Raw genomic sequence first — 67,452 nt, forward strand, 5'->3', positions numbered from 1 at the left:
CGAAGGAGCGCTTTGCATAGGTAGTATGTCGGGCTGAGGAAAAGGGGCCTCTAGTTAAGCCTTATTTGCCACTAAGTGCCATTTCCAATATTGCCTCCGCTCATCTGTTTCATTTCATTGGCATAATTTGCGCCGGCTCTCATGGGGGCTCCAGTGCCGTCATGGTATTCTCAAAAGTACTGTATCCGGTAGATATCAGAAGTCTGCACACCCTTGTGCAAAAATAATGTCCAAACCTTTTCCACTGTTCATGTGAACTATAGCCGGTAAAAATATCGATTTATTTTTTTTTTTTCAGAGGGGTAGAGGAAATAAAGAGCGATGATAATGTGATTGCAAAAGTGTGCACACCCGCTTATATATAACTGAGGATGTGGCTGGGTTAAATACAAGAACGTCTTTTCCATTGAGTTTTAATTATTAGATGACATTTCTAGTGGAAAAAGTTTTCAAATGATTGATCACCAAAAAGCTGACAAATGAACAAGGCTGTGTTGACTTTTATTTTTTAATAAAAAAAAAAAACTATACCGCCAAGATGGAACTCCGATGTCCGGCCTTTGCGTAGCGTTTTTTCATTATCTGGTGACCCCGAAGATAAGAGCCACATTGTAATGCAAATTCTCAGGGCAGCGGGAGCGTTTGCCCTTTAATCTGGCGCGCCAAACAACATCTGAAAGAACACGTCGAGCCGAGCGGGGAGCTCTCCAGAGTACATTCGTTTTTGTGCCCGCGCTTTGCATTCGTTGTGTGCGTCCCCATCTTTCCCTTGGACTAATTTCCCATACGACCCCCTCAGCTCATATACGTATATAAATTAGAGTAACCCCGGAATGTAATTATTCCTGCTAATACACAGCGCATCGGTCCCGAGTAGCCGTTCATGAATGGAAGTCACGAAGCTGCCGGCAGCTCAGAGATATTTGTATCTTCACCGAGGTGGAGCTCCCAAAGTGATGTTGAGGGAAGCAGAAGTGATCAATCAACCCAATATAACTCCGAGACAATTATTTGGCTTTGAAATCCTTCATGGCAATCGAGTTCTTCTTCTCTATTGCATTGATTTGATTACAATTTCGATTTCATCCAGGGAAGATGTTCAAAATGTTGAAACTTTTCTGCGGCCTTATTGGCTTTAGGTAAGACGTCGATGGGCATTCTTGTCATCCGTCTGACTTGCTTATCTCCTATTGAATGCGCCGAAAGCAAATCCGCACAGATTTGGGGAGTGTATCTAATTAGCGGGTTGCGTTGAATGCGCCACGCGAACAAGCAGACGTCCACGTGGCAAGGTTTTGAAGTCGCCCCCGAGGGCAAAGCGCGCGCATTCATTACATTCTAATGCTGTTAGCGTGTCACCGGGGGAAGCGTTGGACACACACCAAATGTTATTGGTTTAGGTCGAATGCCATTTTACATTCCGTCTGCAGAACGTTCAACAATTGTCTTGCCTCCAGCGAGCTATTTTTACTTGCTTTACTAGCAGCAAGGTGTCATCGCTGACATTTAGTCGGAAGTATTTTTTTGTTCAAACTTGATTTTCAGCAGCACTATGCTGTTTCCCAGAAGAAACCAAATTGGCGGAAAAGCCTTCCGAGTGCAGCGTGACAGCCGTCAAATGGGACACGAGGCTGCCTCGCTTGTCGGCTCTTATAAGCACACCTCATTTCACCTGCTCCTTACAATACGCGGCGTACTTTCTATTCCAGCCGCCATGAAGCCTATGGGAGCACCGCCATTTATGAAGAATCTTCATGCAAACATTGAACAAGCGTTCATGATTATTTATTCTGAGCATTTGCGGATTGAATGTTTGCAAGCCTGTGACAGAAAAAAAAAGATGTTTTCTTTCTTCTCAGGGCAATCTATCCATTTATATTCATGAATTCTGTTAGAAGTTACATTTGCCAAAACATTGGCTTGATTGTGCCTGACCAGAATGTTTTGAAAATTCATCCTCCAGAGCTTGCAGTGTAATGTAGAAACATGACATTTGGTGGGCGTGTCAATTGTGACTAAATCAACAACTCATAATGCCTCCTGAAATATTTTGTAAGTTAAGCTCCAAAGACTTGGCAAGATGAAATTTGGTGGGCGTGTCAGTTTTGAGTCAAAGAAAAAAAAAAAAAAGTCCAAGTTTTGATTGGTTGTCTAAATTTGATGACTCGCCATGAGCGCACAATCATTTGAGTCCACAAGGTCTTGTGAATGAACAAAGTGGCCGTTGAGGTGCATGAACACAGCTTGCTTTTCATCCATATTCAAATTCAATTAAAGGAGGGAGGCGTGGGGTCATGATCATCACCATGGCGCTCACTTCATACTGTACACTCTATGAAATATGCACTTTTCTTATCAAATATTGATTCCACTCACTTGGCAAGCGGAGAGTAGCGATCCCATTTTTTTTCTTTTTCGATTCTATTTCCCACCCGTTGCTTCTTCTCCCGTCAATATTAGCGTGTGAGTAACTTCACAGCATGCGTGTGCAATGATGTCTTTATTTACAACACTTAAATGGAACCTGATGTTGATTTTTTTTTTTTTTTTTAAGATGGTGGCAAAAGTCAAAAGAACATCCTCCACATTTGATATTCCAGTGTTTCTTTGCTGGTTTGCATGCACTGTAGTGTGTGTGCGTGACACGAGTCAGTCCACACACTGCTGGCGTCCACAAAAACTCATCCCGCTCCATGCCGCAGCCCTTTTTCCAGAAAGGAAATGCAAAAACAATCCGAGAAAAAGTGACTTTTTCAGTCTTTTTTGTCTTTTTCTCCCTCTTCTCAGCAACTGAGGATCTTGATGAAGGCCCTGCGGAACTCCACGTTAAAGGTGGTGTATATGATGGGATTGAGAGCGCTGTTGACGTAGCCCAGCCAAGTGAAGGCGCTGTACAGGCCTGGCGGGACCCAGCACGTTCTGCAGTGCGTGTTCAGGATGTGCGTGACAAAGAAGGGCAGCCAGCAAATGAGGAACACCCCTGACAAGGTAAAATGATATTCTTAGCGCAGGGAGTTGACAAATGAAGAGAACACATAACAAATGACATCTCTCCTCACCGAGCACAATGGCCAACATCTGAGTGGCCTTCTTCTCACGGGCGTGCATGCTCCTGAATCGGGGGTTGTAGTTGTTGAGCGGCCGCAGCGTGTTGTGCTTGCGTCCGTTGGAAACGTCCTTCGCTTTGTAGCCGGCGCCCACCGCCAGCGACGCCCGCCGGCTGTTCTCCGCCCTGGCCAAACTGCTCCCGGACGCCGGCACCGCCTCATCGCGCTCCACGTCCAACTCGGTGCGGCCGCAGGAGGCGTGGCTTATGCTGCAGTAATTCTGCAAATCTACCGGGGGCAGCGCCGAGTTCTCCACGGGTCCCGTTTTAGGGCGCTTTCGCCACAGACATCCCGACAGCAGGTCGGACTTGGATGGGCCCGGGGGCTCCACGCACTGCTGGTGGGTGGGCGGGATTAAAACAACAATGGCCGATTTGAAGGCAGAATATGACAAGATAAATTCCTCATTCTAAGCAAATCAAGTCATAAGTCAATTCTTTTCTGTTAAAAATTTTGCAATATTACAATCAAAAGAAAAATCATTTTAAGAAAATAGGAAGGATTTTGCTAAGAAAAAAAGTCCAAATATAAGACAAATATGTATTTTTCATGTTTTTGTCCACATAAAGTGGAGTTTTTTTATGAGTATAAAGAGACTCATTTATTGTAATATTATGGGCTAAAGAAGACAGAGAATATAGTGTGAATATTAGCAGAAGAAAACTCATAAGGAAAATAAAGTAGAAGAATAGAATCCTCTCTTTAAAAGAATGCACTCATAAATCTAAAAATGGCATGATGAAGAAAATGGCAGTGTTGAATGACACTCACCACTTTGATCCTTATAGGTGAAAGGTCATGGTTGGTCTTGGGCGCGTCGTCCTGCAGACAAGTCTCCTGGTGGATGAGAGAGGCAAGTCAATGATTCAATCATCCCCTTTTCGTACACTATTGCAGTACTCAGGTCGCAGCTAGCAAATGTATTTTTGCCATATTTTGCCATTCCCATCAATTAATTGACCAATATTTATTACAACCTTCACTGAAATGATAAATGTAACTGGGACACATTTGAATATTAATTAACTGGACCATTCATCATCATCATCATAATAACAATGTTTTTATATAAGCTGTGTTAAACATTGTGCAGTGAGGTTGTTTTTTTTTTGTTTTGTTTTTTTTTTAACTTGAAGTCATGCAATTTCCTTCAAATTACTTGTCCCCCTACTGAGGCCAAATAACAGTTTTCCCATTATAATGGTATCAAATTGCAGGACTGCTTGTTCATCAGCGTGATGACACATTTAGTTTTGTGTCGCTGAAGGTCACAGTGGGCGTGTGTGTGAGTCTATTGGATGTGAAAGGAAGGTTCCAATATGAAGGTGAATTTGATGCATAATGCAATTGTTATTCATGCGGCACGATGCTCAGTACAACAAATTACATCGCCGTGTCAAGCTTAATACAAATTCTTTCTCATGATTTAGTTCATTTCAAGTCTTTAGTTGAAATTGAGCAGATTTGTTGCAGGCTGCTAAAATATGCTGATGTCAATTAGTGTGCCTGCCTCACAATCAAGTCCAGGCAGGGTGTGCACAAAATCAGATGGGATAGGCGTCACCTCACCCGAGACTTTAATATGGACAATAATGACTTGATGCGCCAAGCCGCGGGAAGGGGAAAAAAAAAAAAAAAAGAAGAAGCTCTGACCACAGACGGTGGCGTTGAGCCGGGCTGCACTTTCCCGCTGGCCTGGCTGAAAGTGATCCTCTTCCTCCTCATGCGAAGGAAGACGTAGATGCGGATGTAGACCAGCAGCGTGACCACGAAGGGCAGGTAGAAGGACACCACCGACGAGTACACCACAAAGTCGGGGTTGGAGATGGAGCACACCATGGGGTCGTCTGGAAAAACAAAAGGCACGCTTCAGCTCCGACCGTGGCCGTTTTTCTGTTTAAAGTGGTTGGTTGAGTTGTAGGTCGGCCTGGCTCCCACCGTCTTCCCTGCTTGATATTCTCGCCGCATACTCAACTGTACCCTTCCTCTCGCTTGCAGCTCATTAGCGTGGGCGTGATTGCCTTTGACACGGCTAGAGCGGCACGGCTCGCACGTTTACATCCGCCAGCTCTCGCTCCCGTTAAATATGTGCCCAAATCATGTGAAATGATTGCCTCCCCCCGTGGATCAATAATGGCAGGCGGCCACGATAAAAGGATAATTACGAGAGCTGTCTTGCTAAAAGTCACGCCGTGCCGTTGGCGCCTGTGTACGTGAGTGAATACATTTGGAAAACGGCTGAATGTTGTTGGAAATTTTCACAGCCACGAGTTGAAATCGTTGGTTCAATTGGAACAGTTTGTTTTGGACGATGATGATGCACCCGGCGTGTAACCCCCGCGCGACCCTAACCCTGCCGTGAACTCCCATCATAGTCCCGCCCATTGTTTGCCACCGATTGAGCAAAACACGTGACCCTTCGACTTTTTCCGAGTCCAATCTTAATCTCCTACTGTTGAAAATAATCCTAACTATTGCACTAGGTTTCTTGCCCGACAACAAAGGGGACAAAGTTTGATTCCCAACTCAAAATAGCTTGAAGACATTACAAGCGACACAATAAAAGTGCCAGAGTGTGCTCATTATGTCAGAGGGAGAAACCCCATGGGCACAGGCTCGAGCTTTAACCCACCGGTGGTGTTGAAGCCAAACAGCAAGGGGCAGGACACGGCGAAGGCCAGCACCCACACCGTGGCGATCATGGCAAAGACTCTCTTGCGAGAGCGGTGCGTCGTGTTGTACAACACGGGCATCACCACCGCCGTGTACCTGCGCACACCAAAAACAAAAGTAGGCATTTTACTGAAGAAAAAAGTCTGCTGTTTCAATCTTTTCATCAAAAGAAAAAAGTGATCGTTTGAAAGAATTCCCTCTTCATTTATTTTCTAAATGATGCTACTGCGCGCTCTGGAGGGGGCCAGAATAAATCTCCCCGCATGCAAACGTTCCCCAAAATAATTCACTCACAAGAAAAACACCGCTGTGAGAAATCTAAAGAGCCACCGGGGCGAGCTTTGATCCATCAACTTTTGGATTTGGTTTCTAAAAGGGGCGTAGTGGACAGGAAGTGTGCGTAATGAGCTTGTGCAACGTCGCCGCGGAAGGGGCGACAATTAAGCACCGACCCGGAGCCAACGCGGATGGCGCGTTGCGTCGTTTGGGGCCAGTTTGCTGCCATGATTGTTTATGCTCATTGGACTAATTACACCAGCTCCTCTTTGAGGCCAAATGCCGGGCAAGCACACACACAATACACCCCCAGCTGTACTTTTTTAGCCGTGTGCTAGAATAAAAAGTGCAGGTCCACTCGTGGTGAGCCAACAGAGATTTGATCAAAAGCCTCTTCCAGGTCGTCATGAGGTAACGACGCCTGACAGAATATAAATTTGATTTGTACAAAACTTCACACTGCGCACCTGCGAGACGTCAAGTTGACTTACGCAAGAATTGCACGGATCCAAGTCAGCGGTGGGGATACGTTTGTCGTGATATTACAAATTGATCTGTTATGCTTTTAAGTGAGTTAGCAAGCTATGGAGAGAAAAAAAAGGAAAATTAACTGCAAGTCGGTAATGCTGTTGTCCAAAGAAAGAGTATTTTATTCTCCTAACTTTATTCTTTGAATCATGCCTTGAAGGAAGCTCAAAGCAACAACAAAGGCACTAGGTCTTCCCCATGTCCACTTGGCGCCATGACAAACATACAGACATCTGAGCACACCTGGAAATGCAAAATTAAGTTTGACATTTCCACAAGTGCCACCATGGCAACTGTGCACGAGTACTCACCTGTCGATGCTGATGGCGCACAGATTGAGGATGCTGGCGGTGCACATCATCACATCCAGCGTGACAAAGACGTTACAGTAAAGACGGCTGAAAAGCCAGGCGCCGCCGACCACCTGCGCCGAACAAACAGCCAAAATTAGACCGCGCATTTGTCACCGTCATGTGTCGCGCTAATATTCATTTCCGTGGCAAAATGTTGGGGAAAGGAACAAAATTAGAAATGCCGTGGAGTGTCGCAAGGGTCAATGCTTAGCCCTCGGCTTCTTCTGTACCCTTCACGTGAAAATTCAGGATCTTATACATTTGAAAAAAGGTTTTTAAAATAAGGTCTGATGTTGTCATTAAGTCTTTACAGACCACGGCGCAATTGTCGTCCACTGATGCGGCCGGCCGGCCGTCACTGACGGATTTTGTGAATTAGCATTTACAGCCACGCAACAAAGAAACTCGGAAAATAAAAGCTGATGTTCTTGGCGACCGAAAGCTTGGTGAATAAATGTCACCACTGTGATTAATGGCTTCCAGTGGGACTATATAGAGTACAGTATATATGGCTCCCGAATACAACTCCCCCAAAGCATAATTCCCACTTGTTTGCCTCTTGATGTTATCTCCGCGATGACCGCCCGTCACCTATTATTTTATTTTTTTTGTGCCTTAAAGGGCCAGTCCAACCAAGTAACAAACTTCACCAATACTCACAAACATATACTTTTTATCCTCTGCGAAAACATGTTACTCTGATTAATGAAGAATTCAATGGACTGAATTTACGAAATTTACTGCCCCCTGGTGTCCAAGATGGGCACACCAGAAGGACTAAAGACTTGAAAAAAATGAAAGACAAAAAGTGGCAAAACTCTGCAGCCTCGTCAATTGCGTAAGCTGAGCACATCAGTGAGGACGTGACTTCTACGTTTTTTTTTTATTTTAATTTTTGCTGCAATCTATATTCCGCATTGTGCGACTAGTGTGGGAAAACCATGCCCCCCCCCCCCAACACAACACACGCACTGCGTTCCTCATGCTGAGCTTTCGCTGTGCAAACCGACTCAGCGGGAGCGCCGATTGTTGCGATGCAAGCGGGAGGGAGGGAGGGGAGGGGACGGGGGTCGGCCACCATCAATTAGGGAGCGGAAGCCGGCGGGAAGCACCATCGCCTGCGCTCGGACGCTTCGCGGCTTACGTGTTGTGGATGGAGGTGGCCATTATGGATGAAAAAAATGACCAAATGAGCTGCCATTGGAACTTCAATTTCCAATTTCTTCGCCCTAGGTGGGCTATAGCAGTGAAATAGCGCTTAGCACGTCTGCCTCACAATTTGGAGGTTTTGTGGAATCTTCTCCCACGTTCCAAAAATTTGCTAGGTTCAATAGGTGTGACTAGTGAATGAATTGTGTGAATTGAAATTTCGTTTCTAAATGGCATTCTACCCAATCTGACTTAGGGGAACCATTGGCCATGGCCTTTCAATTGATTTTGAGTGGAAACTTGACGTCTTAATGATTCATTACTCCCTTTTGAATTTGAAATGAGGAAGCTATCTTTCAGCTTGGCCTGTTAACTGGCTCTCTCCTGCATCTGCCCAGTCGTCTGAACTCTGGGCGAAGACCAAGTATTCTGCTGACAAAGCGCAAACTTCCAAGGTAGCCAGGCGGCTGCTTATTCGACATTTTGGGACCGTCTGACGAGGGGGATGATATCGATTTGCGACTGTAGCCTTAAATAAACCCGGACTTTCTTGATGTATTACAATGAATTAGGTCCAGATATACAAGTCTAACCTATTTTTTTTTCTCCTCTACTATGGCTCCGATGGGCCAATTTTTCAGAAACTGTGCAAAATGGCTTTTCATTTGTTTGTGTTGAACCTTCCTGTCCTTTTTGTGAAAAATACACTCTTTTTGACACTCGATTCCCCACACAAATGAAAAGCTTGCACTTTGTGCACATGCGACAATTTGATGCATGTGTTTCATCAGCCGTCTCCGGAAGATGGATGGCGGCAAAGTATCTGCTTTGGTTTCCGCTTTAGACAGCGTAGCCCTCTTCGCTGTCGCTCGCAAATTCTGCTTGACTAATTAACTCCTCACCGAGGAGCAGTCCTTTCCTTGTGTAACTCTGAAAGTAGTCTCTCCTAAGCAAGTCATTCGAAGTAGTGGGTACTCAAATGAAATCCAAAAAGCACAACAGTGTCTCACCTCCAGGTAGACGGCCCAGGGCATGACCAGCGAGGCCACCAGCAGGTCGGCCACGGCCAGACTGACCACCAGGTAGTTGGTGGTGGTCTGCAGCGAACGCTCCCTCAGCACGGCCAGGCACACCAGCACGTTGCCGAACACGATGGCCAGGATGAGGAGGGAGTAGAGCATGGCGTAGTAGTTGCGCTCGCCGTTGCGGCCGTCCGACGCGCTGCCGTTGCGTTCGTCCGATACGTTCCACCATGGCTGCTCTGCTTGGCTAAGCATCGCCATGTCCCGCCCGCACGTTTGGCAGACCTGTATGGGCGACTGGCTTTGTTGCTGTCGTACCGTACATGCTTAGAACGTATGCGCGTTCCAAAAGTTGACAAAATGCCACCAGATGGCGCCAAAGAAATAGGAGGAAAGCACGGGGCGGGGGTGCTTTGCGATGATGTGTGTCTGGCTGCTGGCTCCGCTGCTGTTTGCACTCCATCCATCCATCTATCTATCCATCCTCACCTTTATTACCAAAGAGAGCGTCTGGCTGCAGTGCCGCGACGCTCACATTCTCAACACAAATCTTTTCCCTCTTGGACTGAGCCGAGAAGCTCGTTGCTGAGCTGTCGGTAAATACGCCTCGGATCTTGTGTCTTCAAAGAATGGGATGGGTGGGTGTCAGATATTTAAAACAAGCCTTCTTATCTTAGTGCTAATAAACAATACAAACGCCACAGATGGTCTAACAAATTGCATCCATAACGCTCGAAACAATAGCTATCATAACATAAATGGTGCAGCAACACACGTAAGCAGACAATAAAACCATCATCACGGCCGGGCATATATTCTTTCTCCTCCACGGAAAACCGCTGATACTACTGCAGCTTAGCAACTCACGCAATTATTGTTAAGCGAGACTTATACTGCCTACTAGTGGCCAAGCCGTGTACAGCAGAAGGAGCCACAAATAATCAGTCACAATGCAAAAGCTGTTCAATTCCTCATTTCATGATGAATTGCTTCATTTCATGGTGTTGTTACTGTTTTTAAGTAAAAGATGCTAGATTGCAGCAGACAAACCCACATTTCTGCCATATCCACACACACAATGCAGACATGTCCAACAGTTTGCCTACTTGTCTGCCTCTCACTTCATCTTAACACAATGGCAGGGATCTGAAGTCTAATCATTTGGCCATTCACATAGTACAGGTCACATCAAATGTAAACATCGGTCTCACACCTAACTGAAATTTCAATCTTACACACACACACACACACACACACACACACACACACACACACACACACACACACACACACACACACACACACACACACACATTCCAATTAACACAAGGGAGTTTGCCATGTTGGCTCAATGAAGGCAATGGTGAAATCCAATGAAAGCCTGAAAGGGCAGCGCCATATCTAGTTTAACCTTAATCTCCCTTCCTGAAAAGAATTCATTCCAAGTCGGAATAATTAGCCCTTCCAAATAAAGCCATTCAAGCCCCATATAGAATTGTAATGTCCACCCAAAGACTTGAACCTACCTCTTAGTGTTTCCTGTCGGAGAAATCATGAGATCCAAGAAAGCAGCATCCGTGCGGAGTTTAAACTTGTCAGCTCCACGCGCATGGCCATGTGTGCGCGGGCGGCGCTAGCGCGGCCACTGCTGCGGTGCGCTCGCTGCCATTGCGCACAGACCAATGAGCGGATGGAGGAGGCTCTCGCAGACAATGTGGCAGACTCACGCAGGCACGCACGCAGGCACACACCCCTCCCTCCCTTAAGATGACGGCTGCTCATATTGATCATATTGATTTGAAATTAATGACACCCACTTTGTCACGTCAAGTAGCGGTGTCAAAATGAATCCACAACTAATCTGTTTTGAAATTCATCAACAACTATCTTGATCAAGTAATCAAGACTTATTCTGCTTTTACTTTAGAAATCAGTTAAGGAATCTCGAACTTTCAGAAAGGTCAATCCCTCAAGTGTGATATTTAGTTCACAAAAAAAAAAAATCTCAAACAACAAATTGTTCATAAATCGGGGGGGGGGGGGGGGGGGGGGGGGGGGGGGGGTGCCTCGTCGTGGCGCCTCAGCAATTCCCAAAAGTAATTTGAAATTCGTCTTTTCCAAAACCCTTAAGCCACTCGTGCCCATTGAGCATGACAACAAAATTGGCGCATCTCCGTGGCCCGCACCCTAACAAAAAGACTTATTGATACTTTTGAGGCATTTTTAGGAAAAGACTGCCCCGGTTTGTCTGAAGCCACAAGCGTGACAGTGACCACAATTGGTCATTTTTCACCAGCAGTCCACCACGCATTTGAAGTCGCCCGCCCAAATGACCTTGGCGCATTGGGGAACTCTTGCAGCCAAAAGACAAGCAAAGAGAATCCGCCACAGCAATAATAACAAACACTCGTTTGGAAAATGGGATATGGAATTTGTTTTCGACCGCTCTTTGTATGTCTGGCAGTCTTGGAGTCAGCCAATCAATCTCACCCGCGCGTGAAAGAGGACATAAACCGCAATTGTGCTCCAAAAATCGACTCGGTGATAAATGAGGTGGAGTTTGCTTTTAAAATGTAAAAACAGCTTTTGCAATGGCGAACCGCTCCATTAAATGTACAGAGGCAGACGACCCACTTGCGCACATTTCCAGTCACATTGTCAGCCTAGTTTGTCATTGTGCTGTCATCTACTGGCCAAATGCTGGAACTGCGTTTCATATCAATGAATTGCAGAAAGTCTTCCTTGAAAATAAAATAACCTGTGGGCAGAAAGTAGGTATAATACATACATCACAAATAAATACTCCTGTCATGTAAACAAAAGTCCTCTGATGACAAACAAATTGTCCATATCAAATACATTGCTGTGCTTTTTGCCTCATTTTGCTTCTTCCTCTACGCAGGTTGTGTCAATCCTCCTAAATGAAAAGAAAAAAAAAACATCAGAAAATCTGGGGTTCTTTTTCCGTAGGGTTCATCTCCTCACTTTAGCACCACGTGTTCCTGAAGTTCAGCGTTGAGGGTCTCCGGCAAGAGCAGGCAGAGGACCACCGCGCTAATAGGTACCACGCCGTACACCAACATGGGGACGGCGTCGTGGTAGACGCCCAGCAGCCTTATCAGGGGGGCCAGGATGCCTCCCACGCGAGCGCACATGGAGTTCAGACCCACGCCGCTCTGCCTAGCAACACACACAATATTCAGCGTTATCATTTGGATTCATATCTAGTCCAGTCTCAGAAACAACATCTTGCCTACCTTAGTGCGGTGGGGTACAGCTCTGCTGTGTAAACATACACGATGCAGTAGCAGCCAGTCGATGCAAATTTCCCAAGTATGGCTATGACCGTCGCAACCACAGGAAGGTCTGGAATGACAAAATGCATCAAAAATGTCCATTCTCAGTGCTCGTGCACGTGTTCTTGTTTTTAGTTACCCTTGGGCACGGCCATAGTAGAGAGGCAAGCGGCCCCCGCCCCACACAACAAGACGGCCTCACAGCGTCGCCTCCCAAAGCGCTGGATGAGCGGCAGAGAGCCCAGACGGGCGGGAATCTCCACCAGGCCAAAGACCAGCTGCGTCAAGTAGATGTCCAATCCGAAGTTGCCCACGTTCAGGCTCAGGCCGTAGTACACCACGCTGATCCCAAACCTGGTGAGGGAGCAATACTGACTATTTCTTTCTCTCCCGTCCATTTTGAGCGCTGTTAAATCCTCTCCTCACCACACGTAGCCCATGAAGAGCGCTCGCTTTCTCAAATATGACACCCTGAAGATGTCCAACATACTGCCTTTACTGGGCGTCTCATCCACATCCATCTAGAAATTCCAACAATATCCTCACTTTTCCGGCCTTTAGGTTACGCTCGAGCTTTATGTCGGGCTTTACTTTGTCCAGCAGATTTTGCGACACTTTCCTCCCGTTGACCTTTGCTGCTCTGCGCACCTCCTTCATAGCGTCCTCCCGCCTGCCCTGAGTCATGAGCCAGCGGGCCGATTCTGGCAGAATCCTGCCGGGTTCAAAGGTAGCTTTACTATTTTCTCGCTCCGATGTAAGTGTCCGCGTGTAACGGTACCAACCAGTAAAACACGACCAGGAGTCCAAGAATTGGGCTGTAGAGAGCCAGCTGGAGGCTCCTCCAGTCGCGGATGAAATAGGCGATAGCGGACAACAACATCAGACCCACGGGGTAAAAACTCTGACTGACGATGGTGCAGAAGGCAAACTTGGACGACTCGCACCACTCGCCACCTTCGCTCAAACACAAGAGTGCCGTTGAGGTTTGGCAACAACGACAAAAATGTTTGGATGGATCGCTAATGGCCGCACGTCACTCACTTATCACGAATGAGTTGGTCAGGATTCCCGCCATGGACGCGCCACACAGGAACTTGAGAACAATATAAACGTGGATAGTGGGAGAGAACGCAGCACTGACGCCAAAAAGGCAAAGAAGAAGAATGCTGAGCAAGACCACAAAGCGCCGACCAAACCTAAAAAAAAAGTATACCACCATCACATTGAATCGAGCTGACTATCGCCAAAGGGCGGAAGATTGTAAAGCACCTGTCAGCCACGGTCCCCGACACAAAGGCTCCGATAAGAAGTCCGGCCATGTAAATAGACTGAGACACCTCGATCAGCGTTCTTCTGTCACACACCAGATTAAACTGAACCAAAAAAAAAGAGCGTGAGAAAGAAAAATGTTGCCATCACGACCAAGCGCCTCTCACCTCTGTCACAATGCTGGACGCTCCAGTCGGCACGTCAAATTCGGACCCGTTGAGGCAGGCCGAGGTCGCGTTGAGGCCGTACAGCTCGATGCTTTCCAAATCGGCCTGGACCGGCGTGAACATGAGGCAGGTCTGGAAGCTTCCGTCCGGATTCACGGGGATGGTGAGCTCCTTCTGCCTCTCCAGGCTCAGGTTGGCGTCCACCCGCTGCAGGATCCAATCGCCGTTGCAGTAGTTGGGGAAGTCGAGGCCCGTGAAAACCTGACCGATGACATCGAAGGCAACGAAGATGTTGGGCACGCACAAGGCGGCCACCAAGCGCTTCTGGAATGAGCCGAACGCTCCGATCTCCTTGAGGATGGACGCGAAGGTGCTCATGGTGGAGCGCTCGTCCGCTGGACTGCAGAACAACGTGCAATGTAAAGGCTTTCCAGTCCCCCTCGCTAATGTTTAAACGCACACGTGTGCTTTTATCACGAAAGATCTGCTGTTAAGATGTGTGGCTTTTTTTTCCCCATTACAGTCGGAACTCTTGTCATTTATTAACATCTTTATCACGCGAGGACAAAATCCAGTCGGCTCTGAAACCGGACCTCTGAGCAACCTGCTGCCTCGGCAGAAGAACGAACTGAGAACGGGATGGAGAAATTGAGAGGCCGACGGTAGTGACAGTCGGGAGCCGCGAGGAAGAAAAGCAAAGACCATAAAAATGTCAACAACATACCACTATATAGATGGGGCGATAAGACGACAGCACGGTAGTTAGAACATTATTACTCGTAGAAATGGGTCGAGGTAAGGAGATAAGAAAGCCAGAGAGAGGATAGCGTCCTGTTCCTGGTGAGTAATGGCAGATGAGTATCATGTCAGAGTAGCATACTATTTAAGTGTCGTCTATTTTCTCCCATTGATGATCGTGTTTCACACAGCGATCATGTCGTGGCCTGCCTGGGAAACTTCATGTGTAGGCAATGATGTCAATTTGCTCTGCTGTTAGGTCACTGGGAAGAAAATGCACAACAGACACATTTTAAAAAAAAAATAAAAAAATAGGCAGATATACAAAAGACTTCTACTTGGTTTATTAATTTCACCCTTGATGGTTAGGCAATATAAAAATTGATTTTTATGGCAAATGTCACCTGTTGGTCATCATTATTATTAAAAACCTGACTCGGACAGCAAACATACAGGATGAAATAAATCAAACATTCAATTACTAATGTCAATTGATTTTATATCCACATTATGAATGCATTCAATAATTGGAGTTGTGGAAGAAAAAAAATAATGATTATGAAAGCGTGTTACACAAACGTGACGCGCGTATGACAACGTGCGTTTGTATAACGTCGTGACCGAGCCTCAACCGGAGCTTGTCCGCAGGAGACAACCGGAGAGAGACGTGGCTGTGGTTTGACCGTTGTTTGTGTTTTGGAGCTTGTTCTTGTTGCGCTTCCAATCGGCGGCTATCGACGAGACGACACGAGCACTCAGTCATGTCCACTTCCCGAACGATCATATGTTTGTTAAGAAACGATTTACGAATCCACGACAACGAGGTAAGAACGAACGCGCGTTTACATTCAGGGCGTCTTAAAAACAGACGATACAATTAGAGCACGCTTATGTTGTGTTGTTGTTGTTGTGTGACTTTTATTCCGTTTATGTTTTTGAAATATTTGAATTTTGTCGTTCTGTTGTTCTACGGGCTGGCTCGTTTAGCTCGTTTGCTGGCATGTGAAAGTTCCGGTGTGTACTTTCACAATAAAATAGTTGACAGCGTGACAAGTCAAGTTGGAGATAATGAAGGAAGTGATGTGTATTTTCTTCCCCGTGTAGGTGTTCCATTTTGCTCAAAACCACGCTGATCACATCGTGCCGTTGTACTGCTTCGATCCCAGACACTATGTGGGAACCTACAAGTACAACCTGCCGAAGACGGGACCTTTTCGCCTGCGCTTTCTGCTGGAGAGCATCCAAGATCTCAGGAAGTCGCTGGTCAACAGGGGCAGGTTATTGGATTCCTTATACCCCTAATGCACTTGGCCTTTTATGCCACTGACCAAGTTTGGTGTGCCTTTGTCAAATAGCAACCTGGTGATAAGACGCGGCAAGCCGGAAGAAGTCGTCGCCGACCTCATCCAGCAACTGGGCTCTGTCAGCGCTGTCGCTTTCCACCAAGAGGTTCGGGTCCTCACATCGCCTCCATCATTATCATCAGCTTTATTTTTAGGACTTGCTATGAATTTAATGACAGGCAACATCCGAAGAGCTGACTGTGGAGAAAGGTGTAAAGGACGTGTGCGCGCTCATGAAGGTCAAAGTGCACACCTGCTGGGGTTCCACGCTGTACCACCGAGACGATTTGCCCTTTCCACACGTTTCCAGGTGAGACTTGCCGACGCACACACACTAGAAAATCATTTTTGGAAGAGGGATTTCCTACCTGGTGGCACCAATAGATGTATCAAAGCAAAGTTCATACAATCGAGTCAAATGTGTGTGCAATCTGCAACACGGCCACTTGGTGACGCCAAACACCTCTTGCTGTCACATTCGGCCTGTACATTCATGATGATCTGTTTTGTCAGGCTGCCGGATGTTTACACTCAGTTCAGGAAGGAAGTGGAATCCAAGAGTCAGGTCAGACCTGAGTTGGCAAGCCCGGACCGGCTGAAGCCTCTTCCCGGGGGCCTTCAAGAGGGAGACGTTCCCAGTGCGGCAGACCTGGAGCAAACAGGTACAGTACATTTTTGAAATAATTCAAATGACATCACTTGATTGTATCATGCATGAAAATAAAGATTTCATAAATTACAATGACGGAATAAATAAAAAAAACCTCACTTTGACTTACTTCCAGAGCCTTTGAATGACCCTCGGTCCGCTTTTCCGTGCACTGGCGGTGAAAGTCAGGCGCTGCGCAGACTTCAGCATTATTTCTGGGACACGGTAAGTTCATTTGACACAAGTTAGGACCTTTGAAGGAAACATTGATTTGTCCTCCCAAAGGATGCGGTCGCAACCTATAAGGAGACACGGAACGGCTTGGTGGGCGTGGACTATTCCACCAAATTTGCGCCGTGGTGAGTGTTCCTTTTGTGTCAATGAAATCTCTCAATAGAAATAAAGCGCCTTTTAATAAGCTGTTTTGGACGCTCTGCAGGCTGGCCATGGGCTGCATTTCACCAAGATATATTTATCATCAGATACGCCAATACGAGAGGGAGCGAACGGCCAATCAGAGCACGTACTGGTCAGTCTTTGAGGATTTTATATTCCTTGATATCTTTTGACACGATTCAGTACGATGAACGTTTCATCTCAATGACAGGGTTATTTTTGAACTCTTGTGGCGTGATTACTTCAAGTTTGTAGCACTCAAATATGGAAATCGTCTGTTTCAACTCAAAGGTGAATATTGTCTTCATTGAATTTGAAAGCTTTTTTATTTCCTATATAAAAGCAAAGAATTGTGGTAACAACTTGGCGAGATTTAGAAAAAGCACAAAAACATCCAATCAGTCAGTTCTTGAAATCAAATTCTCTCCATAGGGCTTCAGGACAAAAGCATTCCTTGGAAGACGGACATGACGCTTTTCAACGCATGGAAAGGTTTGCACGGCACTAATACCGACCCACCGAGCGAGCGAGCGAGCTATGGCACGCGCGGAAATGTTTATTTTGTCCAGAGGGACGTACGGGTGTGCCCTTCGTGGATGCCAACATGAGGGAGTTGGCCATGACGGGCTTCATGTCCAACAGAGGGCGCCAAAACGTGGCCAGCTTCCTCACCAAGGACCTGGGCCTTGACTGGAGGATGGGAGCCGAATACTTTGAATACCTTTTGGTAAATTCTTTCAGGCTTTTACCATGCGCCTTCTGCTTTGGGTCAGTAGCGCTTAAAACCCACGTAAAGCCATGTCTTCCCGCAGGTTGACCATGACGTCTGCAGTAACTATGGCAACTGGCTGTACAGCGCGGGCATTGGAAATGACCCCCGGGAGAACAGAAAGTTCAACATGGTCAAGCAAGGACTCGACTATGACAGTTATGTACGTTGGTTCGCTGCGGTCCTGCTATATAGCGGATTTTCACGCGACATCCTGGCTGTATTGCAAATATCTGCTCAAGTATGGCTTTTGTGAAATATTGTTATTGTAAAATTCTAACCCGACACTCATCCTTAGGGCGACTACGTGCGGCGATGGCTTCCCGAGCTGCACAAAATCCGGGGGGCCGATGTGCACACGCCGTGGACCCTCAGCAAGGCGGTGCTATTGCACGCCGACGTCATCCTAGGTGAGACCTATCCCACCCCTGTCGTGGTGGCGCCCGAATGGAGCCGTCACGTTGGCAAGAAACAGGTCAGTCAAACTCAAACAAGCTCATAGGGAGTAGAAGCCTTTCAAAACAAAAGCAGTCTAAATTGTGTTCACGTTGACTCGCTTTTGTTATTTCACAGAACGGGCCGTACCCAAGAGGCAGAAAAGGCCCATCCCACATCCCCAAACAGCACGGTGACAGAGGCGTTGATTTCTATTTCTCCAGAAGCAAAAACTTGTGAGCTTGGATCTTTTCTGACCGTTACAATGGCAAGTTTGTTCTGCCTTCTTCTGGTTAAAGTTAGGGTGCTATTCAAATTGGTTTCTTACATTTAAAATGCTTTTATGATGCAGGAGACTTGCCTTCATTTTTCTTTTTCTCTTTTGTTGTTGTTGTTGAAACCACATATTTCCGTAACGCATCTGGGAGGTCTGCGATTACGGGAAATACGCTCACGCGAGACAAAAGGGGGCGGGAGATGACTTGAGGAAATACTCTTGTGAGAAGAACACAAAACTAGCTACAGACAGAAAGCGTGGTGGGAAAATGTTAGTGCTCAAGGGGCCATGAGATAAAAGAAATAGCTACAATGCATATGTGAAATGGTTTATTTGAAAAGAAGATAATTGAGAGTTTAGGGAAAGGAAATTGGTGAATGGATAGATACAAACATGATTTAGAAAGTCGCAAATTGTCATTGTATTGTGTGTGAGAAAAACAACATATTAGAAACAGCTCTCCCTATGCGATGCATTGGTTATTTCAACAAAACATTTGATATATTTTGTATAAATTGCACAAAAGTTTGGATGCTCTTTGTATTATTTTATCAACATGAAAATGAATATTGGAGTAATCATCACTGCGCGATCGTCGGTGGGCAGTTTATCGGTTCCGCCCACGCGTGACGCACTTCCCATCAGGTACGTTGAGCAATGTTGAAGTAGCCGCAAAAAGAAACCTATTTGAGAAACAACATGGCAGCGTGTTGCACGACGGTGGTCGAGGACCTGTCCACCGTCCCTCTGGTCGCCCTTAACATGAGCGTCAGGAGAACCCTGAGCCTTTACTTGAACCCTCGAACCGTGGTGGCCGCCGACTGGACGATGGTGGCTGAGGCAATGGGCTTCTCTTACCTGGAGATCATCAACTACCAGCAGGTTCCCAATCCCACTGAGCGGCTCTTGGTTGACTGGCAGGCGTGCTCGAGCGAGGCCAGCGTTGGGAAACTTTTGTCCATCTTGGAGGAAGTGGAGAGGAACGACGTCGTGGAAGAGCTTCGTCCTCTTATTGGTACGCTTCGGAACATGATCTCGAAATGTCATCACTTTTACAGAACTTGTTCAAATTAAAAGTACGCATGACTAAACACGTAGCACTTCCGCAAACAGCGGCTGAGCTCCCGATTTACGGAGGTTCAAGTGCGTGTGTCAAGTCAAATAAATCCGAAAAGTAAGCGTACGCTCGATTTCGAAGTCATGATCAGCATAGTAACGCACCCCTCCGTTACTATGCTGATCATGACTTCGGGTTACGTTACGTGACGTTACGTGACGTGCCAAACTACAAGAACAACCAAATAGTTGTCAGCAAAAAGTGAAATAAAGGCACTGTGAACCTGGAACGACGTTGATCGATCGATCTATCTATCTATGTTTTCTGCCTTTCTCTCCGGCAAGATGATGACGTGAGGAAGTATCATGAAAGCTTAAAGAAGAGGGCGGTACGTCCCTTGCAGGTCCCCGAGGTGGACAGCTGCATCCCTCGAACCCCCGAGCTCTCTGGCCTCACCCTGGGGGATGATCCAGAAGGTTAGTCAAGGCTTCCAAACACATGTTCAAAGCATAACTTTATTTTGACTTGCAGGTTCTCCCGAGTTGTTTGACGCTTTCATTTGCTACTGCAAGAGCGACATCAAGTTTGTGCACGAAATGATTCGAGAGCTGGAGCAGACCAACTACCGACTGAAGCTTTGCGTCTTCGACCGCAACGTCCTGCCCGGATCGTGCATTTGGACCATCACTGGCGAGCTCATTGAGAAGAGGTGCAACGGCACGGCACCGTAGATGTTTTGGGTTTTTCTTTCTCCTGCTTTTCACTCTGATGTTTCTGTATTCAGATGTAAGAGGATGGTGGTCGTGATCTCAGATGAATACATCAAAAGTGAAGCCTGTGACTTCCAGACTAAGTTTGCACTCAGCCTTTCTCCTGGTGAATAGTTTGTCTTCTTCTTTTGATTTATGCACTGGTACCTTGACTTCGCCAGTAAGGATTTTTTGGGGAAGATGCCAATTAATAGTTGCATTTGAGGGATAAACCCAATCAACAAATACGATAGCCGGGAAGTAAGATTTGATTGGCACAAGTCAAGGTAACCAGCATATTTGACAACTTTATATGTCAGAAGTCAACTTTTTGCCTCCTTCCGCTGTGACAGGAGCTCGGAATAAACGACTCATCCCCGTGGTGTACAAGTCAATGACAAAAGAGTTCCCGAGGATCCTAAGGTTCCTGACCGTGTGCGACTACACAAATCCCTACACGCAGACCTGGTTTTGGGAACGGCTGGCTAAAGCTCTTTCTCTGCCATAGTTGTGATTGTCATTAGTCTTTTAAAGGTGCTTTTCCGTCAATATATAGAAACCTTTCGGACCCGACACCAAAGATATTATGCAATTCTCAAATGTAATTGTATTCATTAGTTTCATACATTTCATGTCATTTTTATGAATGTAGCCTGTGTTATGATTGACAAACAATGTGCAGAGCTAAATTTGCTAGTTCTTCTGCTCACATTTTTATTGTAAGGATTGGACTGCAGTTTTACCCTTCCTTTTTGATTGTCAGCATGAGATTACTGCGGAAAGGGAAGTGTGAATGTACGTGCAGTACACTTCTACATTTGACTGACTGCTTTTCTCACTTCTCCCCTTTCATATTCTATAGTCTTTGTGTGTTTTTGAAAGGATTTTACAGCTTGATAACGACGTCATTTTAGGCAAAACCTCGAAATAAATGCAAGCAATTTTACAAAGCGTCCACAGCGTGTCGTTCTTGCGCTGTTCTCGCATGTTATTTCAGACACCGCCAGTGGTGTCGCTATTAAGTCATTTCCCCTACAGTGCAACATAATCACACCCCGACCTACTGCCGTATTGTCCAATCAAAACTTTTGGTTTTATTCTTCTCTCATTTGGACTGCCGGTTGAGCTTAAATTGAGGTGACGAACTAAATACTATTCTTATTCATGATAATTACTTAATGAAGGAAATACTTTGCACAAAATGAGTGTAATAAACCTTTTGTTGCTTGTATATGAGCGACAAACTTCCCGTAAATATAAAATGAGGGAATGTTTTTGCTGTGTGACGGAATCCACTCTTGAATCGCGCGTGTTTCATTGATGTAGCGTTGCGTGAACGCAACTCACTGTAAAGGCGACGTTTTTAAAATGTAATTTTTTACATCTTTATGTGGTTTGTACTTTTATTTTTGCGGTGTGACGCCACGGTGTCATTATTTTTGGCCCAATGCAGGTGCGGTAGTTTGCTCGTTCCCATCCGCAGTGAGCACATCCAACATGGCCGCCGAAGCGATCCACACATTGGCTGAGGAATGCAGTAGGCGGGGCTTCGAGTCTTGTGTCAAACTTTGGGAATGACAGCACGAGTGCTGCAGGATTCACAAAGAACGCTAAAGAGTCGCCCTTGTTGCCGCTCCTTGGAATTACTTGGGACTAGACTAGTCTTTTGTTCTTTCCCCAACACTCTGCCTGCGGGGCCCGCCGACACTTTTTCTTCGACGGTGTCAAATGGCATATACCTCAGCCATGTGGGAGGACCTGAGTTCCCAACCGTGGTCCATCAACAAAGATGACTACGAGCTACATGAGGTGATTGGTATGTGATATTACTGTTTGCTAGCTTTCTTCCCCCCCACTCTGTGAATAGGCACCCTCGCTAACGCTAGTACAACCCGTGATATGTTTTCATTGAATCTTCCAAGCATCTTTTTTAGTTGAGCTAATGGGCGGGTGACTTAAATGTAGCACAGTCCTTGCCGGGCGGTGTTAGAACTTCGACTATGTGGAATGTTTCCACTGAGAAAGACAACCCCGCCCAGTGGGGCGACGCCGGTTTGTTGAAACAAGCCATACAACAATGTTGCAGGGGGGGGGGGGGGGTCGCTGATGGTGTTGGGGTACGCTCGCCTGTCTTGTGTGCAGGCAATGAGTTCGATTCCCGCAATAAATGTGCGTGCGTGCGTGCGTGCGTGCGTGCGCGCGTGTGACGAAAGAAACGTCATTAAATATGCAAAAATGTCCTAAAATAACAAAACTATTCAACTGAAACATACTGTATTAAATATATGATAAAATAATCAATTTATTACAATTTCACTACGATCATTTCTTTACATTCAACAATCATTTGAATTGTAAAACAACCCCCCCAAAAAAAAAATCAGTTAATGAAATCAAACTGCTCAACTAATTACAAACAAAATGTAATTGCCAATTGCTGCTTGTCAAAACAATAGTTTTATTTTAAGAAATACAGGATTGAAAGCTTATATTATTCCATATGCTATATGAAACAAGCAGTAGTTTTGAAATCACAAGCCAGTAGATTGCTCTTGCATACCTGCTCATTAAGAAGCTAACTCAAGGCCATGTTAATCTTATAATGTGTCAATTGCACTTCATGAACTCTAGCTGACCCGAGTGCAACTTCTCATTAGTGATTGGAATCACCTCCTTGTGTTTTTAAAGCACTTCAATAGATTTAGCAATGTTTGTGGTGTTTTTCTTCACCCTTATCCAAAGATGTTGGAATATACTGACTAAGCTTAGAGTCCACCGGGGTTCCGTGTCATGGAAATCTTTGATACCTTTTTAATTAGTCGTTCAATTAAATTGTCTTCAGTGTCAATGTCATTGAAAGCGTTATGGCAACAGCCGTAACATGGCTTGTCAAAAAATATGCTTACAGAAAACACACGACAAAGGCTTGCAAAGAGCATGCTTGTTTTGTCAATGTTTTGGCCTTTTTCTATTTGGCTTCGGACGCCATCTGAGGGAGGACGCTTGACTTCAAAATGGTGCGTCTGACAGTATACTGTATACATTAGTGATATTTATATCAAGGCTGTAATGGAAACAAAAGCAGGAAAAGCTAAGCTAACTTGGAACATCCAATATCAATCATCTTACTGTATTGCTACGCCTGATAGAAATGTTGTAAATCCTATTTTTCCTTGTTTCCTGTATGTTTTTGAATTGTCTTTTATCTGAGCAGCCAACATAAATGCACTTTTGCTAACAAAATGTGACATTTTGAGGTCAATTTTACTATCCAGGATGAAATTGTGTTGTGCCTCATTAGTAGCAGACGTGAAGTTTGGAGCAGTGCCCGCCCGCTCGCTGCTGTCGGCGAGACAACTGATATTGTCTGACAGTTGGTCAATACCGCCGCTTTCTCCTCCATCCAAAGTGGCAAAAGTTGTCAACTGCTTCTCAGATATCCACAAAAAGGAGGAGGAGGATCCTATCGGTTTGATGGATTACAAAGACACATCTGTGACACATCAGACTTGCTCAGCTGGTCTTTCCACTTCTTTCCTTTGCGATGGTTTTACGAACAAAGATTTACGGTTGCTGGCAGCCAGTCAGGTGACTCGCCTTTTCACAATTATTTTTTCTGATTATTTTCGCTGAAACAAACGATTTCCCTTCGGTGCGGTGTCAGGAATCACGTTGGCCATCCCTGACGACTAGCTGTTCATTTGCGTTGAGGAATTTACACCCCAACGTGGTCTCGGCAACTGGATCGCCGTGTTTGTTTAAGTTTGTGTTTGCTTCAGTCGGGACCGAACCCCAAACCCCCCCAGAGGTTTGTGAGGTCGCGCTTGTAGTTTGTGGAGAGATTACTAGAGAGCTTTTGAGCTGGGCTTGGTCAGCAATCAATGTTTCTGCTGTCCCCCCCTCCACCTTGTAGTGTAAGATCTCAATCAATTCCACATTCAACCTCTCTCTGTTGGGATTGGGAAAAGTATCACGTCTATTTTGATACTTTAAGAAGTACAAATATTGCCTTTCAATCAAAGTACAAGCTCATACAAATACATTCTGATTGTGTAAAAACAAGTTAACTTGTTGATCATAGAATCATGTCAAAAACAAGAGTCAACCTTAACATTGACAACAAATGACGTCATTTAGGCTAACTTGTGTATATATAGATAAAAAAAACAAGACCTGGCGACTGTCCGCGTCCGTCACATGCAGGACACGACACGGGAAATTGCAATTTTATTAGATTATCATCACAGGCCGCGCTCGTGTTGAATATTTCTTCAGCATTGCTTGAAGCCATATTACAAACGTAAACAGTGAGATTCACAAGGCGGCTCGCTGCCTGGCTTTTAATTCAACTCTGGGAAGGGATTTTGTCTTCAGCGGCCCGCCTCCTGAGCTCCGGTTTCCAAATCTTCATCGGCTCTCGCTTCAATGAAAAGTCCAAACAATGGGCACTTTGTTAATATTTGGGCATAGGCAAGATGAGGGCAAAGGGGGTTAGCAAAAGCTTAGTGGAGGCTGGGCGAGCACGCTGCTCATTCTTCCTTCCAACCCTCAAAGCTTCTTGCCAGAGGAAAAAGTGCTCTCTGACAAACTGTCCAGTGATGGATGAAATGAAATGGGCCAGTGAGAAATAGATAAATGAACCGTTTTTTCCATATTGTGCCTTTATTTGATGCATTAAGTCGCCCAAATTGTCGTTCACCGCTTGCATTCTCTTTTGCAGGGAGCGGGGCCACAGCTGTGGTTCAAGCCGCCTACTGCATCCCGCGCAAGGAGAAGGTGGCCATCAAGCGCATCAACCTGGAGAAGTGCCAGACCAACATGGACGAACTCTTGGTAAGCACGTAGCGTTAGTCTGACAGCATTATTGCTAAATGTCTGAGTTTCTTTGGCGTGAGATAAAAAAAAAAAAGAAAGTTGCTAAGCCAGTCCTACTCTGCTTTCGTATCCTTCTGCTAAATGAAGCAGGTCAACTTTTGGTGTCAGTTCCAATCTTTCCACCACAATGTGTTTACGTTTGTTGCGCCGCTGCTCCCATAGTGGCTCCTCTGTGCCATTGTGGCACCACTTTGCGACACAACGGCCATGACAATCGGTCATTGAGTTGCTCGCTCGGCTTTGAATGTCCTGCCGCACGCAAACGAGCAGACTCCGTAAAAGAGAAACACCAGCGTCACCACGAGAGGCCTAACGAGAGTGCTGTCATTTTATTTCAGCCAGTCTGAAAGTAATAATAGTTATTAAAAAAAAATGAAGAAGTTTTTGCAAAAGTGAAAAAAGCTTGATTTGATTCTTTTTGCGGAGGCTCAATGTTGACACTGACGTTAGCATGCTGCGCTAACGGCTAACACCTCGGCCACCGCTTATTTACAACAGGAACATCTTGTATGATTAACTTTAAGATAGTCACAGGTTTGGGACTCATGCTTACTTGTTTCTTAAAGGCTTGCTCTTTCTTTAGTCATTGAAATTCCCAAACAGTTCATTCTCAAGCTATGACAATCTTCCTTTGGCTCAAAGATTCGTTACAGAATCAATGGTTTCATTGGATCCTTATTGATGGAGTGCGAAAGTGCACACATTTGCTTGACACAGATATGTCAGTGGCATCAGAACATCGGCGCCATACGCTTCCAGTCAGTGACCTAATCCCCGCAACAAAGACCCTCCCCGGTTCTCACATTGTCTGCTGGAAAAAGATGGGCAAACCCGCCAACTGCCGGAGCACCATATCCTCCCTGTTAGACCATTGTTTGTCTTCTGGCCCGCCGAGCCCAGCCCAGCCGAGCTGCAACATAATTGTTCTCTCTGGGCGTGGAGTGTCCAGAGACGGAACGACGGGCAAGGCAACCCGCCGAGTTGTTTGTCGGAGCCGCCAGACTGGAAGATATTGGCAAAATTGGGTCACCATTTGGGTTCAAACACAGGTGGAATGTGACCTCACCTGTCGTCCAAAGAACCCGGTGGGTTTTTGTTTTTTTTCTCTCCTCCCTCCGCCGCGCATATGACACGTGACCATCTTCTGACGTCATTTCCACGGCAAGTATTGCACTTCATTTCCTTAATTGCCTCATGGTGAAACACGTCGGCATGACATTAGCGAGGCCCAAGCACCAGGCAGTAATCTCCTTCCGAAGAATAAATCACCTCAATGTGAGCGGAAATTCAAAGAGATTTGCGAGCAGGGTTTAACCTGGTGACACGACTCAGTATTAAAAAGAAAACTTGATACAGTGGTAGAAATGTGTGATAGCATGAGGCGAGCAGAAGCCAACTTGTGTCGTTTTAAACACACCAATTGACTCGCCACCGTTTTCTTCTTTGTGTTTCAGAAAGAAATCCAGGCTATGAGCCAGTGCCATCACCCCAACATCGTGACTTACTACACCTCATTTGTGGTGAAGGACGAGCTGTGGCTAGTCATGAAGCTGCTAAGTGGCGGTAAGTCAACGTTAGGAACAAATTCCACGGGGGCTCGACGTCTCATCCGTTCTCGTCGATGTGGTCGGCCGTGATTGCGGGGAACGTGACGGCGCTGATCTTCATTGTGTGCGCCGCGTAATGACGGGGCCGCGCTAATAACAGCCTCGACGACGTCCGTGTGGCAGAAGCTGCAATTAAGCAGCGAGAGGATCCGCGCGGAGGAGGCCACCTACCGCCCGCCAGCTGTAGCCAATTCCGCTGTTCCGAAGCCCCGGGAATGTATCGAGGCGGCGGGAAATACGTGGCCACTTCCTAATCACTGGAATAGACACCATGAAAGCAGCGGTCATGCCCTCTTGGTGTCAGCTTCACTGCTAATGTTAAACACCACCTACAAGTCACCGGATTTTCATCCCAGTAGCTAGCTGTGTGTTGAATTGTGAATGAAATGAAATGACTCGAGTTGCACTCTGTGTAAGTGATAGCGCCCAGATGGCTTGTCTGCCCCGCTGGGATGGACTCGAGTACATCAGCCAGCCAGCCTTCCAACGGCCGGGCTTCTCTCTCTGTTGACTTTTATTGAGTGTGGCACTGAAATGCATCTCCAGTAGAAGTGGGTTTTATCGCCTTGCGCTACTGCAAAAAAGAAGGAAAAAAAAGGCTGCTAAGAAGCCAATAGTCGCCGTTGACTTTGCTTTGTCACCAACGTCTGGCATTTGGACCCGGCGTGTCATATGTCGTAAAGGCCGTGCCAAGCCACGCTTCCTCGCCCGCTTTGCAAAGCCGCTCGGCAAGCCGACGCGTCCCGTAACAGTTTCTCAATCACAACGTCGGCCGCGTTCGGATTCCGGGCTCGCCGTAGGTACGCTCTCTCGAGCTTTTCCGGAAATTCCTGTTTGGAAAGTGACACATGACGGCCACGGATTGAATTGCCAACAAAGCCGGCGGGACACAACATGAGTCACGTCGCAGCGAGCTGAGCTGAGTTGAGCTGAGGAATGTCTTCCCAGAAAACCAATATGAAGCCGAGCTCTCGCCGGATGCCAAGTCAAGACTGTCATCGACTTTGTGAATTTTAGCGCAAGTCGCTGGATTCCTTTTAATGATTCCCCCAAAATGCTGACCGAGCGGGTCCCATGGCTTATTCCAAGTCGTCGATGTTTCTGTCAGTCACAATTTGTTGCTTTTTGTTTTTGAACCATTCCGTTCTTGCTTTGTGTGGTCAGGCTCCGTACTGGATGTGATCAAGCACATCATCTCACGAGGCGAGCACAAATCGGGCGTCCTGGACCAGCCTAGCATAGCCACCGTCTTGAAAGATGTTCTCGAGGGCCTCGAGTACCTGCACAAGAACGGACAGATACACAGGTAAAATAGTTTGATTGCGACTGTCAAATAATGCCAACGTGATTCCTATTCCCGCTCCAAAGGCCTGGCATTTACTCAGCGCCGCTTTTCCTCCCTCGAAAGGTCAGCCACGTTGTAAAGACGAAGCTCCAAATGAGTCTGACCGAGCGAGCGCTCGATGCCTTGTCAAATTGCGATGAACAAAGGGGGGGAGTCACTTTGGGAGGTCACGGCGATAGCCAAATGAAAAGCTGTGTCAATCTCGCTGGGAATGGTTGTGAACTTGACCGCGTGGATGTGTCAATGGCAGATTTGCGTACCACGGGAAATGTCATCCCCAAAGCTCTCGTCTAAGCCAGTTCAAGAGCGGGCTAAGTCGCTGCTCCCAAGCTGTCGCCGACGCAGCCGTTGCGTCTTCCTCTTCCTTTCCGGCTCGGCTCGGCTCGGGTCCCATCAGCTCACGCGTGTAAATTATGCAGAGCGAGCTTTGGCCCGGGTGGCTCGTGCACTCGCTTGGCGGCTTTCCCAGAAGCCGATCAAAGCCATTGATTGACGACGAGACGGTGAGGAATGATGAAGCGCCGGCCGTCCGTCCGTGATCGTAAGCGTTGCCACACCTTTAACGGACAATTAGGACGCGAGAGACCATGGATCTGATTAGAAGACACAAATATCTTCAATTGTTTCTTGTAATCATGCACGGATAACATTTCTGCGCATTCCCATCCCGCTTAAGCTGGATCACATGAGTGCCCGCCGGCCGGCCTCAGGGGAGGGGAGGGGAGGGGCTGGGAAGCTCCCATCTTAGATTCTCACGACTGGCGGTAGATATTTGACACGTGGCGGTCAACTGCTTGACCTGGCGCTACCCAGGTGCCACTTTGACACCAGCGCACAACCAGAACACCCCAAACAAGTTTACCCTGTGTACCCTTTTGCCATTATCTCAAACCTCCGCAGAGATCTCAAAGCTGGAAACATTCTTCTCGGAGAAGACGGTTCCGTGCAAATTGCAGGTAAGCCAATCTTTTTGGACTCGAGTATTCCAAAATTCCTCACCTGAAACCTTCATCTGTGGCCAGACTTCGGCGTGAGCGCCTTCCTGGCCACCGGCGGCGACATGACCCGCAACAAAGTGCGCAAGACCTTTGTGGGAACGCCGTGCTGGATGGCCCCCGAAGTGATGGAGCAGGTGGGCGCGTCCTCCCGTTGCTAACCGTGACGACGGGCGCTTCACCAAACTGCTCCTCCAGGTGAAGGGCTACGACTTCAAAGCGGACATCTGGAGTTTCGGAATCACCGCCATCGAGCTGGCTACCGGGGCGGCGCCTTACCACAAATACCCGCCCATGAAGGTCGGCGCTTCTCCGCAACGTCGGCTCGCCATGGCGGGAGAGTTACCAACCGTGGTGTGTTCAGGTGCTGATGCTCACGTTGCAAAACGATCCGCCGGGCTTGGAGACGGGCGTCAGCGACAAGGAGATTGTGAAGAAGTACGGGAAGTCCTTTAGGAAGATGATCTCCATGTGTCTCCAGAGGGACCCGGAGAAAAGGTGAGGGCAATTTTGCATGTGGCTTTGCCTCCATTTGAATTATTTGTTAGCATTAGCTTATTGCCTCAGATGAATTGATCAACGTTTTCACAAGCCTCCTGCTGCTCCAAATCAAAGCGACATTGCGAATGGTCTGCCTTTGTGCTTCTCAGACCAACATCCTCAGAGTTGCTGAAGAATAAATTCTTCCAGAAAGCCAAGGTAGGTCAGAGCCTCCCCTTCAGTGAAGCCGTACAATGAGCTGGCAATGTCTTTGTGTGCGCCAATGATTAATTTTTTTGATTCTACTGTTGACAGACCCACGATTACCTCCTGGATAAACTTCTGCAGAGGGCTCCCACAATGTCAGAGAGGTCGAAAAGGGTGAGAAGAACAACAATCTTTTTTTTTTTTATTCTTGGAAGATGGAGAAAAATGTTGAAATATTCATTACTTCAGAAAAGTTGGGTGTTAAAAGTTTAGACTTTGACACAGTGATGTTAACTTACCAGTGGTAAACTGGCTCCCTCTAGTGGTGGCTTAAAAAATACCAGTCATTGTTTATTCTGGATATTAGTGTAAACTCAAGCTTTTGTCATGTCAATGTGTATTTTTCAAAATCATGACAGAAACTTATTAGAGCTTCCAAATTCCAATTTGTTGCTGGCTTGTTCCAGGTACGCCGCGTTCCAGGATCCAGCGGGCGTCTGCACAAGACGGAGGACGGCGAGTGGGAGTGGAGCGACGACGAGCTGGACGAAGAAAGCGAGGAAGGCAAAGCGGCCGTGGCCGCCTTGCGGGTGAGCAGCGCCTGCCGGCGGTGGCGGCGAGCGACCGCGTGCCTCCTCCTTGCCCTCGTTTGTTTCGTCTCCAGTGTCCGTTGTATCTCCATGTGCGTCTCACCTGTGCGTGTGTCTGTATGTTCTGTTTGACGGCGAAGGAGCAGCAGGTGAAGCCTGCTGGCGCCCCCCGGCGACAAGTGCGCTTCTCCTACCCACTCGAGCTTCCGACGTCCAGGGTTGTTCACTTGCCAGCGCAATACACATGGCCTTCCCCTAACAAGCAAGGACTCTCGTTAGCTCACGCTCACCCTTTGCCAATTGAAGAAAAAAAAAAAGAAAAAAAGTCAACACACTACATTTGGAACAACATCCAGTGCAAAAAGCAGACCACCTGTTTCAGCGAGAGTTCCCCTTCCTGGAAGCCATCTGTATTTTTGTTTCCAATTCCTCCCTCTCTTTTTTTTATTTTGAATGTACTCACCAAATCATCTCCAATCAGTTGCACCTTCAAGTAAAAACGGTTGAAATTTCAGTTGCTGCTTTCTTCTGGGCCACATGTGGGACGGACAATGACGTCGTTTGTTCCAAGGTCACGGGTGCAAATACATGTGCGCTTCCTGTTTGCGACTAACACGGGGCCGTTCCTGGACCGGGCTGCTTTTTGGTTGCCGGGTGACAACAACAACACTTATTTGACGCATGATAACGGTGTGATTCTTTGCTGAACTTTTAATCCTCTAAAAGGGGCCAAAAAGAGTGCAACTTTGCCGTGTGTATTTCTCCACTTGTACTCCGGATGAAAAAGTGAAGAGCTGTATAGAAACAAAAAGAATGTAAGAAAACGGCTGGGGGAATGGTTTCAAGTCTTTAATCAAAAAAGCAATCAGAGGAACTGTAAATAAGCCATTTAACTTCTCTCACCTTCTTGTGTGCCAGCCATTTTCTCCCTTTGTGTGCCCTTCCCAGTACATCCTGTGTGCCCTTTGACCTCCCGTGTGCTCTGCCGACTAAGGCCAGGACAATCTAATGCTCCGTATTTGTCTTTTGACAGTCGCCAAGAGTGAAGGAGGCGCCGCACAACTCTGAGGTGCGTCCTCGGCGCATTTTCCTCGACCCCGGTCGATGGCTTCCGGACGGCAGCTTGACTGGCGTTTGTATCTCAGATGTTCCAGACGCCGGAGCAGTCGAACGTACCTACGCCCGCTACTGCCGCCACTGCAGGCAAAGCACAACTACCTCAGGCCGCGCTTCCGCCACCATCCGCCGTAAGCGCACCTGTCGCCCCTCACCCTGCATCACCAGCAACAACGGATGGAGGAAGCGCCATTGCTGCTCCGACGCCGCTGGTAACGCACAGCTGTACAAAAGAAAGAAGACAACAAACGTAGTTCAAATGCGATGAAGACATGTTTGATGTCACCAATTCTTTTTCACAGGTTCCTCCAGCGGCAAGCAACGTGACATCGCCAATTTGTTTGGTGCTACGGTTAAGGTGTGTTTCAATTGTTGCGATACCTGCTCTGGCTTCTCTTGTAATGGAATTTGCCCCTCCTTTGTAGAAATAAAAAGAAGGAGTTAAATGACATCCGCTTTGAGTTCATGCCTGGCAGAGGTAAGCCAAATGTTTCAATGAAGCCAAAAATGTCCATTCATTTGAAAATCGAATCTGCCAAAATGGAAAAATAGGAATATTAATTGTAATAGAGTGAGTGACTCTGAGGTACTACGGTCGGTTGTCTAGTTGTATACAGGCTCCCTCAAGTGGTCTCTCTCTTTTCTCTCTCTGTCTCTCTCTCTCGTTCTCTCTCTCTCTCGTTCTCTCTCTCTCGTTCTCTCTCTCTCGTTCTCTCTCTCTCTCGTTCTCTCTCTCTCGTTCTCTCTCTCTCGTTCTCTCTCTCTCGTTCTCTCTCTCGTTCTCTCTCTCGTTCTCTCTCTCTCGTTCTCTCTCTCTCTCTCTCTCGTTCTCTCTCTCTCTCTCTCTCGTTCTCTCTCTCTCTCTCTCGTTCTCTCTCTCAGACACAGCAGACGGCGTCTCGCAAGAGCTGGTGTCAGCAGGCCTGGTGGATGGAAGGGATTTAGTAGTAGGTAAGTGGTAACCTCCTTCCTTCAGATTCAAAATCCAAATGTAATACTGACTTTCATTTTACTTTGCAGTTGCTGCAAATTTGCAGAAAATTGTGGATCAGCCTAAAACAGATCAAAATGTCATTTTTAAACTGGTGAGTTGCACAGCATGAGGTCTTTTGCTTAAATGACCATGTTGATATTAGGATCCTGAACAGAATCTTCCCAAAACTCACTCAATAGGTTAGACCAGTATTGTGCTGGGCTGGGCTCTCTCCAGTGGTACACGAAAGAATCGTTGCTTAAGTTCTTGCTCACTTTGTAGAACAATATTTTCCAATAGAATATTGAAGAGCTCATCTTGAACATGTTTAGATCATTAAAAAAAAGTATTTTGGAAATATTGACATTCGATGATGTGTACTTTTTGCAGGCCTCTGGAATCGAGGGATCGGAAATACCAGATGATGTCAAATTGATCGGCTTTGCGCAGCTCACCATTAGCTAAGTCGATGTTTACTACAATGGGACCGGGACTTGCCTAAAAGATGTGAAAATGTTGAGAAAAGAACATATTTAAATCGAGATTGTTACATTTTGTTGCTTTTCTATGGCTGTAAAGAAACCACTACTGCCAAAGAAAATTACTGTTCAACAGCCGTTTGTTAACAGTTTGAAAAAAACGTTTACAGAGTAGTCTAGTTGCTGCGAGAATGTTCAACCCCATTTGGAGTCTTCGCTTTAGCTTTCCTTCGATATTTGGCGCATTTGCACAATGTTCACAATGCCTAAAGCAAAACTACTGAATGCCAACGTTTCAACTCTGAAGAATCACAAAAAAGAAAGGCATGAAGGCAAGGTAGGCCGATTTGAGATCTCCAGTAAAGAGTTGGGAACTCCTTTTGCCCAGCCAGCATATTTATTTTCAATTGCCACGTCGTTTTTGATCCGCTGGTAAAGTCTGTAAATCACGAATCCTTGAGCTAGCGTCCAAAAATCCAACACTTGCATCAGTTTGTTGCATCGACCTAAAAACAAGTCAAGAAATGGCGTTGCCTTAATAATTTGGATAGAATGACAACCGCTGAAAGCACACATTTGCCAAACACTTGATTTACTCGTATGTAAAGAATCAAATCAGGATGTTTTTATACTGGGATCTTTCACGCTTGGCCTTGGATCTGTCTCAAACAATTTTGATGACTTTTCTTCCTTTCTAACCAGAGTGTCAAAATTCCATAAGTGCAAGCCGCAACATTTAGTGGACAGGATATATGCCGTATCTTTGCTTTATCGGATCAGATCAAATATAAAAATGTGACGTAATTACAATCCTGACTGTCCACGCTGTTTTGGTTGAGGATTTCCAAGAATGTTTCTCATGAGGGTTTTTCACCAGAAATGATTTGATCTGTTTGTGGCAGCGAATGGCTTGTTGCCACTGATAGAACATGTATTAAATTCAGAATGTTGTATTGTGTCATTTCCTGAGTCTTAATATGACTGACAGTCATTGGAGTAAATTAGCTCTAATCTGAGAAGTTTTGGCTTGGAGAGAGCAAAGATGCAGGTTGGACCGAACCACATTGGCCCCCCGCCACTCTCAAGCCATTCGCTTGTTTCTACGACGCATCAGGTGGAACAACAAGCCAGACATTTAACAAATGGAATCTGAGCTGGTTGGAAAATCAATCACAGCTCTGGCGGCGACATCTGATAAGAAAACAATGGGGGTGTCCATAATGGAGTGTCTGTGTGACGTCAAAGATCCGACAGCCAATCAGAAAGTGGGGGTGTGGGAGGGCGGGTGTGGCACTTTCAGTTAAGCTTTCTTCCTAATAAAGTGGCCTGTAATTAGGTACACCTGAAAATGGTGGTGTACCTAATGGAGTGTCCGAGTGACATCACTGATCAATCAGCCAATCAGAAAGTGGGGGTGAGGGTGGGTGTGGCACTTGACCATGATTTTTTTCCCTAATAAAGTGGCCTGTTATAGGTACACCTGAAAATGGCAGCGTACCTAATGGAGTGTCCGAATGACGTCACAGATCAACCAGCCAATCAGAAAGTGGGGGTGAGGGCGGGTGTGGCACTTGACCATGATTTTTCCCTAATAAAGTGGCCTGTTATTAGGTACACCTGAAAATGGCGGTGTACCTAATGGAGTGTCCGAGTGACGTCACAGATCAACCAGCCAATCAGAAAGTGGGGGTGAGGGCGGGTGTGGCACTTTTCACTTTCACTTAAACTTTTTTCCTAATGAAGTGATTAGGTACACCTGTGTCCGTGTGACGTCACAGATCAACCAGCCAATCAGAAAGTGGGGGTGAGGGCGGGTGTGGCACTTTTCACTTTTATTTAAGTTTGACAATAATTTTTCCCTAATGAAGTGGCCTGTGATTAGGTACACCTGAAAATGGCGGCGTACCTAATAGAGTGTCCGAGTGACGTCACAGATCAACCAGCCAATCAGAAAGTGGGGGTGAGGGCGGGTGTGGCACTTTTCACTTTCACTTAAACTTTTTCCCTAATGAAGTGATTAGGTACACCTGTGTCCGTGTGACGTCACAGATCAGCCAGCCAATCAGAAAGTGGGGGTGAGGGCGGGTGTGGCACTTTTCACTTTTATTTAAGTTTGACCATAATTTTTCCCTAATGAAGTGGCCTGTGATTTGGTACACCTGAAAATGGCGGCGTACGTAATAGAGTGTCCGAGTGACGTCACAGATCAACCAGCCAATCAGAAAGTGGGGGTGAGGGCGGGTGGGGCACTTTTCACTTTCACTTAAACTTTTTCCCTAATGAAGTGATTAGGTACACCTGTGTCCGTGTGACGTCACAGATCAACCAGCCAATCAGAAAGTGGGGGTGATGGCGGGTGTGGCACTTTTCACTTTTATTTAAGTTTGACCATAATTTTTCCCTAATGAAGTGGCCTGTGATTAGGTACACCTGAAAATGGCGGCGTACCTAATAGAGCGTCCGAGTGACGTCACAGATCAACCAGCCAATCAGAAAGTGGGGGTGAGGGCGGGTGTGGCACTTTTCACTTTCACTTAAACTTTTTCCCTAATGAAGTGATTAGGTACACCTGTGTCCGTGTGACGTCACAGATCAACCAACCAATCAGAAAGTGGGGGTGAGGGCGGGTGTGCCACTTTTCATTTAAGTTTGACCATAATTTTTCCCTAATGAAGTGGCCTGTGATTAGGTACACCTGAAAATGGTGGCGTACCTAATAGAGTGTCCAAGTGACGTCACAGATCAAAGAGCCAATCAGAAAGTGGGGGTGAGGGCGGGTGGGGCACTTTTCACTTTCACTTAAACTTTTTCCCCAATGAAGTGATTAGGTACACCTGTGTCCGTGTGACGTCACAGATCAACCAGCCAATCAGAAAGTGGGGGTGAGGGCGGGTGTGGCACTTTTCACTTTCACGTAAACTTTTTCCCTAATGAAGTGACCTGTGATTAGGTACAGCTGAAAATGGTGGTGTACCTAATGGAGCGTCCGTGTGACGTCACAGATCAAACAGGAAATCAGAAAGTGCGGCATAGGGTGGGTGTGGTCTCCGGTGCCTTGGCATGTCAGGCGGAAAGCCCCCCAGACCTCCAGCTGGAGGGGCGCGGCTCGGATGGTTCGTGCGGCAGCCCCATTTTTCATGCTAACCAGCAGAGGGCGACACACGGTACACTTTTGCTATCTTATGGTCAAATTCAGGGCATCCAAAACGGATATGCGTCATTTCTCTTACTGACCAGCAGAGGGAGACACACGGTACACTTTTGCTATCTTATGGTCAAATTGAGGGAATCCAAAACGGATATGCGTCATTTCTCTTACTGACCAGCAGAGGGCGACACACGGTACACTTTTGCTATCTTATGGTCAAATTCAGGGCATCCAAAACGGATATGCGTCATTTCTCTTACTGACCAGCAGATAGCGACACACGGTACACTTTGGCTATCTTATGGTCAAATTCAGGGAATCCAAAATTGATATGCGTCATTTCTCTTACTGACCAGCAGAGGGCGACACACGGTACACTTTTGCTATCTTATGGTCAAATTCAGGGAATCCAAAACGCATATGCGTCATTTCTCTTACTGACCAGCAGAGGACGACACACGGTACACTTTTGCTATCTTGTGGTCAAATTCAGGGAATCCAAAACGAGTATACGCGTCGCATAGTTCGCGCACACACACAGACACACTCATCGGCTTCATAAGCTTTTATTTACATGCAATAGTGCTCCAGCTCATGTCGGAGCACACACTCAGACAAAAAAAGACAAGCTACACTGTGAATTTCCTTCATTTTTGCTGGCACAACAAAAGCGTAATACTTAAAACAGCGATGAGAGAAATACTGACACCTGTCACAGGTGGCTATTTTGGTAATGAAGCAGGTATGGCTTCAGCTTATCGGCGACTGATAGAAGGATGTCCACAATCCCGTTCAGTGACTTGAAAAAAAATAAATAACTGTACAATATATCGTCTTTTTCACACAATGTAGCATTGTTAATGATGTGGTTATTTCTTTACATCATCGAAAAAAAAACGTTATTGACAGCTCTATAAAGACGGAGTGGAATGAGCCACGCGACAAGTGCTGGTTAAAAGGAATAGGAAGAAAGAAAATGTGAATTACTGTAAAAAAAAAAAAAAATTCCATAATTGCAACATTTTTTAAAAACTTTTTTTAGAAAAAATATACATTTTCTAAAATTTATTTTCTTCAATTAAAATTTGCTAAACAATTGAGAATTATGAATAAAATTTGCATTATTAATTAGCTCATGTGACAAAAGAGTGGAACTTGTGAATAGAACCTCTTTCAATATGAAAAGAACCTTATATACAGTTATCAAACAGAGTATGTACAAAGGCATAAATACATAAATATTTGTGGTAAAAAAAATAAATAAGATTTCTCTATAAACATTTTTTTATGTGAATGTTGCTTCACTGGGCGGGACACTGGCTTCCTGTACGGCATCTTGGGATTGCGACGGCGTGGCGGTCGACGACGACGACGTGGTGAAAATTCCTTCATCTTCCAGAGATACGACGGCTGGGAAAGACGCCAGTTCTGCATTTAGAAAGAGAGAAAAACGTCAAAGCCAAAGTCGCTCAAAGTAAAATGTCAGCTACGAGTGTGCGGAAGTTCCCGGCCTGAATTGTGGCCCACCAAGGAATCCCGACCAAAAAAACAACAGCAGCTGATTAGAAGCACATGAAGACAACCATGACGTCTTCTTACTGTGTTACAAGTGAGCACTGGCTAGAGTTGCGTCATAAAAGATACAAAAGTTCAATTAAGTCATTCCAAAATGAGACCATTTTTTTGGTTTGGTTTTGTTCAAATGGCTGAAGAATGTACTTTGGGAAAGCTCTTCTCCTGCCCCGTCCTCGTCCGGCGTGGACTCTCGCTGGCCGTCCAGGTAACGGGAAGACCGCCCCAGTAGCTGCAACGAGGAATCATCGACCGACTCAAAGGTCTGCTCGTGATGCTCAGAATCACTGAAGGGGGAGGGGGGGAGAAAAATCAGTGAAGAGTTGGAATGTTATCCAAGGTCAGCTGATGTCTGTACGTTACCTGGGGCAGAAGTGGTACCCGTTGGCCAGTCCCTGCTGCGGTAATAACCTGTTGTTGCACTCCATGCCCATGTCTACCTCCTCCTACAACAAATGCCACCCCATCAATACAAGCACACAAGTCGTCAAGTCTTACGATAGTACCTGATGGAGCCCCAGTAGCCCGTGAGCCAGGTGCTCGTGGTGGGCTTTGCCGTTGTGCTCGCTGGGAGGGTAAAGTGCGTGCGGGACGGCGAGGTGGCCGTCGCCGGGGCAGCGCCCCACCAGGGCCAGACCCTGCAAGGGCACCATGGTGTACTGGCACGGCGATGACACGGGGGCGGCCGCGGCCACGGCCGGGAAGCACAAGTCTGACGTTTGTTCTGGGTACAAAAAAGGCCCGTTGTTAAAATTGGGGGAAAATCTTTTTTTTTTTTTTTTTTTAAATCACTCCAAATACAACATTTGACAGAACACAATCATTACTCTGCTTGGCCCAGGCCCTCCACAGGCAGAAGGGGATGAAGACCACGATAATGAAGACAAAGGCGCCCAGGACCACCACGATGAGGTAGGGCAGGTCGCCGGGCCGGGGCACCAGGCCGCCCGAGCGGCCAGTCTCCCGCTCGGGGCCCTCGGAGGGGACGGGCCTGTGATGGTGGGGGCGGGCCTTGGTCTCCAGGATGACCACATTGCCAAAGTCGCTCTCGCCCTTCTCGTTGAAGCTCTGCATCTTGATGTCGTACGCCGTTTCGGGCTGCAGGTCGCCGATGGAGTGCCAGTAGCGGTCGCCCTCCACCACGTCCTTCTTGTAGTCGCTGTCGTTGTCGCTGTCCGTGGGCCGGTAGTAGATGTAGAAGCCGTAGATGGGCGTGTTGTTCACCGGCGTGTACTGCGGAAATTACAACAGAAAAAAATAAACTGCTGTAAAAAGGAATTGAAAGTCAAAACAATAAAAAAAAAAAAAAGCTCTTACCGTCCACTTGAGAATGACGGTGGTCTCATTGATGGCTTCGTTGTAGGTGATGTAGGGTCCGTCCACGGGGCGTTCGTGGGTCCTCCCGCCCACCACCGTGTAGGCCTTGGAGGGGGCGCTGGGCGGGCTGGACCCGATCACGTTGACCGCCACCACTCGGAACTTGTAGGACGTCCCTGTGGGCGGCGACCAAAGCGTTAGTTAAGCGCATTTGCGTGGCCATCCGGTGGGCTGCTGACCTTTCTCCAGGCCGGTGATCTCCACCGAGAGCCGCGAGGGCGGGATGTTTTCCACCGCTGTCACCCAGTCTTCGCCCGCCTTCTTCACCTTCTTGTATTCCACGCGGAAGGACTGGATGGGGAAGCCACGGTTGCCACGCGGGATCCACGCCACGTACGCCGACGTCTCCGTGGCCGTGGACACCGTCGGCTTGTCCGGCGCCTCGGGAGCTGCACCGGATGAGGACTTGTTTTACTCATTATCTGCTGACTGATTTTTTTTTTTTTTTCTTGAGCGACAAATATTGCACATTTTCAGTAAGTTAGGTTTAGTTTGAAAGAAACTTACTGAGAGCTCATCCAGAAGACAGAAGTGAAAGAGAGACTGAGAAAAGTGGATGTTAGTAGTCAAGAAGGACATACAAGTTAATGGAGCGGGGCGACACTCACGCAAAAGGCTTGGCGACGGAACGGCGGGAGTTTTGGGCAGATCGTTATGACCTCCCAATCCTTTACGACCTGATGGACACAAAAGCAAAGTTTGGTTAGCCCACGTGTTAGCCTGAAGCTAGCAAGCATAGATAGCGGAGCTACCTTTCCCAGTCCTGAAGGTCATCATGGCGGGCTGGCCCAAGCCGGCGCAGTTCTTGGCCGCCATCTCCACCTCGTACAGGCTGTCCGGCTGCAGCTTGGCCAGCATCAGCTTGTGCAGGGAGCCCGAGATGCCGCTGGACGTCCACTCGGCCGACGGGTCGCCCACCTGACAAGTTTTCATGTCAAATGCCCTGGGGTATCGATCGCTCGCGCACGATAACCACTTTACCTTCCTGTACTTGATCATGTACTCCAGAACGGGGGCTCCCCGCTCGTGCCGCGGCCTCCACGTGAGCTCGTAGTAGTCGGCTCTGCCCGTGCGAGGCTGACTGAGGATGACGGGCGCCTCGGCCGGCAGAATCTGACCCGGGAGCGCCGCGCAGTCCATTGGCAGCGTGGCCCCCGCCGCCGCGCCGGGCCTCACGGGCGGCTGCTCCCTCAGAACTTTGTCTGGGCTGAGCGGGCGAAAGATGGAGGGCAGCTTGCCCCTGGATGTGATCCCTGGGAGGGAAGACAGAGAGGGAGGGCATAAGTCCCGCTGCGCCAGGCACATGGAGAATAATCCGCAACTAGAAATAATGGCCTCACCGGTGGATACGGCGATGAGTCGAGCGGACGCCTGCGAGCTGCCCACGGCGTTTTCCGCCACGCACTGGTACAAGCCCTCGTCCTGCGGGCCCACGTTGGAGACGCGCAGCATGCGGGGCGTGAGGCGGTGTCGTGGCGACGGCGACAAGGGGACGGCGTTGTGCAGCCAGGTGACGGCCGGCGCAGGCTTGCCGCGCGCCTGGCAGGTGAAGCGCACCGTCTCGCCCAGCGACACCTCTTGCTGCTGCAGTTCCACCTGAGGAGGCTCTGCCCAAAAAATTGCATCTTAAAAAACACCAATGAAATGTGTAAATGCTCCAAAAATGGAACACAGACGTGTGCTGAGTTGATGGTTGACTTGTTGTAAATCAAGAGGGGGGGGGGGGGCAGAGCTTATTACTGCAGAGCCATGACTGTAATTCAAGGCAGCTGCCTGCCCGAGAGGGACTGCGAAAACATATGCGCAAAATCACTGGAAAAACACAAAGCCATAACCTGGACAGGAGACAAGAGAGATGTTTGTCTGCACCAGCTACTCTTCGGTTGACGCCAGAGCTTGGGTGACCGCATCGTGCTAATTTGGTGCAATTTGTACAAACTACTGCTAAATTGGGTTTTTGTTTTGTCTCTTACCAAACACTTGCACATCGTAGAGCACGGCGGCGGCCACGGCGGCCCCGACGCCGTTGTCGGCCCGGCAGGCGTACGTTCCCGAGTCTCCCTCGGCGGCGGCGGCGATCAGCAGGTTGCTGAGCAGGAAGCGGGTGTTGTTGTGCACGCGCAGGTCCTGGCCGTCCTTGGCCCAGGTGACATGCGGCGTGGGCATGCCGCTCGCCACGCACTCCAGCACCAGCCGCTGGCCCCGGGTCACCATGATGGAGCGGGACGCCGGCGGGTAGATGATCCGCGCCGCTTCTGACGTGGAGCCTGGGAGGGTGGGCGGGACACACACGGGGTGGTTAGAATTTCCATCTTGGAAGCCACATCACAATTTCTTCCTTTGAACGGCGTCCAAGCGTTTACGAGAATTATGGCGGCCAGGCGACATCAAATGAACTAAACTGGCAAGTGCGCGCCACATGTGGCCTACAAAGTGGCGGACAGACGGAGCACTATCAATGAATTTGGTTCATCCGGCGACTCACGGCGTATGCGGAGGCGGTCGGCCGAGGACGACGTCTTGACCTCCTGAGTGACGGGATTGTAAGCGGCGCACTTGTACGGGCCCTCGTCCTCCCGCGTGGCGTTGGCGATCTGCAGGTTGCCCGACGGCATGATGAGGTAGTTCCCTGTCCGAGGAGAGAAAGGGAAAAACGTCGCAGATAAGCGTCTGCTACAGCTTGCGGGCATTATTAGCATACCGGCCTCAAAGCACGGACGCTATTCTTCTCGTCCGGGCAACTTTGGACGTAAACACTTATAAATAAACAGCCCACAATTGCTCCGTTTTAACATTCTTGAGATAATCCGCTTTATCTGTGCTTTAATGATGGCCTTAGATAGCGCCGCTATGGCATTCCAGTAAATTATGGAGATAGGATGGGGGGGGCAAACCTTTGGATGTTTCCAGCCATTCCTGCTTGACGCTGTAGCGGACTTGCGCCTTGGGTTGGCTTTCGGGTAGGTGACACTCGATCACGGCCGTGTTGCCTTCGTCCACTTCGATCTCCTGCTGGTCGTCCGGCTCAAAGTCGCGCAGCTCTGAGGAAAAAAAAAGCCGGACGACTCAGTTTGCACGATGGGAATGACGTTAAACGGACGACGGGAATGTTTGGAAAAGCCATTTGGAGTGGAACACAAGCTTTATCCGCAGCTAACTTGACTTCCCAAAGCCTCAGAGTCGTCACGTCAAACTTTCTACTGGGGCCAGCTCACGTTCTGTGGGAAACGTGGGAGGGAATGGGATTAACGGGGGAGGCATGTGCCGCCAGAGTCCCGCAGGCAGACACACAGTCTGCAGACACAGATCTGACCCTTCAACCCCCTGGCGGAGGGGTCAGAGGTGTCCGCGCTCTAGGGTTTCAGGGGCATAGATCTAGTTTGGGTCTGGGGAGGAAGCACCACTCACTGCTCTTAAGAGGCCGGAGGGGAGGTGGGGGGGGGCTGATAGAAGGAGACGATTAAGACAAAAGCAACACATTTTGTCTATTGTTTTTCCAGAAAAGACGTGTGATGTGTCCTTTACAAAACACGAGCTCGATTCATTCTTTTCCACGAGAAGGTGTGTAGCTCTTGGCAGACGGCTTGGCTGGCCTGGCCTGGCCCGGCCCGGCGATTTGCTCAAAGCCAAAGAACAAACGGCGGCTTCTCTGCAAGGCGGCTCTTGATTTACTCACTGGGCCCTGCTGTCTGTCGGAGCTATAAAAGGAGGGGGGGGCGTGCAAAATGCACACCTTCCCGCAGCCAAAGACACGTCAAGCTAAGTGCTGTGAGCGCTCCATTTGCAAAATCAATCAGGTGGTGTTTTTACAGCCGCTGCCCTTCGCCTGGTTTCTGCTCACCTTTCTCCTCCCACATTCTTACCCGCATATGGGCGCCTCTCAGGTGCGTGCGTGCGTGCGTACATCCGAGGATTGATTGCGTTCATAAACCCGAGCGGAGCAACCCCCCCTCGCTTAAATCCTTCATCTTTATGGATTTCCAATTGTAGCGCAAAGGAGAGATCTGAACATGGAGACGGGAGCAGGCACGTACGCCCTCCCTATGGAGCAACTCCCTCGGAGTTCAAGGCCCGGCCGAGGGTGATGACATAGTTAGGCACGGCCTGTTTTGAAATGGTCTCACTGACAACCAATTCAACAAAGGCTGATTTTGTCTACTGCACTCAATTTGCGGGGTGCAACAGTGATAAGGAACCAAAGTGACGAAGAGACGCACAAAGTAACAGCCGGGATGATTTTGTGCAGGGGGGGGGGGGGGGGGGGGATCTTGTCTCGACCGGCCCTGAAACGCCTCCTGGTGTCATCTTCTTCATCATCGTGGCATCTGACAGCCTCACGCATGGCATGGCATGGCTTCACGCCTGACTACACGTTGGAACCTCATCACGGCACAGGGGCCAGCTGTCGGGGTTGAGGGCTATTCGCCAAGTCCTGGTCCCTCTTCCTGTTCTGACTGGCTCCCGGTGTACCTCCCCCCCCCGCCACTCCCCTCCTTTCCATTCCATTCCATTCCATTCCTGTGCTTCAGGTTACACAGCTTCAGGCCTCCTCGCAGTCCCTGGACGCATATCAAATGTAAGCTCGCATGCTCTCAACCCCATTAGAGCAAGGCAAGGCAAGGCAAGGCCAAAAAAAAAAAAAAAGTCTGGGCTAAAGCTCTGTAAAAGTATCCAAAAGGCTTTCTGTGGCGCAGAGTGGGGGTGCGCCAACTCTGTCAGGATGTCGAAGGGGGTGTTTTTCTGTTTTGGGAAGAAAAATACAACAACTTGTGTTTTTTGGACAGAGTGTACAGTGCGCGGCGCTTTACTCACTAGCTGCGGTGACGTCAGCGGGCACACTGGCCAGGGCCCCGACCCCGGTGGTGGCCACACACCGGTAGCGACCTAACGTCACGTTGGACAGCGCGGCGATGAACAAGCCCGCGGGCCCCAGCGCCACGCCCAGGTCTCCGTCCGTAAGCCGTCGGTCGTTCAGGCGCCAGCTGATGGAGGCGGAGGCGGGGCGGGCGGCGCAGCGTAGGCTCACGCTGCCGCCGAGCTTCTGCACCACCGAGCTGGGCTCCTCTGTGAACTCTGGGACTTCATCTACGGGGTTAGGGTTACACAAATACGTCTTCATTCCAGTTCATCACCATTGACACGCAATTTCGACCAAAATTGCATTCTCTAGTTCCGAGCAAATTGCAGCTGCCAGACGCGTTAACACGCCTACCCTGCCAGTCGGAATATTTTGTCCTTGGCAAAGCTTACTCTGCGCCAGGTGTTACTTGGAAAAAAAGGCATCCTTGTACTTCTAACACACACCAACGTAAAGATCTACTCACCAGAGACGGAGGCGCTGCTCTGAAGGCAACATAGCAGTACGGCGCCCAGAGCGCACAATACGGGAGTGCTTCTTTTTCTCATCCATGGAGTCCAGTCACGTTTTCCAGACATCTTCCATGCAACACTCCTCTGAAACACACACACACACGAAAACCCCCACAGTCAGTAACTGCCACACTTCTTTACATTTCCCCCAAGTGGTCTGGGATGCATATTACACTCTTTTAAATCATCTTTGCAGAGGACACAAATGATACGCGACTTTCCATTCCAACTGCACGTAAAGCAACAGGCGGCCATTAGGGAGGCAAGCGCACAAATGAATGAAGCCTTTCTTTGCTGACCCCGTCTACCTGCACCCCCCCATCCAGCCTCCTCCCCTTACCTCCAGCCCATCAAAAAGGCTCCCTCATTCTGTAACACGATGCCTTCCTGCTCAGGTGTAACTGATACAGGTAGAGAGGGTCGCGGACGGGGGGGGGGGGGGGGGTTTGGAGGTAGCTAGGGATGGGGAAAAAAAACAACAACAAAAACAAGAAGGTCCATTGACAGGAGATTTAGGGGGTGGGAAGAAGTCAAGCTCATCAGTACTAAGATAATGTGATGGAATAAAAAATGAAGTAAAGCCAACCACCAATAGACCTAAATACTAAATTCAAATAAATATTTCAAATTCATTCAAAGCAACAAGAAACACTAAGACTTCAAGCTAACAACTAATGGACTTAAATGCATCAGGCCTGAGAACTACAAGCAAACTTAAAAAAACAAAAGACTCAATAAATTAAGCTAATAAAGGCTAACAAAACCACCTAGCGAACCAAAATCAAGTCAGCACGCAAAACCACCAATAGCTCCAAAGAAGTCGCCCTAACTACTGCTAATAAAAGCGACCAAAAAGAACTAAGGGGAACATTTGACCACAAAAACCACCTAAAAAAACAAACAAACAAATTACCACGCTAACTATGCTAATTGAGCTATGTTAACACAAATACTCTGCCTTTGAATGGTTAATGCAGAGAGAGCGTGCATCTCTTCTCCCTTGTTGCTCGCTGCCAAGTTTCCTGAATTCTTTCCTGTCAGGTTAAACTAACAACTTCCCGTCAGGATGAGGAGGGTGGTCCCGCGCCTCTCAAACCTCCCCCCCCCCCGGGTACCAAACATGCATAATATTCATACTGGGCTCCGTGTTCGGCCGCATATCTGTGATTAACCAGGCCGCTGGGAGACAAAAAACAAAGAACGAGCAAGGGAGGGAGGGAGGAAAGAGGATGGAAAGGCTAAAGTTAAAATGAAGAGCTGATGGAAAAACTGTTGTTAATGAAAGCCAATAAGTCTGACAGACGAGCAAGCACAGGACCACACACTGTACGCCGTCAATGAGAGAGAGAGAGAGAGAGAGAGAGAGAGAGCGCGCGAGAGAGCGAGAGAGAGAGAGAGAAAGCAATATTGGATTAGCGACCACCCTCCAACAGACCCCAAAAAAAAAAAAACCACATGTTGTAATAATCACATCATTTATCCAGCCTGCTTTCACTTTTCTTCCCACAATTGTTCATTTTTCTGCAATTATGAGCATTTTACAGCGATGCTGCTAATGCCTCGCTAATGCTATTCCCGCCAAAAACAACAAACACAACTCACTTTAGCTTCTTGTCATCCTACTGGTGTCATTTTGTATTATTTTGTCAACTACTGTTGTACTTATGAGAGGAAGTCTGACTCATTTGTGATCGGAGAGGTTTATTGGACCTTCATTAGCATATACAGGTGTACTGGTCATGAGAAAACAAGATGGCGCATCTCCCTGACAGGCAAATATTTAACTGTTGGAATGGCGGCCATGTTAAGTACATAAACAACCTGTAGCGTGATCACACACGCTACTCTTACATTTACAGGCTCAGGGAGGCCATTTAGTGGCGAGCGCACACGGTAAACAAACAAAGTGTGCGAGCCAGCGTGAAGGCCCTGCGGCTTTTGAGGCCGAAGCTGCGACAGCTGCTCATAAAAAGAGGCAAGCGTGCGTATGTGAGCATCCAGCACCTGTGCCCACACATTCTTTTGCTAACAAAGGACAACATCATCGGACATTGGAACAAAGAAAATGCTTTCATTTCCGGCTTGATTGGTGGGAAGAGTCTACAAATGTCAATTTTGGATCAAATCTTAACACACGGTCGAGGAGAAGGGAGGACGGGCCCGACAGGAGATGAATGCTTGTTAAAACGGCAGTAATACGTCAGCCGTGCCCCCCCCCCCTCACCCCGGGCGGCCGAACATGATTCATTAGTCAGCTGGGCCTGATCTTTGCTTAGCGGATGGGATGGATACCCTGCCTCCAGATGAAAAGTTGCCCTGACATCTATGTCCAACTTTTTCCATCCAGGAAAAGTCACTCGCAGCATCCAAGCTGATGGAAACCAGAACAGTGGCCCCCACCACAAATCCATATATGCTCACCAGCAGCCGTAAAAACTTTTAGCGTACGTGACAACAAGTGGCGCCTTCTATGTCCATGGTATTTGTGGTCACGTGACAGGACACCCCCATTGCCCCCCCCCCTTCTCATTGTGGTGCCAGCCGGGCGGATAAATTCATTTTGACAACCTTGCTAATTGAACAAAACCAGGCTGGAGCCTCCTCCCGGAGTGCTCACATTCCATCTGCTTTCTGGCATGAAGACGACGACAATGAGGAGGAAGGGGCCGTGGTGAGGATGGGGGGGGGGGGGCGCTTGCTGGTAACATACCCCCCCCCCCCCCCCCCCCCCCGTTGCATATTTATCACTCGCCTACCTCCCCCAACTTTTACGTCTTCTTACGCCCCTCCCTTACTCTCTTTCCTCCCCTTTGGATAAACACATGCGGTGTCAAGTGTGAGGAGTGCCGGCGTTTCAACAGGCCGCCACGGCCCACAATGCATAGCTGCGGCGCGGGAGGCCGGTTGCCCCGAGCGACGCTAACAGGCAGAACGCACCTTAATAGAGTGGAGAGTCATTGTAAAGCAGTGAGCCGACGCCCGGACAAAGACCCCCGCGGACCCCTGGAGAAAGGGGAGACGCTGCTCTGAAGGGCCCGGGGAAGAGCTGATGGGCCACGCTCAATGACCAAAGAGGGGGGGGGATGGAGAGGGGGCTCAATGACTAAGTAGGAGTGAGTGGAGGGTTTTATGGATTGATGGAGGACGGTGACTCCCACCAAAAGAGTGGACGAGCCCTTCAGCGACACAATGTGCCAACATATTTCCACCAAGCTGCTCGCTGGCCTCCGGGGCCCGTGCCACGGGCGGGTTACGAGCTGCTTTGGGGGGCGGGGGGGTCCGCGCTCTGCTTAACAAACAAGCTAGTCAACAAGTCAACATAAACAAATCAAGGTTACGTGCGGTTATGTTCCCAATTCCCAGGCAAAAGGGGGTGGAGAAGGACTGCTTCTCACAGGCCATTAAATTCCATACAAAAAACAATCAGTGCATTGCTAACGAGACCCCCCCCCCCTCTCCATCTTTCAATCTAATAATGAGCTATACGTCGGTCCAAATCCGCAGCTCGGTCCCTGCGAACCGACACTAAAGAGCTACACGGCGTCTTGGGGGGATTAGCCAGGGAGATCTGGACAGAATTGAAAGCTGGCTGCCTGGCGGACGGGCGTTCAAATCAATTAGGAGGCGGCGACCAATTTGCATGATTTAGATAACCGAGCCGAATTAACCGCGGTGGGCTAATTACAGCTCACAGACGGACGCATTCCTGCACTTGCCGTGAAGCGCCGGGGCCATGGGAACAGGACGTAATTTTAAAGAAGCCATATGCCTATTAGCCAATCACGTGAGAGGGAGGAAAATGGACAATGGGACAAAGGTAGCTAGCTAGCTAGCTCAAGCTAGTCAAGAAAAAAAAAAACATCTCAATCAAACCAAAACAAATATCTTCAGTTAGTTTTCAAATCATTCCATGGAGCGAAAATAAAACCAACTCTCCATTTCTCTTCAATTATGTGAGGAAAAATTGAGTGTTGTGGCGAGTCATTACTAGATTTGGGCACGCTGAGAAAGCTAACATAATAGTGGCAATTTTGCAGCACTCATCACACACAAGCACTTACATATTTTGCGTGGCCACAAGTATGTTTTCTCTGCCCGCGCATACGCGAGCAATCACACACATGTCCCCATGACATGGTAAAAGTATACTCACACAGGCGCAGAAAAATGCAAACCTCAGGATATTTCTTGCTTTTTCCAATACACATAAAAACAGCTGCCAATTAGATGCTAGATCGTGTGGTAGAGGGCAACATAAGGCACGTGGGCCATATGTGGCTCCTTTTGGTGTTCAATCTGGCCCATCGAGTCTTTTCATTTTTTTAAAAAGAGGTGAACTCACAAGTATGCCAATTTAAAAATCAAATCATTGTTCTGTACTAACCGAACTTTTCAAACTTCATTAGGCACACGCAGATATAGTTCTTTGCGTACATGCAAAAAGGCGAGTCTGCTCGTGTGTTCCTGCATTGTAGAGATTGGAGAAAGAATGTAAGGAGGAAAAGGAAAGGGGGAAGGAGTGTGTGTGTGTGTGGGGGGGGACTTTCTTGCAGACTGAATGGAACCAATTATAAATCAAGAGCAATTTCTGCCTATTATTCAGCAGGAACCCGGCCGGGGAAGGATCCGACGCCCGGCTCGGCAACTCTCGGCGGGAGTACGAGGGGAGGGGGGGGGGCCTCAAATGTTATATGAAAAACAGACATTGGGAACTTGAGATAAGACCCGTAGAGTCACAAGACTCGTCGTGTATAGGAAAAGCAGAAAGAGGAGGAGGCGGGAAACTGAAGTGAGAGCTTCCTGAGAGGAGAACCAGCTGGACTAGGATTCTGGAGGTGGTTAGTCTTTTTTTGTTCCTTTTTTAAAGCACAGCCGCCATTTGTCCTGTCACTCACAACCCTGGAGGAAGGGCTGGCTGGAAGAAGTCGAAAATAGAGGAGAATGGCTAAGAGGCTGCTTGTTTGCGCGCGCATTGGTCAAGGGATGGGATCAAATCAAATCTCAAGAAAAAGCAAAACGCACAGCCAAAAGGAACGGCTTGCTGAACTGAAGTCTCGCTCTCACGCTTGATGCCGTCCGGCTGACAGGAGAGGACGGTGGAAAATTCCAGCTCTCCATAACCCCGAGGCACCCGTGGGCAGGGCTGGGCTGGACTGGGGGGGGACAAGCATCGCTCGACCAGCCAGAATCAAGCCCTGCCAGCCTACAAGTGATTAGCGGTTAACGTCCTTGGTACGGCGCCCGGGTTCCTGAGCGGGAAAGTCGATATGCTGGCATTTTTAAACACAATAATTCATCCAAGACGACAAGGTTAAACAAATGTGTGTGAATGAGCTATTAGCGCGTCGCTAACAACACCCTGTAATCTCTGTCCAAACATCTACCACACACACACACACACACACACACACACACACACACACACACACACACACACACACACACACACACACACACACACACACACACACACACACACACACACACACACACACACACACACACACACACACACACACACACACACACACACACACACACACACACACACACACACACACACACACACACACACACACACACACACACACACACACACACACACACACACACACACACACACACACACACACACACACACACACACACACACACACACACACACACACACACACACACATTGGAGTGGATCAGTGAGCAAACAAGCACTTAGACTTCACAATGTGTGTGAAAGGGCTGACTTCATTAGCGCAGAGTTTCTTAAACATTTTGGGGCCAGGAAGCCTTTTTTCAGGGGACAATTTTGTTCCAAGGACCCCTGATAGGAATTCAACCGAACTGCCATGTGAGCCCAGTGATACTTTTTTCCCCCAAAACAATATTGCTGAGGAACAACAGATAGTTAGCCGGTTCATTTAGCAAGCAAAAAGGATTCAGGGAAAAAAAAAAGGCACGTGGGAAAAGGTTGCACATGCACTCTAAGAGGCACCTGAAGCGGAAAGGGATTTCGTGCCGTTTGATGGCGGTATGTTTAATTAGCCTCAGAAGTCCTTTTTTTTTTATTTATTTTTTTTTTTACTCTCACATTCCAACCCCTCAATGCTGTCCTGGTTGACAGCAAGGATCAGAAGTGGAGTTGGGGGGCACCTGCTTGGCCAGGTGTCCTTCTATGGCTGGACAGAGAAGCCCGGGTTTCTCCCATCAATCAGTACAGACGGACAGACAAGGAGGAATGTTTCACATTTGGTTCAAACTAGTTACAAGCGTAAAAGGAAGCGAAAAGTAAGAGGCCAGCTCTCTATTTCTTCCCGTCCAGAAGGACCACACAGGTGAGGCCCTCGACCGGCCCCCAAAAAACGTCTGTTATGGCTGCACCAGCGTCCCGCTGTCATAGATGAAAGCGTGCCCTCGAGGATGGAGATTTCATTCTTCCCCTTCTCTTTTGTCGCCAACAGGGGTGGGCGACCTTGAGCCCGCGGGCCGTATACTCAAAACAACTCAAAGTCGACAAGGAGTGGTCAAAAAGCACCATTGATTCAATAAATGCTAACAGTTCCTATAATAATGCTAACATACAACAAACTCGCGAGAGTAATTGAGGGCTTCAGCATTCAATCAATAAACAAATCGGTTCTCAGATTAGACCCCACACTCGAGTCGACGTCCGTTTTTACACGCTGGCCTGCAAACGCACCACAACAAGCTTATGGCACCCATTTGGGCAACCGCAGCACCAAAATATACTCCTTGACGGGCACTAAAAATGCTAATGCTAACAGACTGCAGAACATACTTGCAACTCCTTTTATAATGAATTCATTTTACATCGCAGTCTGCTCAGCTTTGGTCATTATGACCAATCACTTGAGTATAAAAAAAAAAACCAAATGTAACCTGAAAACTGTAATACAAGCAGTAGTGACACCCCTCCCCAAAATTCTCTTCTCTTTCTTGAGTGTTTTGTTCAATGGGACTGGTAAACGAGCAGATAATCAGAACCGGAGTCAATTAGTTCAATTCAGGCCTGTCGCACTTGTCAGAACTGATCAAGAACAAAACAAAGTGTTTCTCCATTTGCATCCAAGCAGTTTTCAAAGAGCTTGTGCTCATTAGTTGCGGGTGAGCTGGACCCTATCCCACCTGAATTCAGGCTGGACTCCTCGACGGAAAATCATTGACACACATTCAATTTAGCTCTACAATCCTTTGATTTTCTTCATTTTTAATCCGAGCGACACTTACATCTGTCACTGAGCAAAATCCAAACAATAAAAACAACACCTGTGCCATCACGGTCATTAGCAGGAAAGCTTATGTCAACATTTTCTCCTCATTAAGCAGCAATGGGACGCTGCAAAAACACCATCAGCCGTTTGATAGAAACCACGTGACCCAAAGGCCACTGTTATGATTGGCCAGCATCTCAAGACGGTCAAGTAAATGCACCCACACATACAGTACGTGCAAAAAAAAAACAACAAAAAACCATCCTCGCAATCTTTGCAGGAGAATGATGCGTTCCACTTCACCACAGAGGTCCCAGCAAACATTGTTGCCGTGGGGGTACGTCAACCTAGCAGAACTCCAATGTGTTTATGTTCCCCACAATGGTGGAAACTACATTGGCCGCATGCGGCCCGTACAACGTGTAATAGCGTGAAATAAACACCATTGCCAACCGCAAAAAAAATCACGCAACGTGTTACTTGCTCGTCCAAAAGACGCTCAAGCGAGTTTAACGTGATTAAAGTAGAGTGAAAAAACAAAGAGACGCTAACCAAGTAGTGGCGTCGTGCGTCCACATGGCGAATTCACCGAATTGGCTAAAGCGCAAAAGGCGCATTTGCGGTACAATTATAAATACATTTTGTGCAGTTTCTCCGAAATCTCCATCGATAGATCTGCTCTACTAAGGGGGTTCAAAACTCCACGCATGCTACCACGCTAACATGCGTGACCAAATAGCAACACGCGAACATCACTTTTGGACTTTTCTTGGTCAAAGTCATCACAAGTTTGGCAGTGTCTATTTGATTTCAAAGTAGGGAGCGCAGAGGATTGAAACTCACCAAAAATGCTCGATTTAGCGCTTGCACCTCGTTTTTTCTCAGCAAAGCGATCTTCAGATGGACTTTCCCACCCCAGTAGTCCTCGTCTCCAACAACAAGAAACACAAGGAAAAAACCTTTGCTTCCTTCTTATTCTTCTCGTGTTGCCTTTTTATTTACTGCGGCGGCGGTGGCGGCGACATTTTCTCTGCGTGTTCCCCCGAAAAAGGTTCTCACACTGAAAGGAGGTTTTTGGATGACTGAGCTCTCAAACAATTCTTCCCCCCACTCTCCTCCCTCCTACTTTTTTTTTTTTAGCGACGCCTTCCCAGTCCTCCCATTTCCCAAAGCAGGAGGAGGGACCTTAACAATGCGGGGACTGGATAGACCCACCGCAAACACACACATTACAGCGCTACTGCTTTGCATGCCGCAAACTGCAACCAAAAAGTCCACCTCACTGTTCAACACTTAATTTTAACATTTACCAAAATGCTCATTCCAAAAGCTACGTTGCGCTGTAAGGGGCAATAAATACCGCCCCAGCACTCCTGTTGCTTCCCTCCTCCTGATTTGGTATGCGCAGTTTGTATTGACCCCCCGCCCGCCCCCCTTTTTTTGTGGCCTGCAGGCCCTTCAGTGCACCTGTGTTGTGGGTCAGGTTTTTTTTTTACTGTACAATACACATGCACACTTTCATACTACACTGATCACAGCTTCCCCGCTCCGCTCACTTCCTTCTTTAGGAATTCTTTACTTCACTCAGCACATTTTGGGGGAAATGGAGGCAATCATTCCTGCTCTGTTCAGTAATATATTGTGTGTGTGTGTGTGTGTGTGTGTGTGTGTGTGTGTGTGTGTGTGTGTGTGTGTGTGTGTGTGTGTGTGTGTGTGTGTGTGTGTGTGTGTGTGTGTGTGTGTGTGTGTGTGTGTGTGTGTGTGTGTGTGTGTGTGCGTGCGTGTGCGTGTGGTCAAGTGTCATGGGTATAATCCCATGTTCAAAGTACACAATTGTTTTTTTATTTGTGACCGCACAATAATGGGCTCGGTTTTCCACAGGGTCTTGGAAACATTGGCCGGAAAATGAGACACAGAATAACCATGACAAATTTGATCCAAGAAGAGAATAAGGGCAGCAAAAAAAAAGTGGGCTGCTGCAGCCAAGAATAAACATGTGATAAGGACAAATTGAATTTTATCCAAGAGACTATGGGCAGCGAGAAAAGGATTCGCTGCAGCAAAGTGGAGACTGAGGACTAGAATATCCCCAGTAGAAGGATGAGGACATCCAGAGGACACTGTGGGCCGCAAGTGGAGCGTAACGATGATGGAAGTGACACAGCTGTTGAGGCAAAGAGGAGTTGGTCGTCACGGTAACCGCGTCAACAATGAGCCATGGGGACATCTGACGTGTCATCGCTCCAGACCCTTGAGGGACAAATCGAAGCAGAGCGCTGCATGCTAGGATTGCGTCCCTGCTGGGAGAGGGGCATTCGAGGGGAAGAGAGAGGGAGAGGGTCCCACAGGGCAGGGCCTCAGGGGGATGCGGTATGTTTAATGGGCCTTTCATGGCCGGCCCACAAAGCCCTTTGTCCCACGCTAATTCATCCTGCCCGGCGAGAGCGGGGACGGGTCTGGTTTCACTGGGGAGCTGCGGGCCTTCCTCTTGCTGGCTCGTACGTACATGTAAACAGCATTGGCAATGGGGAAACTACCTGGTCAGCCAAGGTTCAATGTTACACTCCACATTTTTATTTTTTTTTTGCATTTTGGCTCATCCCGGAAAAAGTTGGTCTCATCACTGAGAAGTAAAAAAAGAAGAAGAAAAAAAAAAAAACGACTCCTATTGGTTAGACTCCTAAGGGTGCCTCTTAGTCTCCCCGTGGATGAAATATAAAGATATTGTAAATGAACAAAAAAGCGGCTCCCATTTCTATTTTCTTCCCCAATGTACCCAAACAGCCACGAAAACAAAATCTTGTCGCTGGTCATTAATCTTTGGTTGAGGCTTACATTACAACTCTGAGTCATAGAAAAATTAGTGGCTTTTATTACATCTTTATTTTTTTCCTCATGTTTTTGCTGCGACTTGAAAACGCCACGCGCGGTTTATGCGGGTTGACGACATGTTTGTACGTGCACGTCGCTGCGTCGTATTTCTTCATGGCTAACATCGCTAACGTACGCGTTTTATGCAGCGGCGGCAACGCGAATTAATGGAAGGAACCGCAAGTCAGCCTCGCCTCGCCTCTCCTCGCCTATAACATCCTGGGAGTGGAGTCATTAACTCCAGATTTGATCTGAGGGGAGACTAAGGGCGGCAAGGAAATGGAGCACCTACGGCAAAGTCGAGAATGGGGACCATTGCGTCTCCCGTGTTTACGTCTTCACTTCTCGGTAAGGAAGCAGATACGTATTATCTATCCCAGAGGACCGAGCGAGTACGGCGACGGGAAGACTTGGGGAAATATAAAGTTGAACGAGCGGAGCCGCAAAAAGCGCTCGGTCGCGGTTCAAATCCCAACGATAAACCAGACACTTAAACAACAGGTGTCATTTGGCGTGTGGGTCGGAATAAGCGCGATTAATGAAGCATGATGGGAGCTACGAGTTTGCAGTATAGCGGCCCGAGCGCCGCCGCTTCCTGCGTACGCCTAAAAATAAACCCACAGGAGAGTCCAGCATATGTCAAAAGCTGGACGACTCATTGCTCTTTTTGGCCCTTTTCCTCTGCTCCTGAATGTAGCAAAAGATTCAGAAGAACTCATGGGAAAATGTCTGAGTTGCACATGATGAATGGGAAATACGAACAACTTTTTTGAGTGCAAACTATTTTGAAGGAACAGAGCAGGAAATGCGCTACAGCCAAATGGGTTGGAAGAAACTTGAGTAAAATGCCAAAAGATGTGGAGAAAATATCTTCCGCTCTTGATGGTATCATTTTTGAAACAATGTAGGCTAATCAATCAAAATCACTTGAAATCTAAACTATTTTTTGCCAGCTTTATAAGTTCAATCCGCTTTTTAGGGTTAAGCCACCACAAAAATCGGTTTCAGATGGCAATATAGAGACAATATTGTGTAGCATAAGCCGGGCGGATATTGCGCGGAGCTTCTGCGGCCGCTGCTTCGCGGAACAAGCTTAAAGGATGCAAGAGGGATTCATTCCAGTTATGAATTTTTGGGACGTGGACGTTGGCGGGCGCTATAAGAGTCGAAAGGAACGTTGGCCAAAAAAAATGACATCCCGTCGTCTCCATGGGCAGAAAAACAACAACATGGAGTCATAGGGAGACACACACACTCACACACACACAAACTCACCCTGAGGTCCGACCCCACCTGAGCTTGGATGTGTGCCTCAGCAGCACAATCACCCTGGAATGAAAACACACACACACACACACACACACACACACACACACACACACACACACACACACACACACACACACACACACACACACACACACACACACACACACACACACACACACACACACACACACACACACACACACACACACACACACACACACACACACACACACACACACACACACACACACACACACACACACACACACACACACACACACACACACACACACACACACACACACACACACACACACACACACACACACACACACACACACACACACACACACACACACACACACACACACACACACACACACACACACACACACACACACACACACACACACACACACACACACACACACACACACACACACACACACACACACACACACACACACACACACACACACACACACACACACACACACACACACACACACACACACACACACACACACACACACACACACACACACACACACACACACACACACACACACACACACACACACACACACACACACACACACACACACACTGAGTAAGCTTTAATAATGGAATGAAAAAGAACAATAAAATCTCCGGATATGAACAGTTCCCGAGGCGATGACACACAGCTAAACTCAAACTAGCTTCACATGCATGAAGGTTTGGGAGGGTTTTTTTTGTGTGCATGACTGTACTGTCACTAGATTCATCTAGAATAAAAACAAAACAAACAACCAACAGTCAATCTTGATGAATAGAATTGTTTCTGAAAGTAGAAACAGCCAATACAATAAAAACAGGACTGGCCCCACAATTGAACCCTGTGGAACACCATACAACAAAGGAAACGGATCATTCACTTTCTTAATGTGCTCTGTTGCTCAGTGGAGAGATTTCATATACAAATCGGTGTCAGATTTATTCCTGATGATTCTCGTTTGTATGTTGAAAACGAAGTGTTGTGGCGCTTTGACAGTAAGAGCCGCAAGCCTCGCTCCCTCCGTCTGGTGTCTGAGTCCCACACGTCATCAAGTGTCGTCGTCTGAAAAACTTGTGAATTTATATTCCTAATGGCGCGCGGTGCGGCGCGGCGCGGCGCGGTCGCTTCGCCTATCTAACTGTGTCCAGATGCGGCAGACATTGGTAATTGGACCTGGAGCCAGTCAAATCCCAGGCCAGCTCCAGCTCTCCACCACAGCTGCTCGGCCCACTTTTATGCCTGTGTTTTAAGTCACTTTTTTTTTCTTTTTTTTAATTCAAGCTCTGTGTGCTAGGTGATGTTTGGTCTGAAGCAAGGCTCGGGGTCAGCCAGATGACAAATGGATGGCAGAAGAGGGCCAGACAGTAAAGTTAAGTTACGAGCGCAAGCTGGTTTTGCCTGAGAGGGAGGGTCAAAAGGTAGAAAAGCAGAGAACGCGGCTCGGCCTGGAATGCAAAACGAATTACCCCCACGTGACTTTGGACTAATTGAACATGCTTTTGACACACAAAGCACAAAATAGAAGAGCTGCATTCCCAAAGGTGGGCTAAACTGGGATGAAGACAGGAAAACGCACCTGGTTTTGCCATCCAAACTTGACTTGGATGTCTCCATCCTCCCTCCCTCCCTCTGCTATCATCTATCTACCATCCCTCGCTCCCTCCCTCCCTCCGTCTTTCCATCGCTCCCTCTTGGACTTCCTGCTTTCCAGGCTGCCAGACGGTCGTAATTAACGAGGAAAACGATAGTCCCCCCCGGCCCTCGGGAGCCCTCCACACTGGCCTGAGTGTGTCTTTCGCTATGTGTGTGTACCTCCAGAATTGGCCTACGGTCCCACTTGACTCAATGCGTCTTTATGTTGGAAGCATGAGCTCACCCGCTCCAAGAAATACACCCAATGACTTGCAGGCAACAGAGCCAGCCGCCTGGTATCCAAGAGAAATAACAGGATGGCAAGATGGCTGTCTAAGCTCCACATCCAATGTTTGCGTGTTCTCCGTACCCTCTCGGGCTGCGGGGGCCGATCACAGGGAGCAGCTGATAAAGAGCCACGATACACCGATGCTATCTGTCAGTCACAGCCAGAGGGCGGGACTCTGGGTCCGGATGGGGTCAGAGGGCCCTTTCTGCTTCGGTCCCTCGGCACATCGCCCCCTCCCCCCCCCCCCACGCACACACCCACCTCCTCCTTCCTTATCTAAACAAACAAACAATGGCTCTTTGAGAGGCGCACACATACACAGAAAAAAACTGATTATGCAACATCAAAGACCAACGGCCACAAGTTGCTATTTTACCCCAAAAGCACATCCAAAATATGATAGCCAGAAGTTACATTTCATTCCATTGTCAGCTAGCTAGCTTAGCAGGTTTCTTGTATGTAAACATTCAACTGATGCTTGACACAAAAATATATATATCTATCTATATACGTATATATTGATATATTTTGCCTGACTCCTTCTATAAGGACACGAGCAAAGGGTTGTTTGTTTGTAAAACGAAGCGTCTGCGGAAAAAAGCCACGCTGTTAATTTTCAGTTGCGAAGCCACAATGTTTCTCCAACTGAGAGTGGAGACGCTCCTCTTAGGGCGGTGGCAAACATTGGCCGGTGCCCAACGTCAGCGTTCCGCTTCGACAATGTCACGCTGACAGTTTTTTTTTTTTAAGCTCCCCAACGACAAATCATACGTGTGGACAATTTTCCAAAGCATGTGGAAAACATTAAGGTTTGGGAATCATTTCACCCGCCTCCCTGCCCCCATTCCTCCTTACCTCCTTTTTTTGCTTCAGTCAGTTATTTCTCCCATTGGGGAATTCACGAGCACATCCATCAGCACATCCATCAGCACATCATCACTGCAAACGACAACGGTGGAGTTGCTGATATCGCAATACTGACTGGAAGGACACCAAAATTGAGATGTCATTATCACAATATCTCATGGAAATGAAAAAAGTTCAAAAGAACAGCTGAATCCTAATAGATTGAAAAGTTAGACCGAAATAAACGTTTTTAAAGAGAAACTTAACTGAACACGGTCATTCTTTCTTGTACCACTAGAGGGCGCACATCAGCACGTTACAAATTGTTATATCGACTTCCAAATTAATCGGATGGGGATATAATTGTCAAAAACGTCGTTCGGATAGGAATGGCAATTTACTCATTCTGTGATTTTATGTCGTAATACCGATTTCATCTCGATACGGCCCAGATCACGCCGCCGCAAACGTTTGTGCAAGTGCGTCCGAGCTCCAGTGTGAATCGAATGTGTGCGCGTGTGTTGGTGTAAATATTGTGTTGCGCTCCAGTAGCAGCTCTCGCAGTAGCCGCACGCTTTGGCTGTTTATTTTCTTTCCTGATGGACGACTTCTTATCAAATAAGCCCATGGCGCCCTGCACAGGAAGAACCCCTCCCCGCGGCTAATTAATGACTGACAGCGTGTCGAAGCACAGATGTGGACGGCGGACGCTGAAGTTTGTCTCGTGCCTGCTATGTCTGCGCTTGGATGAAGATAAGACCTTCACAATGCACCCGAAAGGAGTTGATGTGGGTTTCGAGAGTCACAACACAAAGGAGCCAATCAGACGCTGTTTGTTGTTGTTTGTGGCGGTAATTTTGGGAAGGGATACTAAATAACATCAGATGGTGACCAAGCTGAAACTTGACTTGAAATGTTGAATCTTGACATATTTTGCCAATATTACAGCTCCGCTTACCTTGCTGCTCTAACCTCTTTAAAGTTCAATGTTAGTCCACTGAATGGCCACGATAATTGGATTGAACCAACTTTGCCGGCAAAACGCTTTCAAAACTAAAACAAACAACAATCATAACGTCTTGACTCGTTTCAGCTGTTCCCGCGAGCACCCAAAAACTCTGGCGTACCTGACTAAGAAAACACATTTATTTAGATTTTTCGTCTGCTTTCATGAGAGCGCGCCCTAACAGAAACCACCTGGCCATTATGAGACACCCCCCCAGCCCCCCTCCTCCAACTACGATGTTTACGTCCACGTGTGAGCGATGACGTCGACATCACGGTGCGTTTGCGTGTTGGCGAAAGTGCATGTGTGTGTGAATTGTGAGAATAAACAAACACGGCGTGAAGGGGACTCACGTGGCGCTATTATCAGAGCTTGGAGAGAAGACAAACTGGTTTTTTCCCCCGCTGCTTTGATTCCAAGCGGCCTCTGCTGGCTTCCTCCTCGCTTTCTGTGGCGCGCGCGCGCACGCACGCGCGCACGCGCGCACGCACGCACGCACGCACACACACACACACACACACACACACACACACACACACACACACACACACACACACACACACACACACACACACACACACACACACACACACACACACCATCAATTCAACATGTGGCTCTAATCAGCGCATTATTTTTAGATATTTTAATCACTCATGATTTTGTTTTCACGCACTAAAGAGCCTTGTCAATGAAGCTTTCCCGTCCTCTGACCTCTGAGGTCAAAGGTCGCCACTCTTTTTTTTTTTTGCTTTCTTGATTGCAATCAACGGTGACTTCTGGTGAAATGGCAAGACGGACAAATCCCATCCAGTTTGTACCGCGAAGAAAATCCGCAAAATAAAAACTTTGGTTTGGAGGCCGCAGATCAACCCACCTCCGACACAAACACACACGCTGGCTTGTACAGTCAGCATGCGCGCGCGCGCACACACACACACACACACACACACACACACACGCACACACGCACACACGCACGCACACACGCACACACGCACACACGCACACACAATTTGTGGTGTGGTGAGGCATTCATCCTCCCTTCTTTTTTCCTCTCGCTTTCTCCCATACACACACACTGACATACACTCATTAATCTGGGCCGACTCAGGAAACCGCTCCAGTAAACTGGCCGGAGGCCCAGCATGGGAGGGAGAGTGATTTTGGAGCAGGGGAAGGGGCGGGGTGGGGGTGGCTGTCATGAAAGTCGGCGAGCAATATGCAATGAAAAGACTAAAGACTCAAAAGAGAAAGGAAAAGAAAATGTAGTTTTTGCAGTGGAGAAAAGGAAACAAGTTATTCAGATTTTTATGACGTTGGCATCTCGCATACACAGGTACAGTTTTGGTCCCTTCTCTTGCACGATTGAAAATAAATAAAAAAAGAAAGAAAGAAAAAAAGTACTAATGTAAGTGAAAACAGAATTGCCCTCGTAGCGGCATTGATAAAGGCTTGTTCTATTCTATTCGACTCTAATAGATTCCCCCCCCCCCCCCCCCAAGTCTTACAGGACAGAAGAAACCCCCAAAACAAAACAATAAAAGGTTCTGACAGAGCGGACCTGTGGGGGTCACCTACCGCAGAAGCCACCAAGCCGCCCCTCCCCCTTACTAGTCTCTCATCTCGCAAATATACAGTAAAAGGGAACATTTACGTTACAAGTGGCACATGTTGCTGCTTAGACGCTCCAATTGCAAACTCAGGAAGCTTTCACGTCATTGCCGTGTCCGCCGCGAACCCCTCGCTCTGATTAGGTTGAAAAAAAAAAAAACAGAATGAACAGCCAGATTTCTGGGTGGTTTTGGAGCCTTCCAACACTGGATCCCTTTCAGGAAGAATGAGTTTTTTTTTTTTTTTGTGTGCCTTTGGTCAAATAGGATTGCGGGAACCAACAATTTCTGGAAAATAAGCCTCAAATATCTAATCTAGGTATTGGAATTGAGATTTGAACCCCGGACCGCTTGCCATTGTGAACCACTACTCCACTGTGCTGTGCATGGGCAACATTGCGTCTTTTGTTTTTGTTTGTCGACAGTTATTTGCACTCAAGGTTTTTTTTTTTTCCCCAAGCGGGTGAATCAATTGCTCTCCTCCCTTTGAGCAGCTTGTATCATCCGCCGGCGCGCGGCGCGCGGCGGGCCGTAGCCCGAGCCCAAGTGCCCATTACGGCGCCGCAAAGGCCCTTATTAAATGTATATATAGTCACGCTTCAGACCGTGAGACAGCAAGCTCTCGGGGAGGGACGGCAACGGGCCCAATCCAAAACGGCCCCGACCGGCGTGGGCGGGCGGGCGGGTGTTCGGCGAGGCCGCGTCGGGTTTCACGGCGTCCGCGCCAGCAACACACACAAAAGCACACACAATGACTCCTCCTCCTAGCCAGCTCTCATTAGGAACATCTCACTTTAGGCCAGCGGTGTTATTTCAGTGTTTGTAGTTTGTTATGGGAGTGTGTGTGTGTGTGTGTGTGTGTGTGTGTGTGTGTGTGTGTGTGTGTGTGTGTGTGTGTGTGTGTGTGTGTGTGCGTGGAGGGGGGGGGGGGTGCAGAGTGTGATTCCAGATGTATTTTTTATGGCCCTGGCAGGGATGACAGGCCAAGTAAAAAAAAAAATAAAAAAAAAATCTATGGGGAGGAATGTAAGAAGGGGAGGGGTGTGTAGGTGTGGGGGTGTCAGAGTGTTCAGAGGTTTTGGGAGACGTTAAGTACACGGGCCGGCTTTAAGACCTGGGGGAGTGAAATGGAAAGGAGGGAGGGAGGGAGGGAATGAGATTGCTTTTCCTGGCAAAATAACACTCGGCTTTATTGGCTCAGGTGTGCCGAGCTGTGAGCAAGTGTGTGTATGTGTGTGAGAGAGAGACAAGAAGCACATAAACAAACAAAAACAAGACTAGATTAAAATTGAGGAAGCGGGGGGAATTGGCAACTTGTTTGTAAAATGTGATTATAACCATAGAGCTGAAAGTAGTAGAGGGTCAGATGACCGTTCACATTCTCCATTACAATTTTTCATCAGTGAGCCAAACCTGCTTGCTTTGGGAATTTCACCATCGCGCTACCTACGCTAGCCTCATCAGCGAACAAACACGGCCGACATAAGGACAACGCGGCTCCTGCTGTAGCTCATTAGCTACGCTCGTTAATACGCGTCTGTTTTACGGTCCGGCTTCAAAGATCGACTCCACGTTTCATCTGCGGCCTACCTTCTGGAAGGCGGAGAAGAATTCGTCAAGGTTGAGGGGAGCGAAAACAGCTGCCAGGTCACCGTGTCCTGTCCAGTGCTGGAAAACCACCTTTGGTTGCTTCTTCGCTACGAAATAGAAAGAATGATTCAGTTATTTCCCAAAAAAGAACCCAATGAATAAGTCATGCTACCAAGGGCGCTAATGCTAACAATAGCATAGCATGCTCATATTATTGCTAGCGCTGCCTTTTTGTTATGTTGTGTTTGCTCGACACGTCTCGTTTGTGATCAAAGATCACTCGCCCTCACGTTCTACCTCGGGCCTCTCCAGGCAGGCAGGCAGGCAGGCAGGCTGGCAGGTTTGGAGCGCAAAGCATTGTGGGGGATCACAACCAGATGTGCGCTTCTTTTCTCAACACGCACGCTGGCAGCGGTTCAGAACCGGCACCGGGACCCAGCCGGAGGCGACGGCCATGCGTGACCCTGAGCTTGACCTGGTCCAGCGGCACCTCAGACAGGAAAGGGCCGCAATTGCCTTCAGCTGTGACCCCAGCAACCTCGCTTTCTCATTAAGACAAACTGTTTTCAAAGGCAACGCCGCTTTCACTACCACTAAAGTCAACACCCCCGCAGCTCCGAAAGGGGAGGGGGGAGAAATATGGAGGGACGGGGAATGGAATGGAATGAGAAACAAGTCAAAAGTGGAGCCGTAGGGTACGAGGGAGGGAGAGAGAGAGAACAAAAGATCAAGATGAAGGAGAAAGTGAGACAGAAAAAGGGCAAAGTGTAAGAAAATCCAGACTTTTCAGGAGGAGGGGGGAATAGAAATCAGCCATATCACTTGCAGCTGTTGCACGCTTCCCACAATGCACTGCAACTTGGCACGCCGTACTTTTAATAAGACAGGGTGGTGTCACGGTTACGTTCGCGTCGAAGCATCCGCTACGGCAGTGGCGAAGGAAAAAAAGATGACTGCGATGATAATGACAGATGGAAACACGTAATCAGAAACATTCATTTCCAAATTCCGACCCCACGAACTCGGGGTCGCGGCCAGAGACACATTGCATCATACCCGGCAAAAATATAAGAAATAATCATAGAAAAAAATCTAATCAAAACATGATTGGAGAGCTGCACAACCCTACCTACATTTAGTTTCATCAGGTTTAAGTTGAAAAAAAAAAAGTGCCCCAATTTGCACAATTCATGTTGCAAAGCCAAAGAAAACAAACTCAAGAGAGAGCGCCAGGGCATGCTGAGTGTAGTGTGCTGTGCTAGGGCAGGGCAGGGTAGGGGCTTTTCGGGGCTGACTGATGTGCATCCCAAATTGATTTATGAAAACGGCCTTTAATCAATTAAGTGTGGAGAAAGAGGGAGAAAGAGCACATCTCAGGGGGGGGGGGGGGGGGGGAAGAACGTGTGTGAATGATGCTCTCTTTTCTTGAGAGGGGGGGGGGGGGGGGGGTGATATGGGGCACATGTTTCGGATGCCAGAGCGGGCCACAGGTGTCCGACACGCTGGATGGCGTGTTTTGTCCCGTGGTAAAAACACTCGAAACATTCAATGGAGCTGATCCGAGCATCCATCATGGACTGCGAGTGTTGTGCATAAAAAGGGAGGGGGGGGGGGGGGGGACTTGTGAAACTGGACTTCCTGGGTTACCGTTTGAAAAAGTGACAATAAAACCCTTGGAAAGATTTCTCGCTGGACTCAAAAGTTTGGAGAATTGTCAATGTAAAAGACCGGCCACGACAAAAGTGGTGTTAGAGGGGCGACTTTTGTGCCATCGTAATTTCGGATGGCCTTAAATGGCGATTGTATAAAATTGGAGTTGAAGGTAATACAAGTTTTCATCCATGCATGGCGACAAGGGGAGTTGTTTAAAAAGCCCTTTCCTTGCTCGGCCCATTGTGTTTGAGACAGGCATGTGGATGTGTGTGTCAGGAGGATGGGGAGGGGGGGGGTCATGCTGAGAGATCGTTTCTCGTGGCTGTCAGAACTCTATCTGGGATCCAGCCGGAACTAATCAACTCCAAAAGGCCTCCACCGTTACCCAGAGTGCAATGGGCCACGGATCGGGGGCTGGCCGGTGGAAAACAGATACTACGCCCCTCCTTAACCCAAAATGCTGCCCTTACGCACACACACAAGTAGAGTCCCCGCACATACAACACTCCCACTGTTTCACGCCGAAGCAATAATAAACACTTGCGATAATATTTTCACACCAAGCAATGGGCCGCTTCAGATCAGAACATTGCGCAGCTGCAGGAGACACGCCTGCGCACACAGGCACACGCGTACAAATAGCAACCAACACACACACACACTCTACAAAACATTCCATTCAGAGTCCAACTTTGAAATATTCTTAAGAATGTGTTTTGAAGATTTGGTGTTTCTACGTCTTCTTTTGCAATTTAAATCTGATTTGAAAGTTCAAAATTAGCTCCAAGAAGCCTGAAAAACTGTTTTATTGCAGTAATGACTTCCTCTAGCGGCAATAAGAGCCATTACCTTGTATTTCATTGAAATATCGGAGAAGCAACTTGACTATTTGTAGCCTATTTTGAAATATATACAATTCAAAGAAATATTCCAGGCGCATGTCACAGGATAGTGACAAAAGCGTCCATAAATGGAACCTTTTGTCAAAGAGAAGACATGCGCAATGTGTGCTTTGAACCTCGGCGACGTACCAGTGTGTGTTTTGCTGAATGACTTGCACCTCCTTCACGGGGTTGAAGTGGGGGCACGTGGAGATGAACAGACCAATGCTACCCCCCATATCATTGCAAGGATGAGCCCGATGGAGTCTTAAATCCCATTTATTATTGAATCAATGTGGATGTGGACGCATTTGTGTGTTTACCTGTAAACATAATGTCAATGCAAAAATACATTTCTTTTAAGCTCACGCGCATGAGAAAAGTCCTGAGTCCCCGTGGTGATTGTGTGTGTGTGTGTGTGTGTGTGTGTGTGTGTGTGTGTGTGTGTGTGTGTGTGTGTGTGTGTGTGTGTGTGTGTGTGAGTTTAGGGGGTCATTGAGAAGCACTCGGGTGGGGTTAATCTCCATTCACCCTTAACCCTTCACTTTCTCGTCCGGTCACAATGAGCTCTGACCTGCCATCCACCCCCATTTTTTTTTTTAACTCCTGATTTGGTTCCATAGAGTACGTTGCAGTCATTCTTGAATTGTTAGAAAGTGCTGTATAATTTGGGTTGTAACATTATTTTCAGAGTGGGGGTGATTAAAACATTTTTAAAATGGAAACAATCAGTCTCAGAGAGCTGCAGTGCTACTACACTTACCATTGAGGCTTTGGGAGTGACTCCATGTTGCCATCTACTGGCTTTGCTTTGCATTGCACTGCACTGGCTCGCCTCCTTTCTTCGGTACTATAGCTTGTCACGGTATCAGCGAGCTGCAAAAAGTGACCACGTTAAAATGAGACAACTGGTCAATTGAATTGAGTGCGAGAAAGCCAATTTATTTATTTGCGATCAAAGCAAAACATTGAATTATGACGATTTGTGTGCAGACAGAACAAAGCAGCTGTCCTGTACTTGCTGCTTTTGTGTTTGCTGTGGAGGGACAAAGGCACGTTTATATCCAGTAAATGACAAACATCAATTGCGTTTGTGCACCATTACCGACCGGCGTGCTTCCATCCCTCTGAGCCTCTTCATAGTGGTGAGAAAACGCTGGCAAACCGGCTGATCTATAGCATGAGGATGAAACAACTTTTTATAAAATGCCTTCTCAAATGATGGCAAATGTTTGAGATCACCGTTTGTCATCTGCCGGTCTCCAGAGGGATCCGTCGATGCTTCCACTGCCACCTAGGTGACAAGACAGCCCTCACTTACGATCGATGAGATTATAATAAAAACACAAGGTAGCCGGGTCTAACGGTCTACCTGACGGTCTCGGGCTGAAGGCCGAGGGGGGCACGGGGGAGACGGACGGAGACACTCTGGCAGAAAGGGTTTGTTTCTGCTGCTCGATCAGATCCAGCAATCGGCCTCTGGCCGCTGCGCTTTTCCTGTTGACCTCCAGGAGGCGCTGTTGCACATTGCTCACGCTGTTGTTATTCAGAGTCCCCTACAAGAAAGGCAAGGAGATTTGGGCCATTGTATGAAGTCTTTGATGACGCTTTTGTAGCTCACCTGATGATTCTCTTGGCTGACATGTTGACCGAGCCCCGCGGAGCTCTCAGGCCACGGCGAAGTCCTGTCAGGCGTCACTCTGCCGGTGCCGACGGAAGCCGAGCGCTTCTGCTTCGAGCCGCCGTTGCCGGGCGACCCGCCGACGCTCCGGGCACGGCTAATCTGGGCATCGGCGATCACATCCCTGAGGTGGCAGAGCTTGGCGATCTTGGCCTCCAAGGCGTCGGGAGAGAGTCGCAACGTGAGGGGGAGGCTGGCGAGAGGCAGGCTGAAGAGACTAGATGCCGAGCTGGGGGATCGGAGCTCCTTGTCGGCAACCTGATCCGTCTCTGTGGAAAGATGATTATTTTTAATTTTGTGTGTTGTGTGTGTTTGTGAACTAAGTGTCTGACGAGTGGTGGTAAACAAATTGAGGTTACCAGAAATTGGCTGCAAGGCATCTCCCTGTCCAGGTGAGGAGAGTCGGATGGCGGGAGATACGGAAACTGGCGGTCGCTCTGCAACGGGCTGTGGAACTAGACAACAAAGGGA

At 47.8% G+C, this 67,452-nt stretch overlaps 7 protein-coding genes across 14 annotated transcripts in view; 3 read left to right on the forward strand and 4 right to left on the reverse strand.

Annotated features, from left to right (window-relative positions):
* Positions 1-2,380: 2,380 nt before the first annotated feature.
* Positions 2,381-9,369, reverse strand: drd3 (dopamine receptor D3). The gene is made up of 7 exons (XM_085939788.1): positions 9,097-9,369; positions 6,896-7,008; positions 5,740-5,876; positions 4,761-4,954; positions 3,879-3,944; positions 3,060-3,444; positions 2,381-2,980 (listed from the first exon to the last, which is right to left on the reverse strand). Exons 1-7 carry the CDS (start codon positions 9,367-9,369, stop codon positions 2,784-2,786), a joined length of 1,365 nt encoding a protein of 454 aa, XP_085795914.1. The 3' UTR covers positions 2,381-2,783.
* A 2,720-nt stretch (positions 9,370-12,089) lies between these two features.
* Positions 12,090-14,218, reverse strand: slc22a13b (solute carrier family 22 member 13b). Its single transcript, XM_085939789.1, has 9 exons — positions 13,841-14,218; positions 13,674-13,777; positions 13,446-13,600; positions 13,187-13,358; positions 12,996-13,116; positions 12,831-12,925; positions 12,544-12,758; positions 12,366-12,474; positions 12,090-12,288 (listed from the first exon to the last, which is right to left on the reverse strand). Exons 1-9 carry the CDS (start codon positions 14,216-14,218, stop codon positions 12,090-12,092), a joined length of 1,548 nt encoding a protein of 515 aa, XP_085795915.1.
* Positions 14,219-15,176: 958 nt separating this feature from the next.
* Positions 15,177-18,957, forward strand: cry-dash (cryptochrome DASH). The gene is made up of 14 exons (XM_085938718.1): positions 15,177-15,402; positions 15,683-15,855; positions 15,934-16,027; positions 16,101-16,231; positions 16,435-16,583; positions 16,707-16,795; positions 16,856-16,929; positions 17,010-17,099; positions 17,178-17,257; positions 17,399-17,458; positions 17,536-17,693; positions 17,779-17,898; positions 18,034-18,210; positions 18,309-18,957. The coding sequence occupies exons 1-14, from the start codon at positions 15,340-15,342 to the stop codon at positions 18,408-18,410; spliced, it is 1,560 nt and encodes a 519-aa protein (XP_085794844.1). The 5' UTR covers positions 15,177-15,339; the 3' UTR covers positions 18,411-18,957.
* Positions 18,958-19,016: 59 nt separating this feature from the next.
* Positions 19,017-21,203, forward strand: myd88 (MYD88 innate immune signal transduction adaptor). Its single transcript, XM_085938719.1, has 5 exons — positions 19,017-19,462; positions 19,849-19,980; positions 20,036-20,213; positions 20,289-20,380; positions 20,607-21,203. The coding sequence occupies exons 1-5, from the start codon at positions 19,147-19,149 to the stop codon at positions 20,759-20,761; spliced, it is 873 nt and encodes a 290-aa protein (XP_085794845.1). The 5' UTR covers positions 19,017-19,146; the 3' UTR covers positions 20,762-21,203.
* A 96-nt stretch (positions 21,204-21,299) lies between these two features.
* On the forward strand, positions 21,300-33,455 carry oxsr1b (oxidative stress responsive kinase 1b). Of its 2 annotated transcripts, XM_085938715.1 has the most exons (20): positions 21,300-21,390; positions 21,707-22,069; positions 24,974-25,086; positions 26,583-26,691; positions 27,900-28,041; positions 28,981-29,036; positions 29,103-29,212; positions 29,274-29,375; positions 29,440-29,573; positions 29,726-29,774; positions 29,871-29,936; positions 30,230-30,352; positions 30,493-30,570; positions 31,386-31,421; positions 31,498-31,680; positions 31,771-31,826; positions 31,894-31,946; positions 32,351-32,419; positions 32,489-32,553; positions 32,832-33,455. In XM_085938715.1, exons 2-20 carry the CDS (start codon positions 21,982-21,984, stop codon positions 32,904-32,906), a joined length of 1,707 nt encoding a protein of 568 aa, XP_085794841.1. In that variant the 5' UTR covers positions 21,300-21,390; positions 21,707-21,981; the 3' UTR covers positions 32,907-33,455. The 2 variants fall into 2 exon arrangements, with proteins under 2 accessions (XP_085794841.1, XP_085794843.1); XM_085938717.1 differs by lacking the exon at positions 30,493-30,570.
* A 3,163-nt stretch (positions 33,456-36,618) lies between these two features.
* On the reverse strand, positions 36,619-53,013 carry boc (BOC cell adhesion associated, oncogene regulated). 4 transcript variants are annotated; one of them, XM_085939029.1, is made up of 17 exons: positions 52,457-53,013; positions 44,342-44,471; positions 43,830-44,102; positions 41,912-42,058; positions 41,503-41,646; positions 40,991-41,284; positions 40,358-40,642; positions 39,999-40,270; positions 39,770-39,935; positions 39,626-39,694; positions 39,197-39,406; positions 38,958-39,133; positions 38,468-38,873; positions 38,147-38,364; positions 38,004-38,086; positions 37,788-37,927; positions 36,619-37,496 (listed from the first exon to the last, which is right to left on the reverse strand). In XM_085939029.1, the coding sequence occupies exons 2-17, from the start codon at positions 44,451-44,453 to the stop codon at positions 37,354-37,356; spliced, it is 3,138 nt and encodes a 1,045-aa protein (XP_085795155.1). In that variant the 5' UTR covers positions 44,454-44,471; positions 52,457-53,013; the 3' UTR covers positions 36,619-37,353. The 4 variants fall into 4 exon arrangements, with proteins under 4 accessions (XP_085795155.1, XP_085795156.1, XP_085795158.1 ...); XM_085939030.1 differs by having other exon boundaries at positions 40,358-40,624; positions 52,457-53,012; XM_085939032.1 differs by lacking the exons at positions 43,830-44,102; positions 44,342-44,471; positions 52,457-53,013 and adding an exon at positions 43,235-43,254.
* Positions 53,014-62,207: 9,194 nt separating this feature from the next.
* The window catches only part of spice1 (spindle and centriole associated protein 1), a 7,950-nt gene continuing 2,705 nt past the window's right edge, over positions 62,208-67,452 (reverse strand). Inside the window, exons 12-18 of one of the 4 annotated variants that reach the window (XM_085939034.1) lie at positions 67,341-67,436; positions 66,922-67,250; positions 66,673-66,856; positions 66,543-66,594; positions 66,410-66,473; positions 66,064-66,176; positions 62,208-62,873 (exon numbers count right to left, since the gene is read on the reverse strand). In XM_085939034.1, the coding sequence (XP_085795160.1) occupies positions 62,825-62,873; positions 66,064-66,176; positions 66,410-66,473; positions 66,543-66,594; positions 66,673-66,856; positions 66,922-67,250; positions 67,341-67,436 (887 nt within the window). In that variant the 3' untranslated portion in view covers positions 62,208-62,824. Of the gene's footprint in view, positions 62,874-66,063; positions 66,177-66,225; positions 66,337-66,405; positions 66,474-66,542; positions 66,595-66,672; positions 66,857-66,921; positions 67,251-67,340; positions 67,437-67,452 lie in introns of those variants that run through there. The other 3 variants (XM_085939035.1, XM_085939037.1, XM_085939036.1) reach the window with 3 other exon arrangements.

This window comes from Syngnathus leptorhynchus, chromosome 19, assembly GCF_054491065.1.
Source record: "Syngnathus leptorhynchus isolate UIUO chromosome 19, UIUO_Slep, whole genome shotgun sequence".
Classification (NCBI taxonomy): domain Eukaryota; kingdom Metazoa; phylum Chordata; class Actinopteri; order Syngnathiformes; family Syngnathidae; genus Syngnathus; species Syngnathus leptorhynchus.

Bases quoted from the DNA above. Each gene is read 5' to 3' on its own strand.
- boc (XM_085939029.1), bottom strand. From the start codon at position 44,453: ATGTCTGGAAAACGTGACTGGACTCCATGGATGAGAAAAAGAAGCACT. The intron at 39,134-39,196 runs GTCAGCAGCCCA...CGCCGCCCACAG, and splicing joins GATCACCGGCCTGGAGAAAG to GGACGTCCTACAAGTTCCGA. The intron at 38,365-38,467 runs GTAATGATTGTG...TTTTGTACCCAG, and splicing joins GAGGGCCTGGGCCAAGCAGA to AACAAACGTCAGACTTGTGC.
- cry-dash (XM_085938718.1), top strand. From the start codon at position 15,340: ATGTCCACTTCCCGAACGATCATATGTTTGTTAAGAAACGATTTACGA. The intron at 15,856-15,933 runs GTTATTGGATTC...TTTGTCAAATAG, and splicing joins TCGCTGGTCAACAGGGGCAG to CAACCTGGTGATAAGACGCG. The intron at 16,584-16,706 runs GTACAGTACATT...ACTTACTTCCAG, and splicing joins GGCAGACCTGGAGCAAACAG to AGCCTTTGAATGACCCTCGG.
- drd3 (XM_085939788.1), bottom strand. From the start codon at position 9,369: ATGGCGATGCTTAGCCAAGCAGAGCAGCCATGGTGGAACGTATCGGAC. The intron at 7,009-9,096 runs GTGAGACACTGT...TGTTCGGCGCAG, and splicing joins CCTGGGCCGTCTACCTGGAG to GTGGTCGGCGGCGCCTGGCT. The intron at 4,955-5,739 runs GTGGGTTAAAGC...TTGTTTTTCCAG, and splicing joins GTTTGGCTTCAACACCACCG to ACGACCCCATGGTGTGCTCC.
- oxsr1b (XM_085938715.1), top strand. From the start codon at position 21,982: ATGGCATATACCTCAGCCATGTGGGAGGACCTGAGTTCCCAACCGTGG. The intron at 30,571-31,385 runs GTTGTTCACTTG...GTCTTTTGACAG, and splicing joins TCGAGCTTCCGACGTCCAGG to TCGCCAAGAGTGAAGGAGGC. The intron at 32,554-32,831 runs GTGAGTTGCACA...TACTTTTTGCAG, and splicing joins AAAATGTCATTTTTAAACTG to GCCTCTGGAATCGAGGGATC.
- slc22a13b (XM_085939789.1), bottom strand. From the start codon at position 14,218: ATGAGCACCTTCGCGTCCATCCTCAAGGAGATCGGAGCGTTCGGCTCA. The intron at 13,117-13,186 runs GTTGGTACCGTT...TGAACCCGGCAG, and splicing joins CTCCTGGTCGTGTTTTACTG to GATTCTGCCAGAATCGGCCC. The intron at 12,475-12,543 runs GTAACTAAAAAC...TTGTCATTCCAG, and splicing joins TACTATGGCCGTGCCCAAGG to ACCTTCCTGTGGTTGCGACG.
- myd88 (XM_085938719.1), top strand. From the start codon at position 19,147: ATGGCAGCGTGTTGCACGACGGTGGTCGAGGACCTGTCCACCGTCCCT. The intron at 20,214-20,288 runs GTGCAACGGCAC...TTCTGTATTCAG, and splicing joins GGCGAGCTCATTGAGAAGAG to ATGTAAGAGGATGGTGGTCG. The intron at 20,381-20,606 runs GTGAATAGTTTG...CCGCTGTGACAG, and splicing joins TGCACTCAGCCTTTCTCCTG to GAGCTCGGAATAAACGACTC.